This window comes from Ambystoma mexicanum, chromosome 2q, assembly GCF_040938575.1.
Source record: "Ambystoma mexicanum isolate Mex_15411 chromosome 2q, UKY_AmexF1_1, whole genome shotgun sequence".
NCBI classification, from domain to species: domain Eukaryota; kingdom Metazoa; phylum Chordata; class Amphibia; order Caudata; family Ambystomatidae; genus Ambystoma; species Ambystoma mexicanum.
Genome location: NC_090924.1, coordinates 1,446,900,303 through 1,446,972,391, shown reverse-complemented (window position 1 = coordinate 1,446,972,391; position 72,089 = coordinate 1,446,900,303).

Sequence of the window (72,089 nt, the reverse complement as noted above, 5' to 3'; positions counted from 1 at the left end):
AAAGTAAACAGCAGGATTGTACATTTGGTAAAGTACATTTATTTCACATGAAATGTTTAGTGAATATTCAGTGATTTGCTATTGTCTCTGCTGTCGATCAGCAAAAGTTTATTTGGAGCCGCGCGTTGTTCCTTTGCGGTAGATAGGCTGTTGGTTTATGGTAAAAGCAGTAAATGGTCTCTCTGATAATCGGAAGGTTGCTCCAACAACGAGCCATTAGACCACCCTATTGGTTGATATGTTGTTTGTAGCCGCTAGTACTGCGTAAGGGCATATTGGTCCTTGGCGATTGTCCCATAAAATGGTGAGGGTCATGAAGTTGCATATTTGGACTTGCACCTGGCAGTTGAAGACCCCATCCGCTGGAGTTGTAAATCGTGACATAGACAAAACGGGGCCACGTACCTGTTTTAAAAAACATAAATTAATCTCACCAGCCGATCTTCATTAAAAATCATCATTTTATTTATTAGGGCGTGAAACTATTTGCTATCGAAGATAGTGCAACAGAGTATGTTAATAATAAAATAATAATATTTTCCCATTCATATAGCGCTAAGAACTGTGAGGTATCTAAGCGGTGCTTATTATTAACCACGGTCTGTGGTGCTCATTTATCGACCACGGAAGGATGAAAGGCTGAGTTTGGGCTTGCCGGGATTCGAACTTGCGTTAGCAAGCTGTGCACGGATGTAAAAGCGAGCGCTGTACTCGCTGTGCCACTTGACAGGCTACAGTAAAGTGGCACAGCGAGTAGAGCGCTTGACCGCCTATAGACCAGTTAAATTATTTCTATTAACGCACTCTGTGTTGTCTGCCTTTTTCAGAGCCCTCTAAACGACAGGGAATCAATTTGGCGGTGATAGTACGCGGTAGAAAACATTATGCCACTTTCAACGAACAAGTTCAACTTCAGCGGTCTTTAATGCTACGCTATTGTAATTATATTTGGTATAAAGTAATGTAAAGGGTTACTTACAGTACAATTGCAATTTCCATTGTCTACAAGTGGTGCAGTCCGAAAATACGACTCTGCGTGTGCCAACGATCTTTCGCATAGTGATATAATATGTAAAAGTGGTTTCGTTTCAGAAATTTCATCTTTATCTTCTCTTACGTTTTAGCAACACTCCTTCAAGAGAAGTCTTTCATCACAATCTCTGTCTGTCAAGGTCAAAACACAATACAACCTTATAGTCTGCTTTGTGAGCCTCTCCGGGGCCCGAGAAAAAAATGTACTAAAGTACTAAAGAGTACTGGTTTCAACGTCATGGAGATGTACGTTGTATGATCAGAAACCGTGGCCCACCCATTTGGTTTGTTACATTAAGTTGTGCAGAATATGCATGGGAAGATTTACATGCTTTCCTACGCATATCAAACGAAAAAAAAAACAAACATAGATATACTAACACCTGGAGAACTTTGTTCTCAGGATCCTGTTAATGTTTCAAGATATTTTCACCATCACTTCATTGCTATGCTACATTTTATTTGAAATAAAACTGTTCCTCCCCTTGGAGAAGTGCAACACTTCTTTTGGAGAAAAGAATACCAAGCCAGAGGAGCACCACATGTCCACATGCTTTTATGGATTAAAGATGCTCCTACATTTGGTCAAGACAGTGATGCCACTGTTTTACAGTTTATTGAAAAATATGTCACTTGTGAAATTCCATCAGAATCCACAAATAGTGATCTTCATGCAAACATTTTACAATTCCAAAGACACAAATGTGGCAAATATTGTCATCGCAAATACAAAAACAAAGGGAAATACTACACCAAATGCAAATTTGGTTTCCCTAGACCAGATACAGATACAGGTCAAGTGAACAACCTCATGTCTTCAGTTAGACATAGTGTTAAAGGTAAGTCACCAAAAAATACATATTGCATAAAAAGAAAAGAAGAAGAAAAATATATCAATGATTGCAATGCAATCATTGCCCACTTATGGAATGCAAACATAAATGTGCAGTACATTACAGACAATTCTACTGCAGTTGCACGATATGTCACAGCATACTTAACCAATCAGAAAAGACAGAGCTCCAAGACCTCTGGAATCACCTATCATCAGCTAAAACAGTGTCTCATAAATTATACAGCTTGGGCATAAAAATGCTGTCCCATAGAGAATGTGAATCCTATGAAGCAGCTGATCGATTAACTGGTATTGCATTGTATGATAAATCTGCAAATATAGTATGGCTAAGTCTTGGTCCAGCTGAATCTAGAAAAAGAGTTCTAAAATCATACGAAGATATAGAAACAATAGCCAAACATGATCCCAACAGCCAAGACATTTAAAAAAAAACTATTTATTGGACACATACTACCCAAACAGGAGTACCACTTTGGAAACCATGTGTCTATACCACATAGCCCAAAACTACACATACACAAATAATATAAAACCTGATGAACAAAACCGTAAATACAAAGTGACAAACTGTGAAGGCAGCTTAGTAAAACTCACCAAACCAAATTGAATTAATCATATAAAATTGTCATTAAAGACTCACAACATAAAGAAGTATATTACATGTCCCTGCTACAACTCTTTAAACCATGGAAAAAAGAAGAAGAAATACTAGATAACTATGACTCATATGAAGACGCTTTCAAAGCAAATGAAAGCAGTATAACTGATGTAAACTTTGCACAGTACAAAACAATGTTGCACAATGAACAGCAACACGAAGAAGAACTCCAGGCCCAACTAGATAAAGGCACTCCTGACAGTAGTGAACCTTCTCTCACAGGAAGCCAAGAACCACTGGGAGACCCACTATTAACAAATGAGGCAGAATTAGCTATGATAGAAATAGAAAACACCATGTGTCAGTATGAAGATAAAGAAGACTTAACTATACTACAATCAAAGCTAAACAATGAGCAACGTAGCATTTTTCAAGAAGTAACAAAAGAAATTGCACATGGTGTACAACATGAAAACAAAGAATGCACCTGTCAAAATTACAAACCTATACTATTGTGTTGTGTTTTTTAAAAATGACTAAAATGTAAGGCAAAAAAATTAGTGATATCTGCATTCGCTTCGCGGACGGACTTCCCTGTTCGCTCCGCGGACAGCACCCCGATTGGCCCATGGGCTTGCGTCATGCCGGCGGACATGCGACGTGTTCGCTGATTGGACGGCGAGGGGCGTGGAGCGCGTCAGATTTTCTGTGGCGCCCGCCATCTTGTATTCGCAGTCAACCGTGTTGGTGTGCAAGAGTGTTTGGGGAGGGTGGGGGAGGGTGAGGGAGTATGAGATAGGTTCAATGCTTTGTTTTTTTATGTGCTAGATGTTTTTGTTGCGTTCGATTTGTCCGCGGAGAACACGGCTGTTCTGACATTTTGTAAATAAACTAAATGGTGGGGTGTTTAGAGGACGGAGTATGTGTCATTTTTGTTCTCAAGGAAGGTAAAAATGAGCTATGAACACTCGCAGTGTACTTAATTGTTGGTAAATACACAAACTGGGGGTGTCCTCAGGACGCTGTCCGTATTGTAATCTGTCTAGTTGAATGTGTTCTAAAAACACTCGCAGTGTCCCGAAATGGTTGCAATTACACAAAATGGGGGTGTTCTGAGAACGTTGTTTGTATTGTTCGTTGTCAGGGTGAAAGTGTTTTAAGAGCACTCCTTTTGTCCGCTAATAGTACAATTTCCTAGGGGCATCAACCGACTTTTTGTCCACTAAAGAAACGATAAATCCGGCTGGTGTGCGTCGACATTGTGTGATAATCCTATGACTGGCACTATTGACCTGGCTGACTTGCTTTTGTGACACTAAATCATATCTCCCGCCACTAAGCCTGATATTATCAAAGCATTCATATTCCCCGCCTCTCTCCGTGACGCTACAACCCGGAAGACAACACACATTATGTCACAACACAGCGCGCCACAATTCAGAATATAAAACTGTGATTTAAAAGCAAAGAGCAAGATTGTAAATGTTGTAATGTACATTTATTTGACATCAAATGTTTAGAGAATATTCAGCAATTTGCATTTGTCTTTGTTGTCGATCCGCAAAAGTTCATGTTGAGACACGCGATGTTCCTTTGCGGTACAGAGAGTGTTAGATCAGGTTACAACTCAGTGCGCTACAATTCGGAATATGAAACTGTGGTTTAAAAGTAAACAGCAGGATTGTACATTTGGTAAAGTACATTTATTTCACATGAAATGTTTAGTGAATATTCAGTGATTTGCTATTGTCTCTGCTGTCGATCAGCAAAAGTTTATTTGGAGCCGCGCGTTGTTCCTTTGCGGTAGATAGGCTGTTGGTTTATGGTAAAAGCAGTAAATGGTCTCTCTGATAATCGGAAGGTTGCTCCAACAACGAGCCATTAGACCACCCTATTGGTTGATATGTTGTTTGTAGCCGCTAGTACTGCGTAAGGGCATATTGGTCCTTGGCGATTGTCCCATAAAATGGTGAGGGTCATGAAGTTGCATATTTGGACTTGCACCTGGCAGTTGAAGACCCCATCCGCTGGAGTTGTAAATCGTGACATAGACAAAACGGGGCCACGTACCTGTTTTAAAAAACATAAATTAATCTCACCAGCCGATCTTCATTAAAAATCATCATTTTATTTATTAGGGCGTGAAACTATTTGCTATCGAAGATAGTGCAACAGAGTATGTTAATAATAAAATAATAATATTTTCCCATTCATATAGCGCTAAGAACTGTGAGGTATCTAAGCGGTGCTTATTATTAACCACGGTCTGTGGTGCTCATTTATCGACCACGGAAGGATGAAAGGCTGAGTTTGGGCTTGCCGGGATTCGAACTTGCGTTAGCAAGCTGTGCACGGATGTAAAAGCGAGCGCTGTACTCGCTGTGCCACTTGACAGGCTACAGTAAAGTGGCACAGCGAGTAGAGCGCTTGACCGCCTATAGACCAGTTAAATTATTTCTATTAACGCACTCTGTGTTGTCTGCCTTTTTCAGAGCCCTCTAAACGACAGGGAATCAATTTGGCGGTGATAGTACGCGGTAGAAAACATTATGCCACTTTCAACGAACAAGTTCAACTTCAGCGGTCTTTAATGCTACGCTATTGTAATTATATTTGGTATAAAGTAATGTAAAGGGTTACTTACAGTACAATTGCAATTTCCATTGTCTACAAGTGGTGCAGTCCGAAAATACGACTCTGCGTGTGCCAACGATCTTTCGCATAGTGATATAATATGTAAAAGTGGTTTCGTTTCAGAAATTTCATCTTTATCTTCTCTTACGTTTTAGCAACACTCCTTCAAGAGAAGTCTTTCATCACAATCTCTGTCTGTCAAGGTCAAAACACAATACAACCTTATAGTCTGCTTTGTGAGCCTCTCCGGGGCCCGAGAAAAAAATGAAGCAGCTGACCTTCACTGTGAACGAGCATAAATTCTTACTTTGCAACATTCTGTGTAAAGCCATCTGTAGAAGTTGGTTTTTGCACGCCATGTTTGTATATTGTTTGCGTGATATTAAAAAAAGTTTGTTTAAAGGACGTTATGGTTCTAAGTACAGCCGAAAGACCCCTGAAAATAGCAAGTTATGGTAAGCTATGAAAAATAACTCGCGCCAACACCATGCACTGCTAAGACTAACACCCAGGACATCAAAGATGACATCGCAAATGTCATTCATGAAATCACTGATGACATCACATGTGTATGTACTTTTCATGGAATTTGTGTACTAGGGATTTTCATTATAATGTTCCGAAAAAAGTGTCAAGGATATTGCAATAAATATCATACCATTATTAGTGCTTTGAACGATGCATTTATATCAATAAATAGCATTGTATTATGGGATTCTATGTAGTATACTGAGCTGCTAATGGAGAAAGATAGCATTGTGTGCAGAGTACAAGATAAAAGTATATTTGTAATGTTAATATGTAGAATAATGAAATGATAATTGTCCTGAAATGTTGGAAAATTCACAAAATGGGGGTGTTCTGAGGACGTTATTCGTATTGTGTGATTGCTTAGCTGTATGCAATGAGGGAATGGTAAAGAGAGTAAAGTGGACGCCGTCCGCGGACACCGCGGCTGTTCGTGGACAGGGCGTGGTAAATCCGGGTTTTTCCAGGAAATCCAACATGGAAAGAAGACTGTACGGATCAGCCAATCAGATGTCGAGGTTGTGGATTTGTGTTGAAAGAGACTGTGTGTGGTGAAGATGGCAGAAGTGGAGAAAGTCAGGGTGTTGGTGCTCGGAGATATGTTTGTGCATGGTTTACAGCAGTACGCTGAATGCAGGCATGTTGCAAAGAACTTTGATGTCAAAGGAGTGGAGGTGGTGTGGAGCACTGTGCCTGATTGCAATGTACAGGGAATTGTACAAGTTTGTGCGGATATGGCCACGATGAACAGTCCGCATGTGGTAGTTTTGCACTATGGTGCTTTCCATTTGGGCAACGTCAGTGCCCCTACTTTGTTGGCTTATTTGGAACGCTTGGTTCAAGACGTAGTGAAGATCCTTCCAAATGCGAAAGTAATTTTTTCTGGATTACTACCTAGGGCAATATGGGACAATAGTTCAGTTTTTTGTCCTCAGCAAAACATTGCTAGGTGTGTCATCAACCGAGGCATGTGTGCCTTCATGCTTAGAGCTGGTATGTTCTTCTGTAACAATGAGAATATTGATGCCAGTAATGCTGTTAATTTTAAAGAAGATGGCATTTCTTTACCTTTTACCGGAAATGCCTTTTTATTTTGGAATGTAAGGGTTGCTTTGGAGAAGGTTATGTGAAGATATTAGGAGTAAAGTAAGAAAAAAAAACAAGAAAAAAAATATAAAATAACAGGTGTCTGTCAAGCATCTGTAAAAAAAAAAAAACGGCTCTTTTTAGCGCCAACTTCAAAGGGGAAATGGGGCACACTATTTAAATTTACATTCACCACGCTCAGATTTTCGCTGTGTCCGCGGACATGGCGGTAGTCCGCGGACATGAAAATCACTACGAGGGGGTTAGTATGTTCTATGTTACATGTCAGGGATATGTTACTAAAAACCTATGAAATTCAGTGAAAAAACTTTGTTAAAGGGACGTTATGGTTCCAAGTAAAACCGAAAAACCCTTGAAATTCGCCAGTTATGGTAACATAAGCAACCATAACTCGCGCCACCGTGCACTGCTAACACTAACACCCAGGACATCAAAGATGACATCACAAATGTCATTGATGACATAACTGATGACATCACATGGCTGGCTCTCCCTTTTTATCCTTTACTGACATATCAAAGCCACATAGTTTTCTACAGTAACAGTCAGGAAGTAAAAATTGAAAAGGTACTATATTTGTAGACTTGGGTTCCTGTCACATCATATATGAAACATGTACGTAGCGGAAGATACAGGCTTGAAAGAGAGGAATCCTTTCTGTGCATGAAGATAATCTTTATGGTATCAGCACTTTTTCATAGTTTTATTTTTATTACTCTACCTTCCCTCTATATGCTCATATTTGTATACATTATAGTCACTCTCCATAGAGTGAATGGGAAAAAAAATTTGCTCGCGTCTACAGCCCAAACCGCTGGACGGATTTCCACCAAATTTGGACCAGGAGCAGCGGCTTGGTCCCGAAAGCGTGCTTTTGCAAATTTGGTGAAAATTCGTCCTGTAGTTTTTTTTTTAAAATGACCAAAAAGTAGGTAAAAACAAATTAGTGATATCTGTGTTCGGTTTGTGGATACACTTCCCTGTTCGCTCCGCGGAAAGTGTCCTGATTGGCCAATCGTCTTGCGTGATGTTCGCGGACATGCAAAGTGTTCGCTGATTGAACGGCGTGGAGCATGAAGATTTTTCGGTAGCGCCCGCCATATTGGATTCGCGGACGTCCCCGGACAGCGCGGTGAAATTTTGTTCAAAATTTGTATTTTGTAGAGTGTGTTGGTGTGTAGGAGTGTTTGGGGAGGGTGGGAGTGTGTGAGATAGGATGAAAGTTGTATTTTTTATGTGTTAGACGTTCTTTTTGTGTTCGATTTGTTTGCGGACATCACAGGTGTTCTGAAATGTTCTAAATAAACTGACTAGAGGGTGTTCTAAGGAGTCAAAATGTGTCCGTTTTGTTCGCAAGCAAAGTGAAACTGTTCTAAGAACACTCGCGGTGTCCGGGGAGTGTTCGTAGGTGGTGTCCTGAGGACGCTGTCCGTATTGTTCTCTGTCAAGTTGAATGTGTTCTAAGAACATGCGCGGTGTCCTGAAATGTTTGCAAATAAACAAAATGGGGGTGTTATGAAGACGCTTCTAAGAACACTCCCGGTGTCCGGGGAGTGTTCGTAGGGGGTGTCCTGAGGACGCTGTCCGCATTGTTCTTTGTCAAGTTGAATGTGTCCTAAGAACACTCGCGGTGTCCTGAAATGTTCGCAAATAAACAAGATGGGGTGTTCTGAAAACGTTTTTGAGAACACTCCCGGTGTCCTGAATTGTTCGTAGGGGGTGTCCTGAGGACGCTGTCCGTATTGTTCTCTGTCAAGTTGAATGTGTCCTAAGAACACTCGCGGTGTCCTGAATTGTTGGCAAATAAACAAGATGGGGGTGTTCTGAAGACGTTTTTGAAAACACTCCCGGTGTCCTGGAATGTTCGTAGGGGGTGTCCTTAGGACGGTGTCTGTATTGTTCGTTGTTAAGTTGAAAGTGTTCTAAGAACTATCGCGTTGTTCTGAAATGTTCGTAGGGGGTGTCCTGAAAACAGTGTCCGTATTGTTCGCTGGCAAGCTCAAAGTGTTCTAAGAACACTCACATTGTTCGCGGACATTAAAAGTTTCCCATAGATCATAGTTGAAATGTTTGACTCTATGGATGTGATATGCTGCGGTGGTTGTTGCCAGGGCATAGAGTCTTGGGTGCATGGCCATTTGTCACGTGGGTATGTTTGAAAGCCAACAACTGTAGCCAGTGCTCCATTAACTAGTCCTTGGTCCACGTCAAGGTTACGTTTAAGCATTACTCTGCAATTTAAGGATAATTTTAACATCTTTTCTAAGCATGCTGTGTTTGAGATTGAATTTTCTAAATTATTTAGTCTTGTTGTGGCTTGGTCACACATGGGTAGTGTCATACCATGTACATCTAGTTTGTCTGAAGCGCTAATTTCCATTATTGGTTGCATTTCTTTACTTAGCATGATTTCATTGAATTTGAAACAGCTTGCAAGAGTTGGCATTAAGGCCATACAATTGACATTTTTGTGGGCTAATTGTTCCATAACATCTGTAGCACATGCATTATCACCATAAAGTGCATTAATGTGCCGGGTTTTCAATGTTGCTTCTGCTTCTTTAGAAAGTATACCAACTCTCAAACTTTTTAAAATGTTGGCATAAGTGAGATCTGCAGATTGGCGCATGTTTTCTGTTAATTCTCTGTATTGGAAATGTTGCCAAAGGTTGACATTTCCAATGCTGCCAACAGTTTTACGGCAGAGTTTGTGCCCTAATGTTTTAAAAATAGGTTCACCTTTTACTGGTGTTAATTGAAGCAGATCTCCAAAAAACAATAATGTGTTTTCCTGCAAAGAGCTCTTCATAGTCTGTTTTCAGTACTTCTTGTAATCTGAGGTGAATCAAAGCTAACATCAGGTTGGAGACCATGCTCACTTCATCTATTAGTAGCATTTTCATTTGTTTCAATACTCTGCGTAATTCCATTGCAGCTTCTGCAGAAAGTTTGTAATAGTCTAATTTGTTCTGGTGTTCTACTGGTAATAGTAGTAATCGGTGTAATGTAACACCACCTATGTTGTAGGCAGCTAAACCTGTGGGGGCAGTGACAACAGCTGACAGTTTGTTGTTTGTCAATTGTTGAAGGAACTTACTAATGATTTTGATTAGGAATGTTTTGCCAGAACCAGCTTCACCACTGACGTACAGTAGTATAGGTTTATAATTATTGCAGGAACATTCTTTAATTTCATGTTTTACACCATGTGCAATTTGTTTTGTTACTTCTTGAAAAATGCTACTTTGCTCATTGTTTAGTTTTGATTGTAGTATAGTTAAGTCTTCCTTATCCTCATACAGACACATGGTGTTTTCTACTTCTATCATAGCTAATTCTGCCTCATTTGTTATTAGTGGTTCTCCCAGTGGTTCTTGGCTTCCTGTTACAGAAGGTTGACTACTGTCAGGAGTATCCTTATCTAGTTGAGCTTGGAGTTCTTCTTCATGTTGCTGTTCATTGTGCAACATTGTTTTGTACTGTGTAAAGTTTACATCAGTTATAGTGCTTTCATTTGCTTTGAAAGCATCCTCATATGAGTCATAGTTATCTAGTAATTGTTCTTCTTTTCTCCATGGTTTGAAGAGTTGTAGCAGGGACATGTAATATACTTCTTTATGTTGAGGAGTCTTCAATGACAATTTGATATGATTAATTAAATTTGGTTTAGTGAGTTTAACTAAGCTGCCTTCACAGTCTGTCACTCTATATTTACCTTTTTTTTCATCGGGTTTCTTATTATTTTTGTATGTGTAGTTTTGGGCTATTTGGTATAGACACATGTTTTCCAAAGTATTACTTCTATTTGGGTAGTATGTGTCCAATAAATTGTTTTTTAAAATGTCTTGGCTGTTGGGATCGTGTTTGGCTATTGTTTCTATATCTTCATATGATTGTAGAACTCTTTTTCTAGATTTAGCTGGACCAAGACTTAGCCATACTATATTTTCAGATTTACCATACAATGAAGTACCAGTTAAACTATCAGCTGCTTCGTAAGATCCACATTCTCTATGGGTGAGCATTTTTATGCCCAAGCTGTATAATTTCTGAGATACTGTTTTATCTGATGACAGGTCATTCCAGAGATCTTGGAGCTCTGTCTTTTCTGCTTTAGTTAAGTATGCTGTGACATATCGTGCAACTGCAGTAGAATTGTCTGCAATGTACTGCACATCTATGTTTGCATTCCATAAGTGGGCAATGATTGCATTATAATCATTGATATATTTTTCTTCTTCTTTTCTTTTTATGTAATATGTATTTTTAGGTGACTTTCCTTTAAAAGTATGTCTAACTGAAGACATGAGGTTGTTTACTTGACCTGTATTTGTAACTGGTCTAGGGAAACCAAATCGGCATTTGGTGTAGTATTTGCCTTTGTTTTTGTATTTGCGACGACAATATTTTCCACATTTGTGTCTTTGAAATTGTAAAATTTGTGCACAAAGATCACCATTTGTGGCTTCTGATGGAATTTGACAAGTGACATATTTTTCAATAAACTGTAAAACAGTGGCATCACTGTCTTGACCAAATTTAGGAGCATTTTTAATCCATAAAAGCATGTGGATATGTGGTGCTCCTCTGGCTTGGTATTCTTTTCTCCAAAAGAAGTGTTGCACTCCTCCAAGGGGAGGAACAGTTTTATTACAAATAAAATGTAGCATAGCAATGAAGCGATGGTGAAAATATCTTGAAACATTAACAGGATCCAAAGAACAAAGTTCTCCAGGTGTTAGAATATCTATGTTTGTTTTTGTTTTATATTTGATATGCGTAGGAAATCATGTAAATCTTCCCATGCATATTCTGCACAACTTAATGTAACAAACCAAGTGGGTGGGCCAAGGTTTCTGATCATACAACGTACATCTCCATGACGTTGAAACCAGTACTCTTTAGTACCACGCATATTTGCTAATAGATTTGTAATATTTGATTGTAAAATCTCATCCTTTTTTTGCACTTTCTCTAATAATTGTGTAGCTGTCATATTTTGAAAGTGTGATCCTGATTTTAATATGTGTGCAACTCCGTAATATAAAGTTGCTAGTTCACTTTCAAAGAGTAGGTGGAATATGTATTCCACATTTTGTCTAAATCTGGGATCTTCAGAATACATCCGTAATGAGCAGTATTCTGAAGCTGATATTTGAATAGGTCTATTATCATATCTTCCTCCTTTGCCAGTTGGAAAGAGTAGAGGAAAAGCACATGCTTCTATACTTTTTTCCCATATACTGATTGGCGATCCTTTTGTTTGACGCATTTGGTAAGTTTCCAGTACATCTTGTACGGTGTCATTACAGTGCAAAGGATGAATTGTATACTGGTCTAAAGTATTTGATATTATAGCAGGATCTAGTAGCTCAAATTGACCAGCTTCTTGTGTTTCTTGAATTATTTCAGTTGTATCTTTCAAGTTTTCTTCAATATTAATTTCTTTGTAATATTCATTATTCTCTTTAAGATATTGGAAGGCTTGTCTAACTTTATATAAATCTACCAGCTGTTGCCATATTTTTTTGTCTTTTGTAGGTACTCCATTTACTAATATAATTAAAGATTGGTGCATTGGACGTTGCACTCCTAGAGTATGCACATTTTCTTTTAGATTTAATGGTAAATAAACTACTTTTCCACAAATGCCTTTTACCAATTCAGAGGGAGGTAATTTTGCTGTTTTTGGTTGAAGGCGTATTATTGCTTGAAATGGGTGTACTGTTTGAATTATGGTGCTCTCATATAAATTAAGTTGTTGTAGAGGTTTTGGTACTGGTTATAATTCCAAATTATTTGTGATAGAACGTGAAGGAGTTTGGTTGTTGTCAAGTTTTGTGGTGCAATAACTGCAAAGTATTAAGGGCTCAGTTATTTCATATTTGTTTCTGCTAGAAGGTAGAGAGCTAATTCAAACCATTTAGAATCTTCATTGTCTTCTATTTTGTATGATAAGTCCACAGTTTTTGTGTTACTTTTATAAAAAATTCTACGGCAATATACACATACATGGTTTGGTACTTCAGCTGATGTACTTTTAAATTTTAGTATTTCTTTTTTGTATGTGTTTAGCAAAAGGTTGCCATGTGTAGAATTGTTGCTTAATTGGTTTAAAGCTATTTCATTCTGTAAATGGCTTTCACTTCCAAAATATTTTTTCTGGATATAGTGAATTTCTTCAAGTAGGTCTTTTGCTGTACCATGTAGAAGGATGTTATTTAACTTTGCTAGTGCTAAAGCAGGAGTTTTAGCATAGTACAGTTTATAAACTAGATTTCTTATAGTTGAATGATGTGTTGATATCCTTTTGATATCATGGGAAGTGGTTTTACAAGTAGGTCCTGTAATGCAGGCCAATGAATGTCCTTGTAGTCCTGTGTACTTGCGCACTGGACAGGTATCTATATTTTGCAGTAATTTAATTTTGATTTTGTCTTTGCTTTTTACATATTTATTGAGGAATTGGTGTAAAGATTTGAAACATTGTTTGGGAATGTTACACATTGCCGTGCATGGCCATTTGTACACTAGACGTTCTGATTCAGTTGAATGGAGGGGTCATTTTAAGTTTTCAGGGCATATTTTTGTAAGGAGTACTTCTTGTTCCATTATGGTATTATTCACTTTTTCATAACCTCGACCACTGCTATTTATGGCAATTGTATTAGTTTGCTTTTGATACTTAAGAAGTTCTTGACATTTCGCTTATTGAGAAGTCTTTTTTGTAATTTAGTTATTAGTTTTGTTAGTGGTTTAATTTTGTTTAACAGTAAAATACAAAAATTTCTTTTGAGAAGAATTGCACTGTCCATCAATGCTTCTAAGATTAATTTCCTACGATAGGTTTTAAGCTTTGAACCTGATTTCTCTCCTGTTTTTATAAAATTTTGAAGGACTTTGTGACGGTATATTTTGGCTAAAATACTTTTCTTGGTATGCTTACTTTGCACTATATTAAAATTTAAAGAAGTAGTTTTATCTGTACTGATAGGTGATTTTCTGTTAATTGTTTTTTGGTTTGTTTTACATTTTGATAGAGAAAGCGAAGTTGTTGTACTTGAAACTTTTTGTGTTTCACTAAATGATTGTATTAGATGTTTTGTTTCAACTTTTTTTTACAAATTCTGCTAGAGATGGATGCTTATGTTGGACACCTTTATTTTCATTTGCTCTAATTTTGCGTTGCTTTCTACGGAGTTGTCTTTTGGTAGGCATTCTTTAGGGTCTGTTGAAAAAAATGAAGAAGATATGGGTTGGGGTGTTCTGGAATGTATGTGTGCTGTGTGCATGAGTGTTTGAGTAAGATGATAAAGATGTATGTAATGGTGTGTGATTGTGCATTGGGAACTAAAACTAGTAGGGGTAGGTATTCTTGAATTTATGTGTCACTAAACTGGGGTTCAGATGACAAAAAAAAAGTAAGCTAGTGGTGTGGAAAAGTACAAATAGTAAATGTAATGTATACAATTAAAACAGTTGGTTGTTCTATAATATGAAAATTGTAGTGGTTCAGTTGGCTAATTTGTGTGTCCAAAAATAGAAATTTGTGGGCCATTCTGGTTGTAAATCGCTGTTTACGACATGGACATTTTTGGACAAAATGGTACAAAATCTCTATTTTAAGAAACCCAAATAGCTGGTATTAATGTTATTTGATTAATAATATAAATAATATGGTGATATTTTACTTATTTTTTTTTTTTAAATTAACAGGTAACTTCTTAGTTTTCCTTTCTTCTTCGAATTCGGCTGCTTCTTTTCAGGAAACTGGTCTTCACTGCAAATTAGTAACTTTGTTTGTATATAGCACTGTTTTTAATTTAGATATTGATTTTTTTAATTGAAATCCTCAGTGCCTTCTGCAAAACTATTAAACTAATTTATTTACATAAGATACATTGCATCAGTTCAGTGTATATGATATGTTCTTAATGAACAAATTGTTTTGAATGACTAACTGTAGCAAAAATAAAATATCTTTACTATGTCTTGTGAAATTTATAATATATTAGTGAATACCACTATTTCTGTAAGTAAACTGTTCTAGGTAATAGCGCCTCAATGTCATGTCTAATTTAAAGTAATTAAGTAAATAAATAAATAAAAACAAAAAAATATGAAATTGTATAAGTATTTTTATAAAGGTTTAAACATAGATTGTGTTTGCATGCAATTTTGTTTGAATATATGTAGTCTATATATTTCATTTAAAAAATGTCAGTTTAACATGATTTGAGTGTGTGTGTTTAAAGAAAGTAAAAAGTATAAAGGTGTATAAGTGGTAGTTGATTTTAGGAAACTGAAAAAAGTACAGTAAGTTAATTTAACAGATTTTACAAGGTAAAAGTCTGTTTGAAAATGTGTTCATCTACCATAGCTCTCAAGTCACACGCTTTTGGCGGGTGTTACACGCCTTGTAAAGGGCAGACTCACCCGCCAAGCCTCCTGCACGCCCATTCATTCCAATGGGCGTCTCACCTGCTAAAAACAAAATCGGGTGATTTCACCCACCTGTAAAACAAACATTGTTGAGAGCTATGTCATGTACTATACAGAAAATATGCATACCTGAAGTTTGTGTTCATGCATATGGATATGCGTTGAACTGCAAGTAGAAATCTTGAAGACTTGTACAGTATTTCTGGTAGATGCTGCTTGCCAATGATATGACACTTGTACTCAGAGATATTCAGAGTACATTTGCAGTGCTGATCTATGATGATGCAGTTAGATGTAGAGGTCTTGAATGTGATTGGTGCATGGTCATGTGATTTTTGAGGTACATCCAATGAGGGAATGGCAGAGAGAGTGTAGTGGAAATGGTAGAAGGGCTGTTCATGTTACGATATGTCCGCGGACATGGCGCTAGTTCCAGGACATCGGGAGTTACATCGGGGATTTTTGGGTTCAGAAGTCATGCAAATGAGAATAAGCACTGAAAGGGATTGGTCAGGAAAGTTTGGTGGGTGTGTTGTGCCAGGAGAGATTTTTTGAGATACTCTTTTTGCTGAGAGAACAAAAGATAGCTATGGCTGTGTGTTTCAGAAAACAGATTGTTTGGATTTTAGGAGATTCGTGGATACATTGGTTGAAGGTGCATGCAGAAAGCTGTGGAGTAGCTGTAGATCTTGGATTCCCACATGTGGGAGTACACTGGCATGGAGTACGTGGAATGAAGTAGTTGGATTTGCTACTTCTCTGTGCTACTTTGGAGACAGAGCAACATCCAGACATAATTGTAATTCATTGTGGAGGGAACAGTTTAGGGCATGTGACTGGAATTTTTTTGCAATTTGCTATGAAAGAAGGACTGAGGAAGGTTATGGACATGTTTCCTAATTCGCAAGTGATATTTTCACGGATTGCGCAGAGACAAATGTGGCTTCGTTCTTCTTCATTTGCTCCACAAATGGAAAAAGCAAGGCGCAATGTTAATAAGGCTGTTTGTGGCTTTCTAAGAGATTTTGGCATGTCTTCTTTTCACAATGAAAATATTATGTTTTGTAGTACATACATTTTTCGCAGAGATGGAGTCCATCTTACTTATGCTGGCAATCAGATTTTTCTGAGAAATGTACAAAATGCATTGCAACCTTTTTTGGAATTACAACAACGATTTTGAAGTAGATGTTAAGCATTTACAATTTTTGACTTACAAACACCACCCAAAGGCTCTTTTCAGAGCCACCACTTCTTTCCAGAGAAAATTACAATGTTTGTGATGGAGTAGTAACCCAATTTTCTTAATGTTCGCGAACTGTTCGCGGACTTCTAAAAAATACAAAGAGCCCTGCTTCATTTATTTTCACTTCTATTTTCTAACTGGGAAAGGCGGCTCTGAAAAGAGCCTTATTTTTTTTTATTTTTGTAACAACCCTGCGAATAGCCCCATTTGTGATGTCATCTTTGATGTCCTGGGTGTTAGTCTTAGCAGAGCACGGTGGTGGCGCGAGTTATGGTTGCTTAGCTTACCATAACTGGCGAATTTCAAGGGTTTTTTGGTTTTACTTGGAACCATAACGTCCCTTTAACAAAGTTTTTTCACTGAATATATATATATATATATATATATATATATATATATATATATATATATATATAGCAGGCAACGAAAACAAATAGGCTAAACATGTGATGCCATCAGTGACATTTGAGAAGACAGCTTTCATGTTCTGGGTGTCAGTGTAAGCAGTGCACAGTGGCAATGGCAAGTAAGGGGGCTCAGTCTGCCATAACTGGCGAATTTCAGGGGTTTTTCGTTTTTAATTTGAACCACAATGGGAAGGACGAAACATTTTTTTTAGTTAAGTGCACAGGTTTTTCGTAGGGGAACTTAACCATAACGTTCCCTCAACAATGTTTTTTTCTGTAGTGAATTTTGGGAGGGCAATGCAACCATAACGTCCCTGTAACAAACTTTTTTTAACTGAATGCCATAGGTTTTTAGTAGTATAAATGCATCATAACATTACTTTAACAAAAATATTTGACTACATTTATCAGGGTTCTAATAGTAACACATAAGCATACGACTCTAAAGGAACATTTGAAGTAAATGCCCACCTTTCAAAGAATTCCACATTATCATATGCTGATGCATAGCATGGAGGCGTGCTCGAACAGGCATACACACTTCACAATGACATGTGTAACTGGTTGATAGTGAAAAGTACATTGGGTATTGTTGTAAGAACTTCTAACTGCAAAATGTCCGGCGCAGAACTCTACAATGCAAGTGTGCAACACAATATAAGCAAGAGTGCACCCTGACGTTTCTGGATCATTCACCCCCATTCCTCCCCAAAGAGTGGGGGATGAATGCCATTGGCAATCGAGATTTTACAGCAGTAATTTGTGGTACAAAAAAAGAAGATTTTTTTGACTTCAACCGGAACGCCTCAGGCGTTCCCGGCTAAAGAAAACAAATACTTTTTAAAGATGGCCACCATACAAAGGGAAGACGGGCATTGGATAGAAAGCCTTCTTCGCTTTCCATTGCATGCTGCAGAAACCAAAAAAGAAACTGTGTTACCGTTATGGCAGCACCACATTTGTGTTCCTTGATAAATGTGTGGTTATGAGCAAGACGTTTACCAGAAAGGCAGTCCCTGGTGGACATGGCGACCTCAATGCAATGTTTTCTCCCTTGCAGTAAAGGCCAGTAGCCATATCCCCAACATTGTGGGCACTACCCATACATAGAGACTACCCCTCAGAGACAGAAGCTGTACCGTTAAATATGAAAAGACTATCACATGCACAACACAAACTTTTTCAGTTGTTGTCAATGACCTTTACATACATGTGTTCTACATGCACACATTTTATTCTGTAAAAATGTGCGTAAAAACAGCAAATAAGGAGTGTACTTAAGTTCACATAAAATGCCAAACAAACTCTCTGATGCGAATCGCAATGACGTCAGAAATACTGGATGCAACATCATTACAACCAATCTTTCGACACATCATTTTGTAAGTGACACAGGTGCAAAGGTGTGAAGATATGTGTATTGGGAGAGTGTAACCATATATTATTGTACAAACTGTTGTACGGCTGTTTCTGCTGTCGATTCTGCTTGAGTCTGTGAAGCTCTGCTGAGAAAGTGTTTTCATTATGCTGTAGCTGCTTTGCCACTTCACCCTTCTCCTTTGGACATTCTAATATAAGTGCATAGGGCATCTGGGTGACAGAAATTGGGCTGACGGTGACAGAAATTGGCCTGACGGCACTAATGCATATGAGATGAGCGTTACCCTCCCGTAGCCAATGCAAGTGGTATGGAGTACCTTTCTCCATAACGTTCCTTGGCAGCTTAAACAAATGCATCCATATGGACGTACGTGCTGTGATGTAGCACCTACAATAGAACACATTACGACCTGCAACGTAGCATGCCACATTGTGAAAACAGAGTACATTTATAAAGAAAACACTAACATTTACAAATTTATCCAGTAGTTTTATTTCACAATAAAGTGAGCGAAATCATCGCCCTATGCAAGCAGTAAAGTAGTTTTGTTTCACAATGAACTGTGCGAAAAAATGGCACTATTCACTTTTCCATAGAAGTATTAAGTTTGTCTCTTTGGTCGACAATGACAATGTAAAGGTCACGTTGTTTTTTTTCGCACACAGAAAGTAAGCGTTGCCGCCACAATAGGGATTTTCCGCCCACATTGATGTGCAAGACGACGTCAACCGCTGTGATCTACAGCACCAGAAAGGATGGAATGTTACTTCTTAAAGCGACAGCAGCGTAGGCACACAGAGGGCCCACACGATCATCCCAGTGAATTATGATGCTCAGACAGCCGGTTATTAACAGTTGCATTTGACGGTCTGTAATTCGTGACAATCACAATAGGGAAGAAAGTATCTGTGAAACAAATGTGAATTAAAAGATGTATGAATACGCAACCTTTGGATAAACCACAGTTGTACTACATAACATTTTCAGTAAAAAATTAATTCAATAGGAGGAAATGTAGTGGGACCCAAGGAACGGCAACAATGTGCAATGTCCATAATTGGAAAATAAATCGAACGGCAAAGAAAGCTGGAACGTCGTTATTAATAATACAATTTTTGTTTGGAAGTAGCTGCGCCGTGGAAGGGGAAATAAAACGTGTATCACAGCACAACCTGTGCACAAATAAAAATTCTAACACATACCTTTCTTATTAAATATTATTTTAATTTGGAGAAATGTAGTGGCACCCTACAAACGGCGACAATGTGCAATGTCCATGATAGGAAAAAAATTGCAACGGCACATAAAACTTGTAAAACATTAGGGAAAATATATATTTTTTAAAAACTAAAACATAATGTCAATTTGGAATATAGGCGGCAAAAATACACTTACATGATGTGGAGCGCCTCCATTGCGTTCGCTGTAGTCAGACACTAGTGTATGTGGAAGACTGCCTGCTCGGGAACAGATTTCTCATGGTCGGTGCTAAAGTTTTTGAAGCATAACCTTATCAAACGATATGTTTTTAAAACTGTTACTCCCTACATTCTTTTTACTCTTTCCCTGTACCACAAGGGACCATTATGGGTGTCGACAAATATGCAGCTGTACTGAGCTTGTGTCGAAAAGAGAAAATGCAGTGGCTTTCACTTCGAATGCAAATACATTCTCATTTTGCAACAGCATATCAGCGTCTATTTATGAGAACCGCTACTAGCATGCACGTGCAGAAGGGCTGCGTGTACGAAATAGAGCAGGTAGCTGCCTCAGATTCCCGCCAGTCTGACCGCAGTAATGTTGTTTATATATTGTAAAATGGACGCAGTAAGTTCATTTCATACAATGAGTAGCAAGTTCCACTGTACCGTATGACAGTGCTAACAAGAATACTTCAATGTTTGACTTTCTACTACCACGTCTCATTAACGCTCACCTTTCGAAACATTGTTCCATAAGTATTATAAGTGCATTGGGGCCTTCTTCGTTTAGGTATGTTAGCGCCGATGTTCGGGTTCAACATAAAACGAAGTAAGCATGGCAGACGTATGGAAAGATTACGACGCACTTCACGCTATGCCACAACCAATCAGTGAAAGAGCACTCCACAGAAGAGCCAGTTGCAAAGTTCTCCACGGACCGAACAGGGAAGTGTGACCGCGGAGCGGACATAGATATCACTAATTTTTAGAGACATACTTTTGATCGTTTTTTGGGACCCCCCCTATAACTTTGCCCCCCCCTGTACAAAACATCACCAAACTTTTCCGAAAATTTCAGAGTGGGCCATATGCTATCTTTGCAAACTCTGGTGAGGATTCGTCCAGGGGCAGCAAAGTTATAAGCCGCCCAAAAAGTGCTCTTCCTATGGAAACAGCAACGTAACCATAACTACATGGCCACTACCATTGTAGTGTTCATTGCATGATCCTTTGAATCAGGCATATCTGGGTATACATGCCATAGTGCTTCCCACACTTGAGGCCTAATGTCGTTGAAATGTGGCCTTCTGGACTGCAATCTCGAAGGATCTGAGTTCTGCTCTGAAGCTGCCTCATCGCGGTCTTTGCTGCAATCGAGCGAATTCAATCAAGCCAAGACTGCACACTGAACATTTACCACATCAGAAGTGCCCGATCACTGAGGTGTGGCCCCGCTCACTTTTCCCAGAGCCCACAAAAGATGCTGGTCACGCGCTCATGCGCACTCGCTCAGAGCAAGTGGCTCTGTAATTGGCTGTTTCTGCTGTCGATTCTGCTGGAGTCTGTGAAGCTCTGCTGAGAAAGTGTTATCATTATGCTGTAGCTGCTTTGCCACTTCACCCTTCTCCTTTGGACATTCTAATATAATTATACGGACTCTCTATGAATTGTAGTACCTAATTGCACAATTTGTATTTAATTTTTAGTGCCCACTTTTCCCAGAAGCCCACAAATGGTGCTGGTCATGAGCTCATGCGTGCGCGGTCAGAGAAAGTGGCTCTGTAAGTGGCTGTTTCTGCTGTTTGGCTGCTTTGTAAGAGTGCAAGCGCAATACTCTTTGGGTCATAGGTTCTCATTTTCCTTTCAATTGCCCGCGTTTCCACCGCTATGAATGCTCACCGTATGCACATCCAGATAGTAGCGTTCCTGGGGTGAGTGTATAGTGATTTGAATATTAATGTGAATATATGTAATATATGCAATTGGCATTTGTCTTTGCCCGTTTTACCCACTGATGTAAGCATGAAAACTTACAATTTTAGATTATTATAGATCATTGTGTTTTGTTCCATTTTATCTTAAATAAGTGTTTCCCTTTCTTTGTAAATTGTGAATTGTGCTCAGTGCTCAGTGTTCAGAGCCAAGTATGGTGTTGGCCGACTACATGGAAGCCATTAGACCTTCAGACCTTCAGACTTTCTAAGTGAATTGTTGTAATTTGATGTTTTACTCCTCCTGTTTTACTCCATTGCAAACAATTCCTTGCTGATGACGAATGTCTCCTTTGGAAATTCAAATTATCTATTTTAAACTATTTAGTGTCCGGGGGCAAGTTCTGAACTAGTTGCACGCTATACGTTGTGCTAAGATCTAAGCTCACAGTGTTCTATTTACTTTTTAATTTTAATTTTAGCTTTGTATTGGTATATTAGTGCAACAGTTTGTCCCATATCTGTTTTACTTCATATGTATATCACTCATTGACTTGTATAGGAACAGTTTTGGACCCTTAGCTATTAACTGTGTGTCCAACTGGTCCTCTGGTATGGATGACTACGACAAGGAAATTGCTATGCACACAAATCTGCGCAATAGGCGCGTATGTGTTCATAAGATTATCACACGTCCTAAAAAGGGTGTTGTACAGGGAAACCCTATCACTGATTATTTTGTGAGAACTCCTATTCCTTCTATAAATGCCAAAAATGAGACCATAGAGAAGGATCTTCGTAATATGGCCTCTGTTGATCTTGTATCCAAATTGACATGCGCCATAGGATGTGTAAGTGCAAAACTCCTATGTGATGTTTTTCTGTGCCCAACCTAACACTAATTGTGAGGATCTGACTAATGTGATGATTTGTAAGAATGCCATTTCTACTGTCAGTTCTGACATTTCTAATGTCATTCCTAGTCATCTTGACCCTAATGCTGGTGACTTTGTGCCTGGTATTGCTAGTACATCTTACTCAAATACTGAAACATGCAATAGTGGCCTACTGGCTAATCGTTGCACTGGTTCTATAGTTCACAGGGAGTATGACAGTAATGCTAAGAGCTCAATTGATATATCCATCTCCGAGCTGAAAGAACTCGATATTGAGTATATGGGATCGATCCTGAAAAATCTCTGGCTGAGGCTGTCCCTATCCCACTGTACTTCACTCCTCCCACTAAGATGGCACTGACTTTGGGACCTGAGATTTCATATGCCCCCAATGTTAAGCCTGCAATGATGAATGAGGCAGGGTTTGATGTCGGTATCCCATCTGTATTCCGTTTTAACAAAAACACTATACCTAAGATGACTCTAGGTCCTTCCCGTAATAAATAAAAATAAATCATTAATTTATTGTGAATTAGTTCAAATTTGAACTTTACACATAGGATACAAGTACATAAAACTTAATACAAACATAACAATCAAATACATTACATATAAAAATTATGTAGGGATTATGTAAAATTGAATAAATTGAATATATATATATATATACAGTCGAACATTATACAGTACAAGGATAAGGATAATACAGTACAGTGCAAAAGTGTAATACAGGGGTAAAGTGTAACATACTCCGTACAAGTCCTATTCAGCTCTGCACACAAAGTGCCTAACACAGATGAACGCTTACTGCCAGATACCAGATATCAAAGGTAATGATCCTACCTCAAACTACAAGCTTCAAGTATCAAGCATTGGGGCTAACTCCTAAAGTTCCTAAGGATCCTAAGGAGCCCTGCACATTTCCACTATAGCCGGCTGGATGGGTAATACACTTTTAACTTTAACCCAGACCCTATATAGTGCCAGTTGAATCCTAATTGAGACTGAGTTTAAACAGTAGTCCCAAAAGGACTCACCCTTAATAGTCTCATAGTTGTTTACCAGATTTTCCAGCATGCACATATACAACGGGCCCAGCCGTGGCCCAATGACTGCTAGAACCGGTTACTGGTTCATCCGCAGCCTTAACATAAATTGACGTACCTCCGGATCTGGGCATAGTAGCAGGTATTGTTGGGCTTTCTATATCGGGATACGGCTTTGTACCCCTTCAAAGTTGACAAATGAGTGTAGTTCTGAGTCCAGTCCCATCTATTAATTTTTTGTATAAAATATTTTTTTTGATGAATAAATGGCATTGGCCGCTTCTTGTCATGGGGCCAGTCTATATCAGCAAAGAGAGCTTCATTTATCTGTTTATAGCTACTTCCTTGAGGTGACCTTTCATTATCATAATTAGGCTAAGCAGTTTACAAGATAAAGGGGAAATAGCTTTCAAATAAAACACACCTCGGGCTCGCAATGCCATGCCTTTCAACGATGTTAAGCCCAATTCCAACCTAATATACTGGACAGAACAAGCCAGGCCCGAACCCATAACTGCTCGCCAGTACTGGCCCTCAAGGATGTTAAGCCAATTCATGTCTTGTATAGCTAATGACTCTAAGCCATATAAGATAGCAGGGACAAAACACCGTTGGTAGACTTTGATGATCCCCACAATACTAAACCCCGCTGTACCTTTGGCAAATTTACAAGCCTGTCGTATAAGAAGTTTCGCCCGCCTCTTTTTTTGTGAGATGATCAAATTGTAGTTGGGATGAGTGTCAAATTCTAACCCAAGATATGGATATGATTGATCAATACTTATGTTCCCTAAGCTAGTCTCGACTCCTGACCGGCAAGGACAGCTTTTGGCAATTACCAATATCTTTGTTTTCCTTAGATTAATGGTGAGTCCCAACTCCGCTGAGTAAAGAGACAGCTCCTCAAGCATACTCTTTATTCCGGACAACGTGCGGTCGAACAAAATTAGATCGTTCGCATAAAGCATCCCAACAATAGGGGTGTCCCCCAATTTTGGGGGACAATTTGCTTTAGCGGCCATCCTGGGTTATAAATCAGCTATGTACAAATTATAGCACATGGGTGCGCCAACACAGCCCTGTTTTACTCCTGTGTTGATACTAATGGGATCAGTGGCCTCTCCCTCATTGCTTAGTCTGACCCTAGCACTGTTGTTACTATGTAAACTCACCAATAAATGGAGTATCCAACCAGGGCACTTCAAGTTCCTTAACTTGTCCCCCTTGGTCTCCCTCTTGACTTGGTCAAATGCACTACAAAAATCGACAAAAAGGACATATAGGGTAGCGTTTTTATTGCTCAGAGTATTATTAATCAATAGGTCCAAAACCCTGAGATTATGGGTTGTCCCAGAGCCAGGTCAAAACCCGTCTGTGCATAGTTCAAGATGTTATTTCTGGTGACCCAAGATTCAAGTTCCTTGAGGACAAGTGTCATAAAGATTTTACTAGTTACATCAAGCATGGAGAGAAGTCGGTAATTGCCAGCATTGCCTCAATCTCCCTTTTTATGCACTGGTATGAACACCGACCTTCTCCATGAAGCTGGGATTACGGCCGAACTACAGATACGTGAAAATAATGTTAAGAGTACGTGTGTCCAGTTGTCCGGGTCGCTTTTTAGTACCACGTTTGCCAACCTGTTTGGTCCAGGGGCTTTAGAGGGTTTAAGTGTCATAATAATCTGCTTTATCACTTTATGGCTTAAGGGCAAGGGCCAAGGGGATATATTTAATACCATGATAGAGGCGGGTGTGTTTGCGTTAAAAAAACTTATGCTTAATATATGCAACCCACTGTTCCTCACCAATAGGATTGACAATTCTTAGTCCCTGGTCCCCTCCTGCCTCACCTATTAATTGCAAAATTCTCTGGGTATTTCTGCTCATAATAGTCTGAATAAAGCCCTCCCATCTTTCACGTTTTTGTGTGACTTACGATAGTGATAAAGCCATGTACGGTATTGTCGCTTTATGGACTTAATCACAGTCAGGCTCTCCTGCAGGCTCCCGATATTGACAGAGGCGAGTCTACAAGATCGAATTTCGCACCTCATTACCCTTTTACGATCTCGGATCTTGATATCAAACTTACCCCTTTCAGCGGCTTTCCATTTCGTTTCGGGAGTCTGAATATGCTGGAACAGGGACTGGGTGCGAGATTGTACCCATACCTCTATCTCCTCAGGGTTTTTTTCCCCTTAATTCAATCTTCAGGCAACAGCCCTCCGAGAAAATCAAGGTCCTCATTCTTTCAATATTAATCTGGGTCCAACAGATCCGATTCCCTTGGTTTGTTGTAATCACGTTGCCATAAACATTCCCTGAGCCTTTTCCCCCTCCCCACTCAAGGACAAAACAACTGGGGCGTGGTCATCATAAGTGTTAGGTGCAATATGAATACCCATGACGTTACCCAAGACACCTTCGGAAACCACCATATAATCCAAAACTGCCCTCTTTGTGCCCATATTCCAGGTCGATTGTCCTGGTTTATCACCGGTTGTGCGACCATTTAGAATTATACACCTCCATTCATTTTTTTTTTTTTTTTTTTTTGGTTTTATCAACAAAGAAAGGAAACAAGAAAGAACAATTCAAAAGAAAGAAAATCAAGATACATACCACATAATGCACCGGTTGTCACATTTAGTTACAAAAGAAAAAAACAGAAGCTTAATGTCAGCTCACAGTGTCATACAGTTATCTCAGTTCTCAATTAAGGTGCATTTTCTGATACTCAAAAAGAAAAAGAAAAAACTTCCCTTTCCCCCCTCCCCCCCTCTCTTAATTTAGCACCAATCCATTTTTCGTAACTAAAGCGCCAAAACATTGATAAGGCAAAGTTCCTGACTCCAGTGTCTGATCACACAGTGATCACTTGTATCGAAAGTTATTTATTTTTTTTTCCAATTACTGCTACCTGAGCATTGGATTTCCATTAGGTCTCCTCAGGTTCGTCTGATAGGGACTCATTATCTGGTTTTAGGTGTTGACTTTTAAAGTCCATCCATAGGGTTTCACATTGGGCTGCCCTTCCGTGCAGAGTGGCCGTTATGGTTTCCATCAGATAGATATTCATGTCTAGGGCAATCCATTCACTCTTTCTAGGGACTATACCGGATTTCCATTTGATCGCCAGCAGAGCCCTGGCGGCAAGGAGTAGATGGGGGGTCAGGCCTTTCACTCTGTTCCATTCGTCCGCGTCCCTTTCTAAGGCAAAAAGCACAAATTAGGGGTCAGCATCTCTCTGAATACCATCAATTTCCTTGATCCACCCCAGTACTTCGTTCCAGAATACTTTGATGCGCGGGCAACCCCACCACATGTGCCAGTAGTTAGCCGTTTGACCACATTTCCTCCAGAATGCCGGGCTCATTGACTGAGACATTTTGGATGGTCTGAGGGGGTCGTATTGCCACCTGTGCAGGAGTTTGATGGCATGCAATTTGTACTGACAAGATAGCGATGTTCTGGAGGCGGCCTTGCACATTAGGTTCCATTGGTCAGGGTCTATTGCTTCCCCAAAGTCCTTTTCCCACCTTGACCTCAAGGGCTCCGTGGAACCGTCTCCCGCTGCTATTAGTTCCTGGTACATTAATGATATGAGACCTTTCCTCTCCACTCTAGAGTCCAATATTTTCTCGAATGGGGTCAATTCTCTGCTCAGTTTGTCCTTCCATTCTGCCTTCGTCAGGACCCCTTTCAGTTGGATGTACTGAAATGTGGACAGTGTGCCTATGCCCAATGCTTCCTTCATTTCTGGAAGAGTGATATAGGAGTCCTTCCTCTGAAGCTGGCCCACTCTTTCCAAGCCAGCCTTGTACCAGGATTGGTATCTGCCAACTTCTGGTATGCGATCGTTCATGCCAGGGGACCATAGGTGGCTGAGCGGGGATGGCCAGGTGGTGATCCCGCGCATCTCCCGATTCGCACACCATTCTGATACTGTGGCCGGGGCAAAGTAATGGTTGTCCATTTGGACCCATGGAAGGTCATGTTGTTCTCTGAGGTGGGGGATCATGACTCGTAATTGGGAGGCAATGTAATATGATCTCAAGTGCGTGAGCCCAACCCCTCCTCTGTCCTTGGGGAGTATCAACGTGGTGTATGCAATTCTTGGTTTCTTACCCTGCCAAATAAATCTCATCGTCATCTTAACCGCGTTGATGCGGCCAAGCCAAGAGATCGTAAGTTTGCCCCATTTCCTAAGGTCCGCAGTAAACCGCTGGAGGACTGGAGGGAAGTTAGCTTCGAATAAGTCATTCAGGCTTCTAGTTATCTGTATGCCCAGGTACTGTAGTGTGAGGTGTTCCAGCTTAAGGCCTAGTGGAAGAAACTTAAGATCATTTTCTGTCTCAGTTCCCTGAAGGGGGAATAGAATGGATTTTGCCTTGTTTACTCTAAAACCGGAGAATTGGCCATACTCGTCCATTAGTCTAAGGACTTGGGGAATTGACTCTGCCGGATTGGTCATGTGTAGGAGAATGTCGTCCGCATATAGTGCTATTTTATATTCCGCCGGGCCTAATCAGATCCCTTCTATCGCAGGATCAGCTCTTATCCTTTGCGCAAGAGGTTCTAATGAAAGGGCGAAGAGGATTGCAGAGAGGAGACACCCCTGTCTAGTCCCTCGTTGTAATTCAAACCAACGGGAATATTCACCGTTTATAGATATCGACGCTGTAGGAGATGTATATATTGCCTGTATGCCCCTCCTAGTTTTGGGCCCCATTCCAATATTCTGCAGGACGGCTCCCAGAAATTCTCACTCCACTCTATCAAAGGCCTTTTCCGCATTAATTGATAGCAGGACGGAGTACCCAGGGAGGTCACAGGCCACATGAATGAGGTGCAATGTTTTGCACATGGAGTCAGCCCCCTGTCTCCCGAGTATAAACCCAACTTGATCTGAATGGACCAGGTGGGGCACTAGCGTTTCTAATCTAGCCGCCAGAACCCTGGAGTACATTTTTGCATCAAGGTTGAGAAGGGAAATAGGGCGATACGATCCACAGTTTTTGGGGTCCCTACTCTCTTTGGGAATCACCGATATCCGGGGCCTGTCCTGGCTCTAGTATTTCATTAAATAGAACCGTGAGGAAGGGGGCTAGTTGTTTGTCAAACGTCTTATAGAAACCGTCTTCTCCCGGGGATTTACCTAGTGTCAGCCTTTTGATCGCCTCATGAACTTCCTGTTCATTAATTGGGGAATCCAGAAACTCGGTTTCTGCATTCGTTATCATGGGCATAGTGATTGATGATAGGTAGGCTGATGGGTCAGGTTGGCCGGGAATTATCTCAGAGGTGTAGAGTTTCTCATAAAACTTGGCGAAGGATTCTGGGATATTACAGGGGGTATGGGGAGGAGGGACAGCATCCTCGATGATTTTGTTCGCTCTACGGTCAGCTCTTTGTTCCCTAAGTCTGGCCGCCAATAAGGCGTCGGCCTTATCTCCTTTCTCATAACATTTCTGTTTCAAAAATTGGAGTTTACGCACCACTTGATCGTGTTCCAAGAGCCACAATTCTTCCCTTTTTAGCTGCGCAGTTTTCACTTTATCGGGGTCAACTCTATGTTCTTTTTTCATCTCCCCCTCTAATTGACCTAATTCGGCCCTCAACCATTGCTCTATAATTTTCCGTTCCCTTTTCTTTGTGGCCCCCTCCCGTATTAGGGTCCCTCGCCATTTGGCCTTCCCTGCCTCCCAGACCACTTGCTTGGAAACCTCCCCATCGTTATTAATTTTAAAGTACTCCTCAATTTCAGTCTCCATATTCGTCTTGAAGACCGGGTCTTTCCAGAGGGTTTTGTTGCACCGCCATTTCCCTCCCATGGTGGGAAGGTCCGCCCAAGTAATGTCAGCCAGAACCATGTCGTGGTACGACCAGGTTATTGGAGTAATGTCTGAGTGTTGTGTAGTTGGTATGAGGTCGTTCAACATGTATATATTGTCAATGCGTGTAAACGTGTGGTGGGGATTTGAATAGAAGGTGTATCCAGCTGCGCCGGGTTGCATTATTCTCCATATGTCATTCATGTTGTACAGATCCATTATCTCGACAAGGTTGGTACGTCCCCCTTTAAACTGATTCCTTGTCTCTGGATTCCCCGGTTTCCAGTCAATACCTGGATCAGCCCATTGGTTGAAATCACCCCCCAGGATTACGTGCCCCGTTGCCTCCATCATTATTTTTGGGATTACTCTCTGGAGGAATGCAGTCTGTCCAATGTTTGGTGCATATACAGTGGCATTAGTCACTTTCACTATGGCTATTTTCCCCGTGATCAGGAGGGTCCGACCTGCCACATCAGACCATGTCTTTTCTACCTCGAATTGGATGCCCCTTTTGAGCAGGATGCCAACCCCACCTTTTCTCAGCGGGCCTGAGCCCCAGAACTCTAGTCCCCCCGCTTCCCGATGATGCTTCTTTCTTCCCCTTTGGCGAACTTGGTCTCTTGAACGAGCATTATGTCAATGTTGGATCTGCGGAATTCCCTTTTACATTGATAGACGCCACTCTGAGCGGGTCTTTCTTTTTTGGGTTATCAAGAGATGCCATCTTCGAATGTCTCTGGAGTGTCTTTCAAGACTGGTGACCAGACAATTGCTTGCTTCTCAAGGTCCATATCAACGTTGGTGTTGCAAACACATTCAAATGTTGCTGTCATTATTCCAACATCCATTTCCCTCAGAAGTTGCTGAGGCTCAAGGAAGCCCAGGAACTGAGGGTGCTGCATTAGCAGCTTTTGACGACGTCCGAAACAGACTTGGTGACAGTGTTCCGTCCATTGTCACACCATCAATGGGGACCGTTACCTCACAGTCCCAGTCAAATTTTCCATCTCAGCATAAGGGTGAGCCCCCGTCCCACCACCCCCCCCAACTTCATGTAATACAGCAGTGGTAACACAATAATCATACAAAAATACAACAATATAACATTACGTGCACCCCGGGGTCGTCTCACACAAGTTCCTAGCCCCTCTTACTTCAGAGGGGTGTTTGTCTTCTGTCACCCCCGGGCACTTGACTTGCAAGCTCTCGGTCTCCATATGACCAGAGTCCCGTGCTTCAACCATGGGTACCAGTGCTCCTGGTCGTGGCATCCAGGTGGTACATCCTCATTTTCCATTATCGGGTGTGTTATTGGGGCGTCTGTATTTTCTGGATCCTTTCACTTTTTTGCACCTAGGTCCCTGTTGTTCCCATTGCATTCCATCATGTTCGTTATCCCCATTTTCATTGTCTTTCGGGCCTGTACTCAGAAGGTCGGCAATGAATTCTTTTATGTCATCCTCTGATCTTCCTACTCCCAAGTTCAAAGGTGAGTGAGAACGGGTAACCCCATCTGTATTGTATGCCCTGTTCCTTGAGCAATTTTGTCAGGGAATGGCAAAGGCGTCTAAGCGCTAACGTAAGCGCAGATAGGTCCTGAAAGATCGTAATTTGAGCAACTCCCATCGTGAGTGGGCCTCCAGATATGGCCTTCTAAAGAATCCTAGTCCTGTCCTGATATCTATGGAATTTGGCCAGGACCAAGCGGGGACCACCGGTGGGTCCACCAATTCAGTGTATCCTTTCGGTTTTGGGCTCATCAATTTCTTCATCGGCCATTAGAATTTTTATAATATCGTGGATCGTGTCCTTGAGGTCCTTTTCGGTTTCCCCTTCACGTTCCGGGATTCCAAAAAAGCGAAGGTTATTCCTTTTTTCCCTATTTTCTAAATCATCCATTTTAAGGCGTATCTCCTCTTCCTTTTTCTCAATGTTCCGTATTCTCATTTCCATTTGTGTCTCAAGTGTGTCGATCGACGCTGTCCATTCTCTGGGTGATTTTATCGATGTTGCCACCCAGGTTGAAGCCCATGCTTTTTATCTCACTTAGTAATGCAACAATGTCTTCCCTAGTGGCCGCGGCTCCCGCCTCCGAGGCCTCCAGCGACATGGTGGAGATATGTCGAGCAGTCGGAGAAGATGGGGTGTATGCAAATCTGGAAAGTCTATGTCGCACGTTCATAAAATGGGCCCGGAGTCAGAGGAGGCACACGCCCCTGGATCGGGGGCCTTACCCTCTGCGGGGTTGCGTGGGGTCCTAAGAACAGGACAGACTAGAGCGCTTCGCTGGTGACGTCGGGGAGGTCTTCAATCGGGATTCTGAAGAGCCTAGGGGCAGCAAGTCGTGAGTGCCAAGGCCGTGCCGGCCTGCCTGCCTGGGGCTGGGTACTGCGTATCACAAGGCCGCGGTCCTTCTTCCTCAGTTTAAGTCCGTTGACTCAAATGTAAGGGCGCTCTGAGCACGTATTCGATGAGGGGTCCAGTAGTCTCTGGGTTCAGGTGTCTAAGGCACGATAGCAGTGGCGTGCCGTAGATTTTCGGGCTTACCGAGCAGGGAGTAGGTCCAGAGTGAGAGGAGGAACACACCCCTGAGTCGGTGGCCTTACCCTCTCCAGAGTAGCACAGGTGAGTAAATTCCGGAGGTGCTCATACACTGATACAAAGCTGTCATGCAAGGCGGCTAGGCAGGGCGCCAACAGCTGTCTTGGATCCTCGCAATGTAGCCTGGTGCTAGGATTAGGGCCACAGTCTATAGTTGGCAAAATGGGTCTCCTTCACACTTGCGCCTTCCACTCAGGATTCCGGCGGTGCGGTGTTCCTGGAGAACTAGTGCACAAAAGTGGCTGAACTCTCCTTAATTACCACACTCCGTACCCGCGGGGCACCGTGCATCCGCATTCAGCGGGGGCAGAGAAATTCGCCTCCCAGGCGCTGCACACACGGCTCGTGGGTGCAGGAAGTCTTCACGCAGAGATAACCGCTGGATTGCCACAACGCCAGGGTGCGGTTTCACTGTCGCTGCTGGCCCGCCTCTGGGCTCAGATGTTCACATGGTAATATCTCCACTTCTCCCGGTCCGATTTTGACCACGTTTGCTCCCAGCTGAGGGGGGGTCCTCATACAGCTCCTCAGCACTTCTCAAATGGTGGGGGGGTCGTGAGACGGGGCTCAAGTGGCCTCAGGGACCATGGGTGCTGGAGCTCACATGGAGTTGGTGTTCATCTGTGCGCCCCCTGGTGGCCAGTCCACCTCCATTCATTTAAATAATCAACCTATGCCTTGCCTTTTGTATTAGAGGTAGTTTGTGGCTTTTGGGAGAAATCAGATACATTATCATAATTGCCACAGCCTTTTAAGTCCACACATCTCACATTCAGATCGCCACATAATATGATCGGGTTGCTTTCATGATCAGCATCCCAATTCATTAATATGGTGTCCAATTGCTCGAGGATAGATTCAGTCCTCAATGAACCTGGTGGATCATAGATATCAATGATTAACAACTCTTGGTGTTTTCCTTCTTTCTCCATTATGGCCACTGCCACAGCTTACAGGTTTCTACCTGGTTTAGGGTCACAGACAAGTCTCGGGCTGTATGATGACTTTATACCTATTAACAAGCCGCCCCTGGGGCGACCACTTTCCCCCTTAGTAGCCTCTGCTTGGAAAGTCACATACCCATCGAATTCCACATCGAAAGTGATCCAGGTCTCTTGTAACACAAAAATTTCATGGGAGAACAAAACTTCCTGTGCGCTGTCACCATTAACCAGTGATTAAACCCCCTAGTATTCCAGCTAACAACTGACCAATTTCAATCTGAGCAACTTTTAGTAACAATCATGTTCTTTAGCCATTCCCAGCCTTGCTTATCATTACATTTAACTATTGATTTCGGTTCAGCTTTAGAGACCCGTGTTTGAGACTTTTGACAGTTGCATTTAGTGCATCCTTCTTCGGGCACCTTCATCTTTAGCGGTATGTCTAAAACATAACCCAAGTATCCCAAAGAAGCTGAGTGGGGTCTGATTAGGGCTGTGGTTTCTGGCAGGCTACAATGTACTTTGGTTATCATAGCATTCAGAGGTCTCAGTGGCTCCACAAAATCAAAATCTCCACTATTGAGTATCCTTAAAGAAGGGACCTTGTTAAGCAGTGACAAAAGTGTAGCGCGATTCAACGGCCGCCCTCTTCAGCTGACTTAGGTGCAATAGTTAAAGTTCTCTGGGGTAACATCACTGGGATAGTAGGAGAGGAAAACACCACCGAAGAATCAAGGGGAGGAGCAACAGTATTACTAGAAACCGTATTTGTGATAGTCGGTGGATTCTGCTACTGGATTAAGGTCTACATGAGCCTGTTTTGTGACTGTATCCTCCTCCTGTAAAGACGCGGCACAAGCCGGACCTTCCTCTATCAGCCAGCTAGTAAGAGTGCCCACAGTTTGCATCGACGGTCTTTTACGTCTTGCAGCTCTTTTTCTTTGCTTTTTTGACATGTTGGCACTGCCGGGCCTTATTGTGGAGTTTAAAACAGGGCGGTTCACATCCTGGTTATCCGACGGTTCAGCACTGGTCTTCTTTTTTGTCATTGGGATGTTCTGTTTTATAAGCTTCCCCTGCCGTTTAATAACAGACCCCATATCAGATACCCGCATTAGAAGGTCTGCCAAGGACGGAGGTAGAGGCCTGTCCAGGTTTACTGCCCTCGGTTCCACAATGGCGCAGTCTTGTGACGCGCCTTTTACGGAAGGTGATTTCTGAGTGGCAATCTCCCGCAAGTCAATAATTGCCCTTTCTTTGTGCTGATTTTGGGTTGATAGATGTTCACATATGCTTGCAATTGCAACCCCTGCAGCTTCAGCTCTTCATGTATAGTGCCACATAGTTTTAAAAGGATTTTTATTGCAAAATTTAAAGTGCTGTTATTATGATTTGCAGAGGACTCGTGGGTGCTGTATTCCTCCTCAGTAAGCGTACTTGAGGGCAAGGCGGTGCCATAGAACATGTTAGGACTGGCAGATAGCCTGGATGCCCCCCCTAGGTTGGACTGTTGGGTCTGTGGGACTTCCTTTATTTCCATGGCCGCAGGAGTACCCACTGCCGCCCCATAGGAGGCGCTATTCCCAATGTATTCTCCTCCCTTGGCAGTGCTAATGGAGGGACTGGCAAGGAGGGCTGCAGCTGTGAAGGCACTATATCTGCAGTCTCCTCAATCCTCCCCCTTACAACAGGGGAGATACGGTCTTGTAAGGCATAACATAGCTGCAGTAAGGAGTCCTTATCCATATCCAGCGGAAGATAGCTAATGTCCGCCTCAACTAGAGGTGGAATCGCCTCTGATGCTGGCAGAGAAGTTATCTGGGCAAAGGTTTTAATGGGGAAAAAGGCATCCAATGGGCCTTTTTTTTATTAGACTCCTCAGGCACTTTCAGTCCTGTGTCCCCATACTTATCGCCTTTCTGCAGCACAATACAACCTTTGTCAGGCTGTTTAGTGGAGCGCAGTGCATAGGGATTTTTCCCCCTAGTGCCAGCTGCTTTACTGCGACTGGAAGCTTTCCCTGGCATTGCTGATCAAAAAGTAAGGGGGGGGAATAGGGAAGCAGGGCTGTGTAGAGGAGAAGATAAGTAACAGCACCAAAGTAAATGGGTTTTACCCAGTTGGGCTTACACACTCCCCTTATTTGAGTATTAGTAGGTTTATGGCCCGTGTTAACAGGGCATTAGGTGGCAAAGAACTGCACCCCCAACTTCCTGGCGTCCACTCACCCAGCTCACCCAGCTCCTGGCAGGCGTGGAGGCAAGCAAACCTCTGTCTCCCTGATCCAAAATCCAACATGAGCGGGAAGCGGAAAGGATCGAATGGCCACACTGGGCACTCCCATGGCCCAACTCCTGAGTCCCGAATCCAATGGGCGTCTCACGACTTCACACAGGGCTCGCACAGGGCTCAGCTCCTACGGTTTGCTCCTTCGGTCCGCCGCCCGCAGCCCGCTCGAGCGTTTCGAGCAAGGGACCCGGCACCCAGCCGACACGCTCACAATCACATGATCATCAAACTGACACTTCAGGAAGTTACGTGTTAGAACAGCGAAGGATCTGCAGCCGCTTCCGACAGTTTCAGAGTCTGAGGCTTCCCGTAATGTCATAACTTATTATGGAGAAGGATCAGTTGCAAATGATGATGTTGACACTAGTATGAACTCAGACGAAATGTTTAATGCTTTAGAAAATTTGCTCTCAATGTTACTCGAGAAATGTGCTCATCTAGAAACCAAAATTGATGTACAATCCCTACTAATCCACTCCATATTGAAAGAGTATCGTTGTGAAGTGTGTGCTAGCAAGCAAAGTATGACACCTTCAAAAACCTTGCGTGATGCAAAGAATAAGAGTAATTTCAAGGGTCATGTGGGACTGTAGTGAAGAAGACTATCTTGGTCAAAAAGAAATCCAGAAGTGTAAACCAGGCATTTATGTATAGTAAGCTTATTGTTAAAAAGCAAAAACGATTGGCCGTAGGAACAAATGAAGTGCCTTTAAATGGCATCCATGCTATTGGGGCTGAAGCACTCATAGAAATTGAAGCCGAGAACAATTGTAATCAAGTGATTGATATTCCTTTAGCTAAGGAGTTGCCCTTAAGCAAAATACAGACAGCGCCTAAATCAAATTGCGTGTTAGCAGAATCTTTGCAGTCTTCTGTTATTGCGATTGAGCCAGAAACAAGGCCGCCAAAGGCTGTAGGATCAACTAGTGTTCCAGTTACTTCTAATCAATCCACACTACCTGAAGCTTGGGTATTAAAAAATACTGCTAATGCTTCTGCATTTAATGCTAATACTGGCAGTGATCAGAATTGTGCAGGCATGCTACCAGCCTTGCAAATTACGTTAGTTCATATGGAAAAGAGCCCTCTGCCTTTGAACCGTGCTGCATTTAAAACCATTGTTCCTCTAAGGGTAATCACCTCTTGCGATATTCGTTTGGTTGACCAGCTTGAGCTTCCTAACCAATACATTACGAATGTATGCTTTGAAGCTGAAGGCACGCTGAATTACATCATGGGATATGAAGTTGATCTAGTACGGCTGGGCTATGCTGTTCATAAAGTCACGATACCTGCTGTAAAATTGCGTAACAGTATTGCACCACAGAGGCCCATTAATACTAATCCTCATGTCCCTATATCAAACACTCTGGCAAGTGAGGAATATGTGAAAAGTCCTTCAATGCAATAGTTCCAACGACATCCCTGAAGGCTATTGGCAATGGTTGCCATTGAGCTTCAAGCCACACTTCGCAGAATCTCGCCAATGACCAGATTTCCTACAGTTGCTTTACTCATGGAACACTCGAGGGCATATGCATTTGTTCCAGGATGAGGGCCTGATAGAACATATGGCACTTTTTAAAATCATTGCACTCCAGGAAACATGGTTAACTGAGGAAATACAGTTAGATGATAGAAGCACTGTCCATCAAATAGCCTCGAAGGGCTCCCTTGGTTATCCAAAAGGCGGTTTGTTGATATCTGTGCAATCATCATGGATGATCATGAAATTACCACTCTCCACTGAGTATGTACTAGTAGCAAAACTAACGTGGCTTTCTGCAGTATTAATTGTTGTCAACATATATGAACCCCCCAACATGGCCAATACAGCAAAGAATAATATGACAGTTGATTCTGTACTAAAACTATACAACTTTCGGTACCCAATATGCCTTTTGGGTGATCTTAATGCGAAAATTGGAGACCATTGCCAATTTGAAGAATCGTGGAGTGCCTTGTCCAAATCAGGAATTAATCCTATGACTGATAGACAAGGCAAAAAATGGGTAAATGTTCTGAATACCCATAACCTTGTGAAACTTAATGGTTTGACCCCAAGCGACGTTCCTATGAATTATACTACAATTGAGGGCAGATCAGCAGCCACACTTGACTATATATTTACTAATAACATTGGATTCCACTCAGTTATTGATATGGGCGTTGTTGAGACGGGTGAAAGTGACCATCTACCCTTCTGCCTTTTATTTGCTATCCCAGGTAATGTTGTTGAAAGTCATGATTATGATGAAAACGGGATGCTTAGTATTAATGAAGGCAAAAGTAGAAAAGTCTAGCACAGCCGTAATATTGAGAGCGAAACCCAATTGGTATCTACTCTACTTCCAGAGTTTATTAAGGAGGGGTGTCAGGAATGAACACTGGAAACCAAAATTTCACATTGCTTTTGCAAAATAGTCAAACACAAGTGGGTGAACGTAGAAATTATATATCAGTCGGTGAACGGTCCAATATGGTAAAACAACGTAGGCCTGGGAATGATAAAATGATCAATGAAGCAAAAAAGAATCTTCGTAATGAAATTCATATTGTAATAAGGAAAAATGATTCTTTGCTGACAGAACATGAGGTAGCATGCCATATTAAAAAACTTAAAAAAGAATTATAAACATTGGTTTAAATTGCACAAACGTGAATGTGAAACAAAACTGGAGAAAAATTGCATTGATGGCACTGTCAAATAACAACCAAGGTGTTTGGCATCTGCTTAGAAAACACAAAAAACGTGATCTGACAATCAATTGTATCACTGAAGAAACATGGGCTCTCTACATTAACAGTACACTGGGTAAGGCTGAACCACCTGAACATATTCTTCCAATTCCAGAAGTTCTGTGGGACTGTAAAGCTTTGGAGCTTGACATTATTAAGATTATCGAAAATCTCAAGAACTCACAGGCAGCTGGACTGGATGGGGTCTGTAATCTAGTCATAAAAAACAGCCAGAATTGTGGGGCGCTGCACTTATATTGTTATTCAAACAAATAGGAAAGTTGGGTGTAATTCCTCCTTCATGGCAAACTAGCCACATATTAACAGTGCCTAAGAAAGGGTCATGGGACAACCCGGCAAATTTCAGAATGCTGGCAATGCTTGATGTATCATCTAAGATCTTTACATTGATGTGTATTGTGCATATATAGACTTTTCTGCCGCATTTGCTACCATTCTTAGAAAAAGACTGTGGCAAAAACGGAACTTATGGGGGATCCCACAAGGTCTCTTAAAGATGTTAACGCTGCTACACTCAGAAACCTCTATTCACATAAGACTCAATGCAGCTGGCAAACTCTCCAAATTTATGGCTACTAGTTGTGGAGTGAAGCAATGTTGTATGATTGCTGATATTCTTTTCAACCTATATCTGTCATATATAATGAAAGCATTCCTGATACCAGATGCAAATCCTGTGAGGGTAAATGGGGTGACTATTGGTTGGCTTGCCTATACTGATGACCTGTTCCTACTGGAGCAAGCAAGCAGGTCTTCAGCATGTGCTTGACTCCCTGGTCACCTCTTCTTCCGAGAATGGTTTGACTATTAATATAGACAAAAGTAAAATTGTGGTCTTCTCGAAGAAATGTAGATTGAAGCAATACTCTTGGAACCTGGCCCTCAAAAAAGTCGAACAGGTGAAATCATATAAATATCTAGGAATTATTGTTGATGAAGGGTTGAATTGGGATGACAAATGGTCTGCAATCAAAAGCTTCTGTACTGTCGCTGCAAATGTGCTGAGTGTTTTTATAAACAGAAACTGTTGTTTCTCGGCTACTGCAGTACTTAACATTTATTTGGCAAAAATTAGATCAATGTTGCTCTATGCTGTGGAAATATGGGAACATAAGTTTGTTAAACGCATTGTGGTTCTTGAATCCAAACTCTTAAGAAAATTCCTACGTTTGCCTCCTCATGTTAGTGTTGAATACCTGTATCTGGAGTTTAACATCAAAAGCATATGGTGCGCATATATTTGGCAATGTGTCATGTCTTATGAAAAAGCAGTGACACTATCAACCGATACAATCTTTGGTCGATATGTAAAAGCATATCTCAGTCTTGAAAGAAATGTGTTGATTGGTACTATTGGTACCATCCAAAGAGCCCATCGCACATGGTCCCTTGGGTGTGTCCCAGGACCTTTGTTGTTATTAGTCTTCAAAATGAGACTTAAGAAAAAAGTACACGACTTTTGCCATGAACAAAACACGGTAAATTTGGCATCAAAGAGGTTTAGTGGGTTGTACTTGGATAAGTATTTGAGCAGAGATTCGCCTCCCAAATATATTGTATCTTATCCAAGTACTGGTACCTTCGATCCTATTTGATGATGAAATTTAACATTACTGAGGCTCTGGAGACAAAAGGTCACAGAATGGGGATTCTAAATACTGCAAGGAACTGTCGCCTATGTGGAGTCAATGTTGGTGAGTCGCTCCATCATCTTATTATGTGTTGTGAAAGTCTAAATGAATTGAGATCCAAGTGTTTTAAATCCTATAACAATGGAATTGTGATGTCAGACATATCTGATCAGTGAATGATTTTTATGAGAGGAAACAATATTAACTTGATATATTTTATTGTTGTATTTTATATGCGGATTGTGGCAATTTTAAAATGCATTGAATGATATATATTGGAAATGTAAATGTTTTTAGATTTTTGTATCAATGTTGTTTGTCTATGTGTTATACAAAGCCTATTGGCTAAATGTCTATCTAACAATAAATAAATAAATAAAATGTGATCTGTTATGAATATCATCACCCAACTTCACTCCCGGATACTCTGCTTTGGCCCCTATGTCAACTGCCTGATCTCCCATTGTCAACACAAACAAACTTTTCAAATCCCCTACAGCTAATGCATTTTAAAATTGCCACAATCCGCATATAAAATACAACAATTCTGGCTGTATGCTTTTCAAACATGTATATCCACTTACCCGCCCGAGCTGTGAGAGATGACTGTGCCTTTATGAGATTATTTGTATCCATATGTGTCCACAGTATATACTGTGTGCTCCCTCAAATGACTGCTCAATCTGGGGACAGCACCCCTCTCTTAATAACAATAAGGCATTCTGATAAAACGGCTCCGATAAACACCCATTTTTGCACAAAGGTGCCTGGTGGCTGCAGGTGGGTGTGGCCCCTCGGATGTACGGTCAGGAATCTTCCATCTTTGAGGGGGTGACTGGGATCCCATCGGGGATCAGACAGAGAAAATACAACCCACTCGGCAAAGAGCATAGGTGCACTTTTTTTCAAGAAAGACATGAGTTTTGTGTTGTATACATAATGAAAAGGTGACAGGTAATTATGAATCCTCTTCCATAGAGCTCAATGATATCTTCCGTACAAGATTCAGGTTATAAAACACAAAAAAGGGTCACTCATGACGCACTCAATATACAGTGTTAATCCCCCACCTTCATTGGCTACACCGCCTATATACATGATAATATTTACATATAGCTCATCCTCCAGTTAAGTCTGCTGCCTTGTTGCTCATCTTCACTACATGTGGGTGACATCCTCATCCATCTTGGAATGCTGTAAAGCAAATGATTAACTTCAAATGGCACCACCATAACTTAGATCCTTATCACGTTACATGCACCTGGTTATCAACGTGAACTCAGTGGGCAACATCAAGGTCAGCCCGGTCCTTGCGAACAAAGCAGCCCTTTTTATCATCCCAGACATATTGATTCCCCTATCATGTCCTCCCCACTGTATGGGCATCATTCTTAGCTCTCCATGGCAAAAATCATAGACCATGTTGTTCTCAGCGTCCCCCTTTATCAGTTTCCCTATCCAAGAGTAAACCTAAAGTAAAGGTTTTAAGGCCTGTTTCCCTGTACATCTGGTACTTCACATAAAGTGACCATCATTCTGCGGGGCAGTAGTGCCTTAAATCTTGGTTCATGTTTTGGCATCTTGAGAACTCTACCTATGCTCCGAGAAATATGACCATGGTACTGGGCTGCAGCCCTTCGCATCTTCAACTACACACATTCCTGTCTAATTGGTTCAAATGTCTAACTGATGTGAGGACATATGTGTGCTCTTTGCCGCACCTTGGAATTGGGATGTGATGGTGAAGCAAGGGATCAGGCCTTGTTCTATGTTTCTTTGAAAACACAGCCTGTGAGGATTCAGGCTCACTTGTAAACACAGTGTTAGTTCATGTTATGGCTAGTGTGTGTATATGCATACTGTATCCTATGTAATTGAATTGCAACACTTCCGGTTAACTCCCCCTATACGATTTCAAAATCCCACGAATTGTCCCCATCCATAACAGCCCACCCTACCCCCTACACTATCCCGGACTCCTATCGGCCTTGTTAGTATATTTTCTGCAGTCTGAACAGTCTGTGAGGGGCAGTGGTCTGGACGTGCATCCCAACAGCATGTAAATGCGGTGGTGTTACTATTCTGACATTGTTATTAAGGCTTATTGTTTTGGGGTAAATGTTTGGCCTTGTATATACATGAAGTATTATATTGCCTCCCTGACAATTTCTCTTTCTGGAAAACATACATTCCCCAATCTAAGATACAGTGAACAGCGGAAGAATGGATAAACTCAAGGCATGGTGGCACATGATAACTTTGGCATGCGTTATATGACTCCCTTTCATCTTACTTCAGCATAGGTCACAGTTCCCTTGCTCAGAGTGCTTGTAAAATTGGGCTGTCACTATGCGCCTCAGCACAGAAAATATTTGTGGTAATTTAATCTCCATGGGACATTTTGTGGAATAAAATGTCAAGTTCATTACATTGGAAATCCCTTTCATGAGACTTTGCCAATAAATGCCAGTTTTGAAACTGGATACACTCACAATACAGGTCATTATTGCCACTGTAAATCACTTTCATGAAGCTTTACCCACAATATGCCAACATTGCCAGTGTATATTACATTAATGTAGCTGCACCTACAATATTTGTCAACAGTGTATATCACTTTCAGTATTTTGCACCCACAATATATGCCAGAATATTTAATGGACATATACTTTATTCCTACATTGCTATGGTAAAAAGAAACATTCAGTCCGCACCACGCTATACTAAATAAACGCATGCATGCATCACATGGTATCACACTGCCTAGAAGCAGGAGGAACACAAAAGTAGACAAGAGACAGAAGTCTATTTTCATAGACTACATTCCAGGGATGGCCATCAAAGCTGGTAATCCAAACTAATTCAACAGTCTTGGGAAACCGACTGTATTCCAAAGCCACTCGCATTCTTCCAGTGACTATCCTACTTCCGCGAGCCTCTGGATGAACTTCTTGTCAGTTGAGTACATATGGGAAGATCAGCTCAACTCCCTGGTTTCTCTGCCTTTTAAAAGTTTAGCTGCACCATGTAAAGGTTCAGAAGGGTGTCAAAGATTTTCAAACAGATAATTCTCACGCTCACATTTGGTAGTTCACCAGCTAATGGTTCTAGGCTTCAAGCATCTCCCCCTGCAATGATCCTGCCCTTCCCACATCTCTCTCTCTCTTCCTCAACATCACACCACATGCCTGCATATTGTGACTCCACATTAGGCATGTTCTTTGATCTCCGTTCACCTATGTATGCCCCCTTGAAGACACTCAAGGTGCTCCTACCACCAACACCTCTATCTGGATCCCATTTGATGTTGTAACTGCCGTCTGGCTTTCTCCTTCTCTTCTATCATTGGCTCTCAACCTCTTTCTTGTCCACCTCCTCCTCTGCTCTCTCTTTATTCTTCCTGGTTTTATTCAAGCATTGTTATGCCTCCACTACTAAACCAACCCCTCCTCCTTACCCGCCTCCTCCAACCAGCTGCTACTCCAGTAGTTCCTACTCCTCCTCTTGTAACACTCCTCCCTCTTCTTCCAATACAATCTCCTTATTTTACTCTCTCCATTAATTTCCCTGGATTGCACTTGGGTCCCTCTGATACTCTAAATGAGTTCCTTTGGTCCTCCCTCCTCTCATCTCTATTCCGTTCCTCTGCTGTATACTAATTCATATCCTTGATCTTTTCCCATTCATCTCTTGGGTTCTATTTGCATGTACATTCGTGGCATTGAAAGACAGCTTGTCTGGTGTGATGATCTGACGCAAATCTTTACATGGCATTGGAGTTTGCAAAGTTACTTAATCCTGCAAGACGCAGAGGTTAGTCTGGGACCTGTATGGTGATTCATGGCTATACCACTCACACAGAAAGGTGAGTGACCAAAGGATCCTCCCCATCCCATCACCCTGCATGTGGTGGCCTCACACTTAGCTATCCATTCACCCACTCCCACAAACTACACACAACACACACACACACACACACACAAACACACATTGACAAACACATGCACACACAGGCTCACTCATATGTGCACAAATCAATTCCACCTCATGATCAGAGGTACGCTCTCTCAGACACACATACAAACACGCACTCACATACCCATACACTGCATTACATTACAACACTTGCATAAACACACTGTTTTAAATGTACCTACACCCCTGCACCCCAGCAGCAGCAGCAGCAATGGTTTGAGGTTCAGGCAGTGTGGCCCCTGAGAATAGAAGAACCCTATGGTTTTGTGATGCCCCAGGTGATAATCAAATCTTGATTTACAGGATGCCAGTGCACTCGAAATCTCAGTACCTTTGTGGCAAGATCGCTCATGCCTGTGCACACATTTGTATTGCCAATTAAAAGGGTGTTCTTACCCAGGCACACCTAGCATAGAGGCGTGGCTCAAGTGGAGAGGTTGCCCCCCTTCTGACTGTAACAGCTCTTCCACTGGATTCTGTACTGGGCATTTGCTGGCATTAGGTAGAGAGTATGGGTGGAGGCCTAAGGTCATTGTGGCTGTTACCAAGTTTCCTAGATATAGCAAAGAAGATAGAAGTATGAGTGTGGTGCAGGGGTCAGGGTTAATGAGGCATCACACAGGGCTATGTGTTCCTCGTCCCCAGAACTTTATGAAAAAAGGTGTTGGATTCCAAAGTGAACCTAATAGTTCTGGGGTTTTTGAAGCAACTCCTTCCATGGTCTAGGGAGGTGAGCAGCATCACTTCTCTGTGTCGCACTGTGCAGAGATGTAGAAACATCAGCACTGAAGTACAGAGTAACATTGGAAGATGCCGCAGGTGGGGCATTCACTCCTTCTAAAGACAGGGAAAAGTGTTCCTGAAATACCTGCTTTGTACAACTACAGCTCAACAACGTTCACAGGATTTACAACAAACCAGAGCTGCCAAAGAAATGAGACCTTTCTTTCCTGCTAATATGGGCAAGATGCACGAGTGAGGAGCCTCTGCATCCCTTGAATTGTGTCCTGCCCAGCAGGAGTGGGATTTTCTGGGGGAGGTGGCGAGCGCTTTTGAAAGGGTCACAGGAAGAACACAGCTGCTCAGACCTGAGGTCTGTCTATTGAGTCTCATTGCCAAGAAGAATGGTAAAGGTAAGTGCAGGGTTATGCATGGTTGATATTTTGTTGTATAAAGCTACTTGTGGCTGTGTATGAAGAGAGATACGTATAGCAGCCAAAGTGCGTGCGGCCTTCCCTGTCTCTCAGGTAAGCACTGGAATCTGGGGGCTTAGTATAAAGGACTTACTAAAGGGATCTTAGAAGTCCTTTTATGCCTGGGGCTGTCGGGAGTGACTCCTGTGTTGAGAAGTTGCATTAATGTCTGCACTACCAGTAAGGTAAAGCGATTTGAGCAAGTACCCCTGATGGATGGGACAGTGCCAGTAATCACTCCCCAGAAGGATAAGGCGGTGCCAATAATCACTCCCCCCCGCAGGATAAAGTGGTGCCAGTAATCACTCTCCTGCAGGGTAAGATGGTGCCAGCAATCACTCCCCTGCAGGGTAAAGCGGTGCCAGTAATCACTCTCCCACAGGGTAAGGTGGTGCCAGTAATCACTCTCCCGCAGGGTAAGGCGGTGCCAGTAATCACTCTCCCGTAGGGTAAGGCGGTGCCAGTAATCACTCTCCCGTAGGGTAAGGTTGCCTCGAGACAAAGGCTACTGGAGACTGTATACTTTGCTTGGACCCAGACCCAGAAAACAGCATAGACAGATTTACTTTGTGTAACAAGTTTATCCTGGAGCGTAGGAGATAAATAAGGACATTTTTCTGGGGAAATGGCATGTGGGGCCCTTGCAGAAATATTATCAGCCGGTTGTTCCATTTTTGTGGCAGACTTTTGTATGGTGTGGTAATGTTCATTTGTTGGCCCCAACTGTCCAGCAGGAGCATCCAAGGCTCCAATCCACCCAGACAGCTTCTGGTTGCCATAGTCCCTTCATAAAGGGCAGTGTTTGAGGCACAGCAATAATCTGCTCACTGCTAGCAAACCAGGCGCCTCATTGAACAGTCCCTCTACGCTTTGCTTGTGATTTCAATTTGTAAGGGGCGGTCACTCTCCTATTTGCTTTTAATCTAATTTTGTAAGGGGCGGTCCCTCTCCTCTTTGATTGTGATTTCAGCTTGTAAGGGGCGGTCAGGGGTGGTCACTCTCCTCTTTGCTTGTGATTTCAGCTTATAAGGGGCAGCCCCTCTCCTCTTTGCTTTTGATTTCATTTTGTAAGGGGTGGTCCCTCTCCTCTTTGATTGTGATTTCAGCTTGTAAGGGGCGGTCAGGGGTGGTCACTCTCCTCTTTGCATGTGATTTCAGTCTGTAAGGGGAGGCCCCTCTCCTCTTTGCTTGTGATTTCAGCTTGTAAGGGGTGGCCCCTTTCCTCTTTGCTTGTGATTTCAGTTTGTAAGGGCAGTCCTGGTACAAGTTGTCCATAACATATTGGTACAGCAATTCTGATGGTTCTCCATTAGCAGGAGCGCTGTGAGCCCATCCCCCCACCAACAGAGGCGACGCACAAACACTTGTTGCTGGTTCGGGCTCCCCATTCACTCTGCCGTGGCCAGGAAAGCCCACTTTATTTATACTGCAAGCGGCGGAGTGCAACGTCACTCTGCCGTGTGCATGTGCACCTAAAGGGGCAACACCACACTGTTCCTTTTTCATAACAGAGAACAAAGGAAAACTACCTACAAAACATAAGAACACACTGCACACACTATTCCTTATTAGTTCCTTGTATTTTATTTTATGTAGATAATTATGTCTTATTGCAATGTTTTTTAAATCAGATCTTTCTGAAGTTACTTTTGGAGTCTCCTCTCCATACTGTTGGACGCATCATTTGGAGGTTAGTTTTGACTGTGGCAGTTCTCCCATCTCTGTGTCACTTTGATTTCATTTATCACTGACTTTAGTGAGATTGTATCCTAGCAACAAGAGACATTCTGTTGCGTCTATTAGCGTTCTTGTCACTTCCGGAGACGGTATATGGAGGAAGACTCAGTCTAGCCACCCATATTCCCCAAAATCAATAATCTTCAAGTCCTCTGTACCTATTTGTCTCAAATTAGGTATGCATCGGAGCAAGGATAGGACAGCTTTCCTGTTCATGATTATTTTTTTTATTTTTGTCAAATATTTTATCTAGCTTGAATGTTCAGTTTGCTTTATTCTTTTCTCTCGCCTGACGTCTGTCATCAAGATGAGAAGTAAGTCTTTCTTTGTTGGAATGGCGTTGAAAGGTTTTCTCTGAAGACGGGACCCAGCCTCCTCTTTTTTCAATACTTCTGGATCGTATTATAGGGGAGATCTCCCACGATTTTCTATGCTTTTTTTCACTACTAGCTCTTTCCATATATTTGTTTCTCTTCTATGGCTGGCGTTGTCTTTTGTGAGCTGATTTACTAAGCTCTTTTCCTTGGTCTTCAGTGATTCATTGCGGGAGACGTTTTGGTTTTTTGCTTTCAGCTGTCATAGTATGGTTTGTCTTTCTCTTTTTTTTGCTGAAGTTAAGTAAGGCGGAGAGGTCCTACGGTCTCTTTGACTATCAGGCGCCTTGCTCTCACTCTCGGAAGCTTGCTGGAATGCAGTTGTATTCTGTCTATCTTGAGATGCATTTGTAAGTTCCAACTCAGAATCCTCTATTGAGTACTTACTCATTTCCATCAAGTCAACATTTGATTCAGATGTAACTGACGTAGTTAACAAATTACAGCTCTCTTGTTTCTTTTTCTGAGCTATAGTGTGCAAAGCTAAGGCTGCTTGTTTTTGATGTTGCAGCCGTGATGCCGGTATTAGAGGTCTTTCCTGCTTTTCTTCTGTCACCCTGAGTTTTTCTTCATTAATTTTTTTCATAAGTTCTGGATCAAGGTTTTGCTTTCGGTCAGCTGGCTTTCTTTTTGGATTTCCCAAAAACTGCAACATCTCTGTTTAGATCTTAAGTGATGTTAACAATTGGTCCTGGTCCGGAGTCAATACATAGACAATTCGTGTTATTTGGCTGTTCTCCAACTTCCAAAATTACACAGCCATTTTTCCTCACTGGGCATTTTGTGTCAGTCAAGTCTACTGTTCGTGTTTCAAATTGCTCTGAAGATTTATGCTTTAGAATGACTCTGGTCTTCGGGTCTACACTGCTGAAGGTTTCTGTGAAAGGCCTATTGATAGCAGGTCTTCCCTTTCTTTTCTCGCAGTTCGGGGTTTCTTGCTGAGGAATATTATTAATCAAGCTGGTGTTGTTTGAAGATCTTGTAAGACTAGGTTGTGCTACTCCTATTTGTGATGATTGATCTTTTGTCCTCAAAGTGAGTTCCTGCAGGTCATCGAAGAGCCTTGTTCCTTTGTGAGTGGTTTGTTCACTTTCTTTGCAGTTATGTAGCCCTCCAGATGGACTAACTTAGTATGCATTAAAGCAATCTGAGTGGTGTGATCTCTTAGTGTATCATTGAGAGCCTCATATAGTTTACTGAATGGCGCTAGGGCTATAGTCACTGTAGACATATTGTTAAGAGATCTGGCTTTGTTGGAGGAGTTTCTTTATAGTTTGGGATCAGGTGTCCTCTAGATTTTCTGTTTTGAGGTGATTGGTTTAAGGTAGGGGTTTCTATCGAGGTTTTTTTCTCTCACCGAATTAGGTTGGCCTTGCGGTTTTGCGTGTTGCTTCATATCCACTCCCATCGAGGATCTAGGGCTCACGTTTTCCCCATTAGCATTGGGTGAGGTGGGTTTGCACTCTCTTGTGCAGATTGGCTTTGTTTGTCAGTCTCTTTATTTTTTCCCTGAGGATGGAACACCCAGTGTACACAAAGCCATGGCAAAAAGATCAAAGACAGCTCTGCAGGCATCCTGATGGCACCGTCAGAAAAACCTATAATCCTCAGATGATGACGTGGAACAGAATATCCAGAAAGCAAAGAGTGGCGGCATCCTCACTTGTTCCATTGCTTGTGCAGTCACAGTGTTACAGAACTTGTCATCAACACTTGTCATGAGTGACACATGATGTGGCCATTCCTGTGATATGATGCCCTGCATCGCTCAAGCAACCTCTCACCCATGCATTCCCTTTTACTTATCATCATTGCCCATTAAATAAAAATAACTGTGTCTCTGAACTTTCGCTACGGTGTGGCATTAACTGCATCTCTACAGTGTCTCTACAGTGTGTCTCTACATTGAACTATTGCTACGGTGCAGCTCTAGATTAACTGCATCTCTGCACTATTGCTACAGTGTGGCATTAATAACATCTTTACACTGTCTCTACAGTGTGGCTCTAGATTGATCTATCTCTACCTTGTGGCTCTAGATTAACTGCATCCCTGCACCATCTCTGGGATGTGGCATTAACTGCATCCTACACTGTCGCTATGGTGTGACACTAGATTGAACTATCTCTATGATGTGGCTCTAGATCAAATGCATCTCTGAGCCATCTCTGGGGTGTGGCCTTAACTGCGTCTCTGCAATGTCTCTATGATATGGTATTAACTGCATCTCTGCACTCTTACGGAGTGGTACTAGAATATCTGCATCTTTGCACTATCTCTAGCGTGTGGCACTAGATTAACTGCATCACTGCAGTATCTCTAGGGTATGGCATTAACTCCATCTGTGCACTGTTGCTATGGAGTGGTACTAGATTAACTGCATCTCTGCACTATCTCTAGGGTGTGGCATTAACTGCATCTCTACACTGTCTCTACGGTGTGGCACTAGATTAATTGCATCACTGTAGTATCTCTATGGTGTGGCACACAATTAACTCCATCTCTGCACTATCTCTAGGGTGCTGCATTAACTGCATCTCTGCACTATCTCTAGGGTGCAGGATTAACTGCATCTCTACATTGTCTCCATGGTGTGGCACTAGATTAACTGCATCTCTGCAATGTCTCTATGGTGAGGCACCTTAAAATGGCAACACCACAGTATACATGCATTCTGTGAAGTAGAGCCGTGGGGAGCAGTACACTTGTATCAATAGGCTGTTTATTACATACTGTGATGTGGTCTATGCAGGCAATTGGGAATAGTGCATATATATCCATTTGGAAAGGTTCAGACTGTAGAGCTACAGTGAGCAATGCATTTGCAACAGTAAGCTGGTTCGAATCAGGATATATGCTGACAATAGGAGATACAGTGAGCAATGCATTTGCAACAATAGGTTGGTTCAAATCAGGATATATGCTGAAAATAGGAGATACAGTGAGCAATGCATTTGCAACAATAGGCTGGTACAAATCAGGATATATGCTGACAGTAGGCGATACAGTGGGTAATGCATTAGCAGCAATAAGCTATTATCAAGTCAGATGTGGTGGGCTAAAAGAGAGATATACGGGAGGATGGTTCGGTTTCAGAGAGACGTTATTGTGCGTAGAAAGCAGTGCGTGAATTACACGCTTACAGGCAACTTAATTTGGGGAAATCACTCTTTTGGGCTAATCACTACAGTATCGTACTTGGTCCCATATGAGTTCAGGGTTAATGGGGTTTATAGTTGGATGCAACTTCTTGATAGTTCGGTTAGATCGATGGGACAGGTTCACCCGTCGCTTTGAATATTTAGGCAGAGATGGGCCAGGCGGTAGGTAAACTTTGTTACAGAACTTGTCAACAACACTAGTCATGAGTGACACATGATGTGGCCATTCCTGTGATATGATGCCCTGCATCGCTCAAGCCACCTCTCACACATGCATTCCCTTTTACTCATCATCGTTGCACCTTAATTAAAAATACCTGCGTCTCTGCACTATCGCTATGGTGTGACATTAACTTCATCTCTACACTGTCTCTACAGTGTGGCACTAGATTGAACTATCTCTACGGTGTGGCTCTAGATTAACAGCATCTCGGCACTATCGCTACAATGTGGCATTAACCGCTTCTCTATGCTGTCTCTACAGTGTGGCACTAGATTGAACTATCACTACGGTGTGGGTCTTTATTAACAATATCTTTGCACCATCTCTAGGGTGTGGCACTAAGTGCATCTGTACACAATCGCTACAGTGTGGCTCTAGGTTGAACTATATCTAAGGTGTGGCTCTAGATTAAATGCGCATGTGGCATTAACTGCATCTCTACACTGTGATATGATATGATATGATATGATATGATATGATATGATATGATATGATATAGCTTTTTTAATGCGCCTATACACTAGTGTTTCAAGGCCCGACGAGGTGGGGGGGAACACGGGGAGACAGACAACGATCCTACTAGGCCAGGTGTCATTCAGACCGCGCAAGTGCAAGGGTAGAGGGGACTGGGAAAGTGCAGGGGGAAGGGGAGAGGGGGAAAGTGCTGCACATGGTTAGTAGAATACAAGATAAATAATAGGGCCAGCTGGTGGCAAGTGCAAGGAAGTGCAGTAAAGGTTAGTAGAATACAAGATAAATAATAAGGCCAGCTGGTGGCAAGTGCAAGGTAAGTGCCGGGAAAAGGAGATGTGGGATACAGCGACAGTCCCGTGGTGCAGGTAGGCAGTGCAAGGAAAGAGTGGCTGGGCCAAGGACCGAGATCGGTGAGTGGTCCAGTAGCAGATTCAGTGCAGGTTCAGTGGTTTCAGCAGGGGAGAGAGGGAGAGAAAGCAGAGGCAAAGAGGAAGGTTTTGAGGTGCTTCTGGAACTGGAGATGGTTCTCCTCAACTTTCAGGGAGGCAGGAAGGCTGTTCCAGAGGGAGGCCCCTGCTGAGGAGAGAGATCTACCCCCAGCTCATTGCTTGGAGAAGCGGCTGACCCTGAGGTAGTTGGAGGTGGATGAGCGAAGAGCTCGAGAAGGAAGATATTTAGGAAGAGAGAGTTGAAGGTAATTTGGCCCAAGGCCCCAGAAGGCCTTGTGGACAATACAGAAGGTTTTGAACTTGAGGAGAACCATCTCCGGTTCCGGAAGCACCTCAAAACCTTCCTCTTCACTTCTGCTTTCTCTCCCTCTCCCCTGCTAAATTCTTCACCTAAACTGCACTGATTATGCAACTGGGCCACTCTCACCGACCTCGGTCCTGGGCCCAGTCACTCTTCACTTGCACTGCCTCCCTGGCAACCCCTGCACTGCGGGACTGTCTCTGTATCCCTACAGCCCCCCCAGCACTTGTCTGCACTTACCTTGCACTTGCCACCAGCTGGCCCTATTTATTTATTATTTTATTTCTATTTAACTTATTTGTACTGCACTCCCCCCCCTCAACCTTCCCCTTGCACTTTTTCCCTTCCCCCTACCCCTGCACTTGCGCGGTCTGAATGACACCTGGCCTAGTAGGATCGTTGTCTGTCTTCTCCTTGTTCCCCCCTCCCTGCCTCGTCGCGCCTTGAAACACTTGTGTATAGGGGCGTTAGAAATGCCATACCATATCATATCATAGAAATGCCATATCATATCATATCATATCATAACTTAATCCTCGCAGCCACTGGGAGCCAGTGAAGTGATTTCAGTCCTGGAGAGATACGGTCCTTGGGCTTGAGGCCAAGGACAAGTCTCGCAGTCCTGTTCTGGATGAGTTGCAAAGGGTGAAGAGTAGAGGCAGGAAGATTTAGATAGAGGCTGTTGCAGTAGTCCAGCTTTGAGAGAACCAGGGCTCTGAAGACAGTGAACTTCTGGGGGAAGGAGAGAAAAGGAAGAAAACCTCTGAGGAGGTGCAGCTGATAGTGTGACTTCTTAGAGACATCATATATGTGAGGAGAGAAAGAGAGTGTGGAGTCGAAGATGACCCCAATGTTTTTTGCCTTGCAAGTAGGCACAGGAAGAGGGCCAAGGGAGGCCGGCCAGAGAGCTGCAGGGAAGGAGGGAGTGGGTGTGCCGATAAGTAGAATCTCAGTCTTACTGGCATTAAGGCAAAGATTGTTGGCGGCACACCATTCCTGGATAGAAGAGAGACAGTCAGAGATGAGGGAAGGGGAAGAGGAGGCCGAGGGTAGCCTGAAAATGAGCTGGGTATCATCCGCATAGCACTGAAAGTAGGGACAGAGAGCAGCTATGCGGTGAGCAGGAAGTGCCAGATATTGGTTGAACAGCCAGGGGGAGAGGTTAGAACCCTGGGGGACACCACAGGTAGAGAAAAAGATGTCAGAGAGGAAGGAACCCAGTTGGACCTGGGAGGGTCGATTGGAGAGGAAGGAGGTCAGCCACGCCAGAGCCTGACCAGTGATACCCAGGTTATCACAGAGACGGTTGAGTAGGATGGTGTGGTTGATGGTGTCAAAGGCAGAAGAGAGGTCGACCAAAATGAGAACACAAGGGGTGTTAGAGTCAAGGTTAGAGAGCAGGTCCTCACGGATGTTCAGGAGAGCAGTTTCCATGCTTCTGGCAGCTCTGAAGCCAGACTGGTGGTCATGAAGGCTACCAACAGATTCAGCATGGAGATTAAGTTGGGAGATGGCCAGTTTCTCAAGGAGCTTGCCCAGGAAGGGAGTGATAGAGATTAGGCGATAGTTAGCTGGGCAGAAGGGGTCGGAGGAGGGTTTCTTAAGAAGGGGGTGCACAAGGGAGTGCTTGAGGGGGGAAGGGAAGACTCCTGAGGTGAAGGAGTGATTGCAGAAGTCAGCCAGGGCAGGAGCCAGAAGGTCGATGTGGTCCTTGATAGTTTTGGAGGAACAGGGGTGGACCTGTTTTGACAAGACTTTCATAGATCGGACTTGTCTCGAAACCTTGTCAGCAGAAAAGAGGGGAAAGGCAGAGAAGGAGGGAGGAGGGGTGGCTGCAGAAGGGTCAGAGGGAGAGCAGGGAATAGAGGAGGGGAGGTGATAGGAGGAGAGTGAGGACAGGATATCCTGAGTTTTTTAAATGAAGTGAGAGGCCAGTGCCGTGCAGAGGGCCTGAGAGGGGACAGGAGAGGTGGAGACTGTAGCAGGGTTGGCCAGCTCCTTGCAGATTTTAAAGAGTTCAGCCGAATTGTTAGATGCCGCAGAGATGCAAGCTTGGATAAGGGCTCTCTTCTTAGTGAGAATGGAGAGCCGGTATTGCCTTTGGAGCAGGCGACAGGCCAGTTTGTCAGAGGATGAACACAAAGCACGCCATTTCCTCTCTGCCACCCTGCACTTGTGTTTAAGGTTGACGACATCCGAGTCATACCAGGAGTATTTGGCTTTGGGCTTCAGGCGGATCCTCATGACAGGGGCAAGGATATCAAGGGTATCAGATATAGCAGAGTGGAGAGTGGAGAGGGCTATGTCAGGGTGGGAGTCAGCCGAAGGAGGAGGAGGGGGCGAAAAGGTGGTAGCGAAAGCCTCAACTGACACGCGCTTCATGGGTCGGATGACCGCGAAGGAGGGTGGCAGTGATGAGGGTGGCTTTGCCTGTGGGGAAGGGAAGGTGAGGTGGGAGGATAGGAGAAAGTGATCACTTCAGGAGAGAGGAGTGGAGAGAGGGACAGAGAGGGGAAGGTCAGAAGAGATCAGAGCATCGAGAATGTGCCCTGCAGAATGGGTCGGCACAGACGGGAGAATAGAGAGTGAGAGAGAGTCGCAGAGGTCGAGAAATAGTCCAGTGGGAGGACAGGAGGCATCAAGATGGATATTGAAGTCTCCAAGAAAGAGGAGTTGAGTGGTTGAGGACAGGAGTGAGGAGGAGAGGTCAGCCCACTCAGATAGGAAGGCGGAAATTTGACCAGGTGGCCGATAGATAGTAGCCATGGTAAGGGAATGGCTAGGAGAGAGAGAGAGTCGACAGACAAGGCATTCAAAGGAGGAGTAGGTCTGCGTAGGAGTGACAGTGGCAGGAATCCACTCAGGGAAGATAAGGGCCACACCCCCCCGAACGGTTGGGCCTGGACAGGGAGAGGATCCTGTAGCCGCCAGGTAGGAGTGTGTCAAAGCTGGTGACAGAGCTGGCCGTGAACCATGTCTCAGTGAGACCGAGGATGTCAAGGGTCCAGTTTCTCAAGAAGGTGACAGATATCAGAGGAATGTTTGACGGCAGAGCGAGAGTTGAGAGTGGCAATGTGGAGAAGGTTGCCATCTTTGAAGGACTTCCGGGGAGGGGTACAGATCAGAGGTACGCCCTGTGGTGGCGAAGAAGAAGGAGCCAGAGAGAGGGCAGGAGGCAAGGTAGCCGAGGACAGGGAAGAGGGGACAGCAGGAGAGGAGAGGAAGTTGATGAGGCACGGGAAGCGTCTATCAAAGAGGTGGAGGTTGGCCTGAGGGCCTTGGACCAAGATGGTCCCATTAGCGTAGACATTAATGATGGCCTTAGAGGAGCGGAAGGGGGCCAAGAGGACATCCCAACGGGTGCCACCATTAATGGGAGACGAGGAGAAGGGAGAGAGCACAGAGACCATATGAAGGGTCCATTGGTCAGGGGAAGGCACGAAAAAGAGGATGTCAGTATGAGTTTCCTTGGAGGAGGCACTGGTGTAGGTGTCAGCGATAGGGAGGCCTGGGTTGGAGACCAAGATATCCTTTTTAAACTTTTTCCTTACAGATTTAGTGAGGAGAGCAGGATAGTCAATTGAAAATCAGTTAGAGAAGATAGGAGAGATAGAGGGCACCATGGAATAAGGAGGGGGGGAAGACAGACAAGAGCAAGCAGAGAGGAATGAAGAGGCAAGCCCTAGTTTACCACAATTACAGAGCCACAGTAACAGTAAGTACGAGTTAGGTACCCAGTGTAGGGGCCAACTAAGTTTGAGAGTCCTGCGAGGGGAGAAAAAATCCTAGTTTACCACAATTACAGAGCAACAGTAACAGTAAGTACGAGTTAGGTACCCAGTGTAGGGGCCACCTAAGTTTGAGAGTCCTGCGAGGGGAGAAAAGCGCCCTTGTTTACCACAATCGACGGAACACACTGACGAGAGTAGGTAGGTGGGCGAGCAGGTGGAGCTAACCAGAAAAGAATGGCGGACCGGCGCCTGGCGTCCCCTGCGGACACCTGCAGACACACAGTGAGCCGCGACCGTAGGAGCCGGCCTTTGCCTAAGGGGCCCTTAGCCGAGGGGCCTGCCGGGCAGGGGGCTTCCCAGGTGGGTGGGATTTAAGGCAGGGGGAGAGGAAGGGGAGGGGGTGTGGGCGGGCAGGGAGGCAGGAAGGGAGAGGGGGGAGGAGGAACCAGGAAGTGAGGAGGAGGGAGGGGGCAAGGGCAGCACAAACACGCACGGAGCGCCAACAGGTAAAAAACAGTAACAGGCTGAGAATTCAAAGGAAGCTTACTGAAGCCCAACAGGGCTTGGATGGCAGCCTCAGCAGCACGCCACACAGGGCTACGGGCGACCGCTCAAACCCGCTCAGGCTCAACAAAGGACTGTCCCTATGATATGGTATTAACTGCATCTCTACACTGTCATTATAGAGTGCCACTAGATTATCTCCATCTTGCAGTATCTCTACGGTGTGGCATTAACTGCATCTTATGCTGTCAATATGGTGTGGCATACAATTAACTGCATCTCTGTTCTATCTCTAGGGTACAGTATTAACTGCATCTCTACACTGTCTCTATGGTGTGGCACTGGATTAACTGCATCTCTGAAATGTCTATATCGTGGCACTAGATTAACAGCATCTCTGCTCTATCTCTAGGGTGCGGCATTTACTGCATCTCTACACTGTCTCTATGGTGTGGCACTGGATTAACTGCATCTCTGAAATGTCTATATCGTGGCACTAGATTAACAGCATCTCTGCTCTATCTCTAGGGTGCGGCATTTACTGCATCTCTACACTGTCTCTATGGTGTGGCATTAGATTAACTGCATCTCTGAAATGTCTTTAAAGTGTGACATGAGATTAACAGCATTGCTGGACTGTCTCTATGGTGTGCCACTCGATTAACTGCATCTCGGCAATGTCTCTGCAGTGTGATACTAGATTAGCTGCATCTCTGGACTATCTCTGCGAGGTGGCACTAGATTAACTGTATCTCTACACTGTCTCTACAGTGTGGCAATAGATTGAACTATCGCTACAGTGTGGCTCTAGATTAACTGCATCTCTGCACTATCACTATGGTGTGGCATTAACCACATTTCTACACTCTCTCTACAGTGTGGCACTAGATTGAACCATCTCTACGTGTTTCTCTTGATTAACAATATCTCTGCACCATCTGTAGGGAGTGGCACTAACTGCATCTGTACACTATCTCTACCGTGTGGCTCTAGATTGAACTATATCTATCTTGTGGCACTAGATTAACTGCATCTCTACACTGTCCCTATGATGTGGCACTAGATTGAACTATCTCTAAGGTGTGGCTCTAGATTAAATGCATCTCCGCACCATCTCTGGTGTGTGGTATTAACTGCATCTCTGCAATGTCCCTATGATAGGGTATTAACTGCATCTCTACACTGTCATTATGGAGTGGCACTAGATTATCTATGCGGCTCTCCTTCACAGAATGCATGTATATAACTGCATCTCTGCAATGTCTCCATGGTGTGGCACTAGATTAACTGAATCTCTGCAATGTTTCTACGGTGAGGCACTAGATTAACTGAATCTCTGTAATGTCTCTACGGTAAGGCACCAGATTAACTGCATCTCTGAACTATCTCTGCATCTCTGGACTCTCCCTATGGTGCGGCACTAGATTATCTGCATCTCTGCAATGTCTCTATGGTGTGGCACTAGATTAACTGAATCTCTGCAATGTCTCTGTGGTGTGGCCCTAGATTATCTGCATCTCTGCAATGTTTCTACGGTGAGGCACTAGATTAACTGAATCTCTGTAATGTCTCTGTGGTGTGGCCCTAGATTAACTGAATCTCTGCAATGTTTCTACGGTGAGGCACTAGATTAACTGAATCTCTGTAATGTCTCTACGGTAAGACACCAGATTAACTGCATCTCTGAACTATCTCTGCATCTCTGGACTCTCCCTATGGTGTGGCACTAGATTATCTGCATTCTGCAATGTCTCTACGGTGAGGCACTAGATTATCTGCATCTCTGCGCTATCTCTAGGGAGTGGCACTAGATGTACTGCATCTCTGCAATGTCTCTATAGTGTGGCACTAGATTTACTGCAACTCTGCAATGTCTCTACGGTGTGGAACTAGATTAACTGAATCTCTGCAATGTCTCTATGGTTTGGCAGTAGATTATCTGCATCTCTGGACTATCTCTTCAGTGTGGTGCTAGGTTAACTGCATCTCTACCTTGTCTCTATGTTGTGGTACAATTTTAACTGCCTCAGCACTATCTCTAGGGTGTGGCATTAACTGCACCTCTGTACCATCTCTACAGTGTAGCATTATATTACATGCATCTCTGTACTATCGCTAGAGTGTGGCACTACATTAACTGCATCTCTGCACTGTATTCATGGTGTGGCACTAGATTAACTGCATCTCTACATTATCTCTACATTGTGACACTGGATTAACTGCGTCCCTGCACTATCTCTACGGAGTGGCATTAACTGCATCTCTGTACTCTCTCTACAGTGTGAAAGTATATTACCAATGTCTCTGCACTTTCTCTAGCGTGTGACACTAGATTAACTGCATCACTGCACCATCTCTAAAGTGTGGCACTAGATTAACGTTGGCTCTGCACTATCTCTATGGTGTGCTATTAACTGTATATCTGTATTGTATCTACAGTGTGGTACTATATTACCTACACCTCTATACTATCTCTAGGATGTGGCACTAGAATAACTGCATCTCTGCACTGTCTCCACGGTGTGGCACTAGAATAACTGCATCTCTGCACTGTTTCCACGGTGTGACACTCGAATAACTGCATCTCTGCACTGTCTCTACTGTGCGGCACTAGATTAACCGCATCTGTGCACTGTCTCTATGTTGTAGAACTAGATTTATATCCCCACAGTTTGGCACTTCTAGATGCAAACTGCATTGTACATGGGCAAGTTTTAGCCATACTCAATGTGTTGAAGTATGCACAATTTTGCAAGGTAGGTACCTAAATCCGTCCCCAACATAGCACCCAGCACACGCTGATGTACTGGGATGTGGTTAAGCACATACAGGCATGAACGCCCTCCACACCTGTGGTGTTTTTGATCAGACATGTACATTTGTAAAATGAATGCAACATAGTTAGCTGAGTGGAACCATTCTGAAACTGTTATGACAGAATGTGGCCTAGAATTAAGCACAATGTTTGTCTGACATGAGCAATAATTTTTTCAATATGTACTGAATTAAAAAACAAGCTTATGCCTCCCTTTACATGGTGGTGTTTTATGCTGGGGTTCAGCTTTCATAGGCGTGCACACACTTCACCTCTAGGGCAATATGATGTTTAGAGGATCCTAAAAAGCTGGGGAGAACCATTTGCTCAGTGATGTTCCTCTGTTTTCATTTGACATTTATGTATTTTGACCTGGGTGGGTAGTAAAATGTATGTCATAAATCATACATTAATCTGGGGGCACAGTGGTTCTACAGCTGGGTTTGAACCTCAGAGCTAGTGCCCTCTGTCTTATCATATGGACGGCTCCATGTCATGAGTGATCAGTAGGTGTGATCTTTTGTCTCACATGCAAATGGACTTCCAGTGATGCCTTTCTCCAATGTCATTGTAATGTTGACTGGGGCACACTGGAATAATGTGTTAATTTCCTTCACACTCTACAGGACTGCATTAAGGTTGCTGTGAGCTCTCATGGCCTCCGGTTGAACAGTGTGGATTTCAACTTTCAGAATTGAATTTCCTGCCTTTCACAACAATCTGTCACAATAATCAATTCCTCTGCTAGTCTTTAAATAGCAAGAAAATACATGGAAAATTGATAAATAGTTTGAAATAACTACACAAGGTAAATCATGGTTAATGTTAATGTTAATGGGTCTTGTACCGCGCACTGCATGGAATCTTGGCGCTCTGGAGTCTCTACAATGGAAGGAGGGGTTGGGGGATTTGTTAGTGGGATTGGGAGGGAGAAGAGGAAGGGACCTTTGATGTTCTGATGGCAGCTCCTGTTCTGAGAAACCAGTCCCTGAGCTTTGGATGGAAGCAGTCATGTGGTATTGAGGTATGGATGTGCATGGTTTGGTTTCATGTTCCGTCTTATGAAGTGCGTGCGGTTTGTGGTGTAGTAGAGGTATGGTTCTGTTTATTTCAGAGTTTGAGGGTGAGTATGCAGAATAGTCAGTTTTCAGTGAGGTGACATACAGATGTTACACAAAGCCCTGTTTCGGCTTGGTATGGAGCATAAGGGTAACCTATATAAGGAGGCTGGACATGCGATATGGCTGCCGTAGCAAGATGCTCCTACACAATTAGGCTACATGCAAGATGCAGCGACCCTATACAGATATGCGAGATACAGATACCCTACACAATTAGGCTACATGCAAGATACAGCTACCCTATACAATTGTGCTACATGCAAGATACAACTACATGCAAGATACGGCTACCTACACAGTTAGCGAGCTACCCTTTACAGGCTACATGTAAGATACATCTACGCTTCACAGCTTGGCTACATGCAACATACTGCTTCCCTACACAATTAGGCTACATGCAAGATACTGCTATTCTACAGAATTAGGCTACATGCAAGATACGGGTACCCAATACAGTTAGGCTAAACGTTAGATGCGGCTACCCCACACAGTTAGGATACATACGAGATATGCCTATCCTACACAGTTAGGCTACATGCAAGATATGGCTATGGCTACCCTATGCAGTTAGGCTAAATGCAAGATGTGGCTACCCTAGAATGCAAGATGCTGCTACCCTACACAGTTAGGCTATATGCAAGATACAGCTATGGCTACCCTATGCAGTTAGGCTATATGCAAGATACGGCTAACCTACACAATTAGGTTAAATGCAAGATCCCACTACCCTACACAATTAGGATAAATGCAGGCTAGTATATGATATTAGGTAGTAAGGGTGGTAGGGTTTTACCAAAGTACAGTAATAGTTGTACTCCCCACTCACAGCACACTTACCTTATCAATTGCTCTAGGTTGTCTGCGTTTGTCGTCCCAGAGGAACACAGGCAAACACAGAGTGGAGCTGCTCAGTATGGCACGGCCCTTTGCCTTAAGCCCTTTGACTGCTTCCCAGGCAGGGTACCCTGAGAGTTCAAGTGAAGAAGGGATCTTACGGCTACATGGTGTGTCTTTCTGGCCAATCAGCTTGGAGTGGTGGGAAGAGGGATAGCTTGGGTGTTTACAGTCAGAGGAGGCCTTCCCCCACGTGGCCGAAATTAATATAAGTAAATTCAGAGCCATGTAAAGTGAGCCGATACTGTGTCCCATGCAGGGAAAGCAAGAAAAGCTACCCCTGGGCATTCTGGCTACATAGTGTGTCTGTCTGACCAATCTGCGTCGGGTGGGTAGGAGGAGGGCTGGCTTGCATTGGTAGGTGCAGAGGAGGCCTTGACAGGCTCGGCCAAACTGAATTAAGGTCCCTGGTTATTTTACTTATCTGTATTTATTTAAGTTTGTGTTTCAGTTTCAATAAAACCTTTCACAACAATCGATCACAATAATCCATTCATGTACAAGCCTTTAAATAGCATATACCAGGAAATGTTCTAGTTTAAAATACACAGGTTATACAATGTCAATTAATTGCTATTATTTATAAACATCAAGACACATCAGGGTTCATAACTAGTTACTCAGGCTTGGTAAATTCTTCACCAGTGTGGGAAGTCACCAAGGAGAATCACCATTTCTGTTAAAAAAGCAAAAAGTGCAGTAGAATGAGACAACCAACAAGTGCTCATTCAACGAGAACACACATTTTCCAGAAACATAACAGCACGTGAATGTGATGAAAACAATTACAATAACATGTTCTTCCAAGCTGGAGTGCTTTACAATATAAATTGAAATGAGGGAGAGTTTCAATTTTCCCGAGTTACAGAATTTCCCTGAGAGGATTGCTACCCTACACAGTTAGGCTATATGCAAGATGTGGCTACCCTCCACAATTAGGTTAAATGCAAGATACCAATAACCTACACATTTAGGCTCTATGCAAGATACGGCTACACTCCACAATTAGGCTAAATGCAAGATACCAATACCCTACACAGTTAGGCTAAATGCAAGATATGGCTACCAAACACAGTTAGGCTACATGCAAGATACTGCTACAGTATGCTAAACGCAAGATATGGCTACCCTACATAGGCTATATGCAAGATACAGCTACCCTACACAATTAGGCTAAATGCATGCAATTATATGATATTAAGTAGTAAGAATGATGGGGTTTTACCAGAGTAAAGTAATGACTGTACTCCCCGCCCACAGCACACTTACCTTGTCAGTTGTTGTAGGTTGTCTGCATCAGGGTCCCAGACTAACACAGGCAAACACAGAGTGAAGGTGCACAGTATGCATCTGACTTTTGTCTGAAGCCCCTCGCCGGCTGCCCGGGAAGGGTGCCCTGGGAATTCAACTGAAGAAGGGATCTTCCGACCATATGTGTGTCTTTCTGGCCAATCCTCTTAGGATGGGTGGATTTATGAGGGCTAGCTTGAGTTCAGATGAGGCCTTTGTGAAGACTGGAGGGAGTTTCTGTACTCCTGCCCTCTTTATGGCAGAGAAGAAGCACAGAGCACCCCAGCCAAGATTCTCGGGTCATCGACGGATCCCTTCTTGAGTGAACTCCCTTTAAGGCAGGAGCCATGGGTCATCTAGTTTCCTACGAAGGAAGATGAACACTGTCGTCAGGACAGCATCTTTGGCCTGTGCTGTGCTCGTCGGCAAGTGATCGTAGACGTCTTGCATAGACGAGGTGTATAGTGCACCTCAATGACAAGTGTTTGTTGGCACAAAGAAAACAAGTGCAGAACGTAGGCCCAGCAAGGGCGTCGGGTTGTATGCATTGGCGATTAGGACTCACCCACAGCTGGCTTTGGATCTTCATCTGTGTCTTTGAGGTCTTCGGGTAGTGGGAAACCCACTGTTTGAATCTCCTCAGTTCATCAGCGACCTTGACTTTATCTTGTGGGAAAAAGCAGTCGACGGTGATGAGCAAGGGAGTCCTTGATTTCAAAGTGGCTAAGGCAACGGAACGTTGTTGCTCCGGTCGGCGAGTTTACAGCAGTCCTCACAACCTCGTTAAACGGTGATGATTGTCAATGGCCTCAACATTCTGTCGCTTTACTTCAGATTCCTTGGCAGTTCCCGTCTCCGGTTGGCAGCCTTTCGAGGACTGACTTCCACAGAGCCTTGGTGAAGGTTAGCTGGTGCCTGATGGTCTCTCGTAGCTTGGTGCGCCACACACAGGCACCCAAAAACATAATCTAGGGGTACAGGGTTGTACTCACACCCATTGGTGCCATAAGGGTACCCCGAGGGTGTGTTCACAACAACCAAAAAGAGGAAGAACTGCACTGCCAGGAGTCCTGCATGGACTCCAGTGCAGAAAATAACACAGAACACACATGAAAAAGGAGTACGGTAATGCCATCATGACTACCTCAAACAAATGTCAACACAACTCAACACACATAAACGGATGTAAAAATGAAGTGCCATGCCAACCACAGAATGCATGTTTGACACACCCACACATGCCATGCACATTAATGACCAACCGACCTGTACTCTAAGCATGGAATTAGACAAGCCACAGATGTGTATGACAAAGACGTGCAACAAGTGCACCACAAAACATGTCATCTCCCCACCTCCACCACTGTCCACATATGTACATTGTCCATGAAGGAATCATACCCAACATCACACTTACATGAAGCATGCACATATGTGTAATGCCGGAAATGAACTGGAGGGACAGGACCTCCATGTCCTTGTCCTGTACTCCCTTATCATGTGCGTTCTGTATTGTTTTCTGCACAGCATTCCATGCAGGGCTCCTGGCAGTGCAGCTCTTCCTATTTTTGGTCATGGTGAACAGAGACCCTTGGGGTACCTTTATGGTACCCATGGGTGTGTGTACAACCCTGTAGCCCTAGTGTATGTTTTTGGGCACCTGTGTGTTGCCCACAGAGCAGGATATAGGCTGGTGGCAGCTCCATGATGAATGTAACAGGTACTCTGAGTATCCTCCATTGTCGGATACCCAGGCCCTGCCGTAGGAATCAGTAGATTCCTGATAGGAGGCAAGATGGCCCCTGGTATCTCTTGGTTTCTATTGCAATTTACCTTGTTTTCCCAAAGTCCTGGGAAGCCCTGACTCTGTTCCTTCCCCTCACTGGCTGTTGGGCAGAAGAACATTATATATGGTATTGTGGGGAGGTCCAGGCCAGACTGGCTAGAGACTTACCAGTGACTGTATGTTGTGGGTCCGCCCTTGTGGTGGGACCTAGGCGAACACAGTGTGTGACCAATAACCATTCTATTTATAGGTGTCGGGTTCTGTGTGTGTGTGTGATACAGTGAATGAGACAGCCCTGCCTGAAACTGACATGAATGTAGTGTGGTGTGCTGAAAGGCTGGGTGCTTGCCCCAATCCACATTCCTTGTTATGAGTGTCTGGGTGGAAGTGAATAGCCTGAACGCCTATACACCTGATTGGCTGACTGCCTACATGAATGCTCTACTGTGTGAATGGCTGTCCGAGCCTGACTCAGCCAGAGTGAATGTGGGATAGATGTGTATATCTGGGGGTCTTTCACCTACCAAGTTGTTCAGAAGTTGAAGCCGAAACTTAAAGCTCATCTTGAAGCCCAGCCGGAAGCCGAAGAATTGCTGCTACATTTCCTTTGACGAAATCTAAAAGCTGTCGAGTCTGTCGTTGACTGATCCGAGAGAGGACCTGGCTAGGAGACCTCTCCCCAAGCTACGAGGGACCACTGTGGAAATCCTGCTGCTCTTCATTTAGGAACCCTGGAAGCCAGTCCCAAAAGGCAGTCGACCGGTGAAGGGGTCAGTTGAGAATACTGAAGGAAAGCGCCTGGACATCGAGGCCATCGAAGTTCATTGCCATTGACCGGGGTTCAGAAGAGCGTGGGTCGAGGTTGCCAGCTACTGAGGAAAGTCTGCCGGTGGGTCTCATGCCACCCGAAGACAATAAGTATGCAGATGGAGTGAAGTTCCAAGGTCCAGCCCGTGGTCGGGTCCCAATCGCCAAAGCTATCCGGAGGTACGTGCTGCAGGCAGCATCTCCTGACACCCGACGCACGCTGCTGGGCCTACATCCATCACTGAGTCTTCTTTGTGGCACCAAACACTTTGCATCATGGTGAGCCGCATGCCTCATTTTCCCAGGACTTCCTCGAATGATCGTCGAAGATCACCGCGAAGATCGAAGCTGCTGTCTCGACGCCAGTGTTCTACTTTTCTTCAAGGAATGTCGACCCTGCGGCTCCTGCTTTCAAGGGAGTTCCCCCTTGAGGGATCCGTCGATGAACCATTGAAGAAACTCTTCAATCTCAGGTACTTTGTGGTAGTTGAACTTTCTGACCAGGAAGCAAGTCTGATTCAACACTTATGGACTGGGCATGGTAATACTTGTATTACAGGTTGACTAGCTGGGAGAATCCTCACTCAGAATTAGGTCTTAGTAGCTAAAGAAAGAAAGCATTCTGCCATTGTTTAACCCAGCTTGCCTTCCTTCCTATGATCTATGCTGTTACACCTTGCTTCATGATTTGTATGCCATTATAATTGTCAGCAGTTTATGCTTTTCAAAGGAATCTAAAGCTAAGGAAGGTAACACATAGACAATGTATATATTTGCCATATTAGAATTAACAGAGTACAAAGTGTGTTATTAATTGTGTATATATATAGTCAGTACAAAAAAAACTTTGTTGAGGGGATGTTATGGTTAAGTTGCCCTACGAAAAACCTGTGCACTTAACTATAAAAATGTTTTTCGCCCTCCCCATTGTGGTTCACATTAAAATGAAAAACCCCTGAAATTCGCCAGTTATGGCAGACTGAACTCCCTTGATTGCCATCACCACTGTGCACTGCTAACGCTAACATCCAGAACATGAAAGCTGTCCTCTCAAATGTCACTGATGACATCACTGACTACATCACATGTTTAGCCTATTTGTTTTCATTTCCTGCCATATATATATATATATATATATGTACATTCAGTAAAAAAAACTTTGTTAAAGGGATGTTATACTTCACAGTGAAACGAAAAAACACTGCACATTCCCCCATTATGGTAAGCTAAGCAACCATAACTGCCCGCACCACTGTTCACTGCTAACACTAACACCCAGGACAAGAAAGATGACATCACAAATGTCATTGATGACATCACATGTGTAGCCCCTTTGTTTTTGTTCACTGTCATATCTAGGCCATAGCTGTCATATCTTGGCCAGGTAGGTGTATTTACTGACAAGCAAGGGGGCTCAGTCTGTCATGACTGGCGAATTTCAGGGGTTTTTCATTTTTGAACCACAATGGAGAGGGCAAACATTTTTTTTTAGTGAAGTGCACAGGTTTTTCATAGGGCAATTTACCATAACATCCCCTCAACAAAGTTTTTTTTGTAGTGAATTTTACAGGTTTTTGAGAGGGCAACGTAACCATAACGTCCCTGTAACAAAGTTTTTTAACTGAATGCCATAGGTTTTTAGTAGTATAAATGCATCATAACATTACTTTAACAAACATTTACGACTACATTATCAGGGTTCTAATAGTAACACATAAGCATACGACTGTAAAGGAACATTTGAAGTAACTGCCCACCTTTCGAAGAATTCCACATTATCATATGCTGACGTACACCATGGGGGCGTGTTCGAACAGTCATACACACTTCACAATGACATGTGTAACTGGTTGATAGTGCGAAAGTTCAATGGGTATTCTTGTAAGGACTTCTAAATGCAAAATTTCCGGCGCAGAACTCCACAATGCAAGTGTGAAACACAGTATAAGCAAGAGTGCATACCGACGTTTCTGGATCATTCACCCCCATTCCTCCCCAAAGAGTGGGGGATGAATGCCATTGGCAATCGTGATTTTACAGCAGTAATTCGTGGTTCCAAGAAAGAGGATTTTTTGTCTTCAACTGGAACGCCTCCGGCGTTCCCGAGTGAAGAAAACAAATCCTTTTTCAAGATGGCCACCATACAAAGGGAAGACGGGCATTGGATAGAAAGCCTTCTTCATTTTCCATTGCAGGCTGCAGAAAGCAAAAATGTGGCAGCACCACATTTGTTTTCCTTGATAAATGTGTGGTTATGAGCAAGACTTTTACCATAAAGGCAGTCCCTGGTGGACATGGCGACCTCAATGCAATGTTTTCTCCCTTGCAGTAAAGGCCAGTAGTCATATCCCCGACATTGTGGCCACTACCCATACATAGAGTCTACCCCTCAGAGACGGAAGCTGTACCGTTAAATATGAAAAGACTTTCACATGTACAACACAAAGCTTTTCAGTTGTTGTCAATGACCTTTACATACATGTGTTGTACAGGTACTCATTTTTTTCTGTAAAAATGTGCGTAAAAACAGCAAAGGAGTAGTGTACTTACGTTTAAATAAAATGCCAAACAAACTCTGTGATGTGAAGCGCAATGACGTCAGATATACTGGATGCAACACCATTACACTCCCCTTTCGACACATAATTTTGTAAGTGACACAGGTGCAAAGGTGTGAAGATATGTGTATTGGGAGGGTGTAACCATATATTATTGTACAAACATTTATGTGCATAGGGCATCTGGGTGACAGAAATTGGGCTGATGGTGACAGAAATTGGCCAGATGGCACTAATGCATATGAGATGGGCCTGAACCTCCCTTAGCCAATGCAAGTGGTATGGAGTACCTTTCTCCATAACATTCCTTGGCAGCTTAAACAAATGCGTCCATATGGACGTACATGCCGTGATGTAGCACCTACAAAAGAACACATTACGACCTGCAACGTAGCATGCCACATTGTGAAAATAGAGAGTACATTTGTAAAGAAAACACTAACATTTAAAAATGTGTCCAGTAGTTTTATTTCACAATAAACTGAGCAAAATCATCGCCCTATGCAAGTAGTAAAGTAGTTTTGCTTCACAATGAACTGTGCGAAAAGATGGCACTAATCACTTTTCCATAGAAGTATTAAGTTTGTCTCTTTGGTTGACAATGAGAATGTTAAAGGTCACGTTGTTTTTTTCCACACACAGAAAGTAAGCGTTACCGCCACAGTAGTCGTTTTCATCCCACATTGATGTGGAAGACGACGTCAACCGCTGTGATCTACACCACCAGAAAGGATGGAATGTTACTTCTTATAGCGACAGCAGTGTAGGGACACAGAGGGCCCACACGAGCATCCCAGTGAATTATGATGCTCGGACAGCCGGTTATGAACAGTTGCATTTGACGGTTAACGAAGCCGTCACTTGGCATCTGTAATCCATGACAATCACAATAGGGAAGGAAGTATCTGAGGAGGAAATGGGAATTAAAAGATGTATGAATTCACAACCTTTGGATAAACCACAGTTGTACTACATAACATTTTCAGTAAAAAATTAATTCAATAGGAGGAAATGTAGTGGGACCCAAGGAACGGCAACAATGTGCAATGTCCATAATTGGAAAATAAATCGAACGGCAAAGAAAGCTGGAACGTCGTTATTAATAATACAATTTTTGTTTGGAAGTAGCTGCGCCGTGGAAGGGGAAATAAAACGTGTATCACTGCACAACCTGTGCACAAAACAAAATTGTAACACATACCTTTTTTATTAAATATTATTTTAATTTGGGGAAATGTAGTGGCACCCTACAAACAGTGACAATGTGCAATGTCCATAATAGGAAAGAAATTGCAACGGCACATAAAACTTGTAAAGCATCAGGGACAATACATTTTTTTTTACAAACTTAAACATAACGTCAATTCGGTATATAGGCGGCAAAAATACACTTACATGATGTGGAGCGCCTCCATTGCGTTAGCTGTAGTCAGACACTAGTGTATATGGAAGACTGCCTGTTCGGGAATTAATTTCTCATGGTCGGTGCAAACAATTTTGAAGCATAACCTTATCAAACGATATGTTTTTCAAACTGTTACTCCCTACATTCATTCTACTCTTTCCCTGTACCTCAAGGTTAAAAAACAAGGGACCCTTATGGGTGTTGACAAATATGTGGCCGTACTGAGCTTGTGTTGAAAAGAGAAAATGCAGTGGCCTTCACTCCGAATGCAAATACATTCTCATTTTGCAACTACATATCAGCGGCTATTTATGAGAACTGCTACTGCCGTACACGTGCAGAAGGGCTGTGGGTACGAAATAGAGCAGGTGGCTGCCTCAGATTCCCGCCAGTCTGACTGCAGTAATGTTGTTTATGTATTGTAAAATGGACACAGTAAGTTCATTTCGTACAATGAGTAGCAAGTCCCACTGTACCGTATGACAGTGTTAACAAGAATACTTCAATGTTTGACTTTCTACTACCACGTCTCATTAATGCTCACATTTCGAAACAGTGTTCCATAAGTGTTATAAGTGCATTGGTGCCTTCTTCGTTTAGGTATGTTAGCGCCGATGTTCGCGTTCAACAGAAAACGAAGTAAGCATGGCGTATGTATTGAAAGATTACGACGCACTTCACGCTGTGCCACAACCAATCAGTGAAAGCGCAACATGGTCGTGGGCAGCACGCCATGGAATAGCCAATTGCAATCTTCTCCACGGAGCGAACAGGGAAGTGTGACTGTGGAGTGGACATAGATATCACTAATTTTTAGAGACATACTTCTTGATCATTTTTAAGGGAACTGCTGGATGGATTGTCACAAAATTTGTAAAAGCACGCAAATCCTTCCAGCGGTTTGGCCTGTAGCCGTGCGCAAAGTTTTCCCCCATTCAGTCTATGGGAAAAAAAAATGTTTCGGGACCCCCCCTATAACTGTGCACCGCCTGGACCAAACATCACCAAACTTTCTGAGTGGGCCATACACTTTTTTTGCAAAGTTTGGTGAGGATTCGTCCAGGGAGAGTGAAGTTATAAGCCGCCAAGAAAGTGTTCTTCTTATGGAAACAGCATCTTAAACATGGCTCTGTAATCTGTACCTTATCTTTATATAATGATCTGTGTTAGAACATAACAAAGTGTGTGTACATTCCTTTGTGGGGTCTTGGGGACTCACTGTACTTAAGAACCAGCCTGCATCACCTCCTGAGAGCTTAGGCCTTGGTTGCTCATCCAAGCTAACATATAGAGAACCTTGGCTGGGGGCTCTGTGCCTCTACTCTGCCATATATAGGGCAGAAGTACAGATACCCCTCCAGTCTTTACAACATGTCCCACAACAAATAGGTCAGTAGAAATATGACACACAGAGTGTGCCCTAAGCACACATGTCAGCCATAGGACATACTTAGTTGAATATCATGTTTAAAGAAAAGTTTAACATGGACAAAGAACACAAAAGCAGGCATACACCAGCAAGCCAAAAGATGCTGCACATGGCACGAAGAGGCGGCAAACAGTGGTGTTGAATAATTAAATATAAATGTATTGATTCCAAACTATGTACAATGATGGAAACAGAATAATGTTCCTTGAAATAATAAATATAACAAAAGGCTATTGGATTCGGTGAAGGATTTACCTAGGAGACCCTGTACCCTTGGGGTTTCGGCAGGCTGTGCCATATTATTAACATGCTAAACATGCTGCAGCCAATCAGTGGTCCCCACATACACTGCTGTGCAATAGTCACATAAAGGAACTGATACCCTTGTGGCATAATAACCTTGAGCGTCTTAGGGTCTTTCAGGGGCACATCCCTGATACGGCCTTAGATGTGGATTCATCAGGGACAGTTGTGGCTTATCCAACCAGAAAAAAGTGGCAATCCAAGGGCCTCTCAGCCAGAGGTTTAGTTTAGGCCTCTTCACCTCACAGGGTGTAATGTGGACTGTCATTGCTTTAAGGGTTCAGCTATAATTCTTTCTGGCCATTGAGGGTGTGGGATGGCCAGGGGGACCATGCGTTAACCCTCTTCAGGAAGGCAACAATGGTCGCCCACTGCTTGGTTGCGAACATTTTTGAAAAGCTTGTCATTGTTTTACAAGGGTTATTTTTTTATTTCCTATCTGGGAGCGTGGCAGAAGGGTTATTAGTAGATGCATCAGCTCCTTGGGTCAACATCTAGGGTTCCATGTTGTGATTATCAACTTTTTGAGCAGCCTATTTAGGTTTCTGGACAGCTTTCATTCATGAAAATAAGGTCAAGCTATGGGAGTTGCTTCTGATTGAGGCAACGGAGGTCAGTGTTTTGGATATTATTCAATGACTTCATGGAAATAGTCCTGCAAATATACAATAGGGCTCTCAGTGGAAGTCAATCATAGTCTTCCCAATGATTTAAGGAAAAAGGCAAGCGTGAGTTCTATTCCTCCATCTTATAAATGGTTCAGTTTGGGTCTGGGTGCCATGGGGGTGGCTGCTTCACTGATGAATTCCTCTTGTTTGTGATACATGCCTCACTCTGACCAGAGCAGAGATTTCCCAAAAGACCATCACCAAGGTCTAAAATTCCTAATTCATTGGGAGGGTCCTGGGGATCGATGCTTCCAAGACCAGAGTTATGGCTTAAGATTTGGATTTGACTTAAGAATTGGACATAAACAATAGTAGACGCTTGACAATATAGGGGTTTGATTTACAGCAAATATGGCGGTGGGTTCCCATGGTACAGAAGAGCTATGAGTCCTTTGTACATACTGCAGGTCCCATCGAAGCCTGTTATTGTACCTTTGGCTCTGTTCCAGTCAGTGCTCCCCAGAAATATTCTGACCTAAATATGTTCTAGCACCCCTCTTTGGTTCAGAACCTGCGGTGGGGGTGTTAGTTGGGGGAATTCAAAAGTTTCCCTTTGCAATGTAAATTGGGACATAGGAGATCAGGGGTCTAGATGTGCAAGAGCTCCCAACACTGGTGACGCCCTTGTTATCGCTTGTGCTACCATTGCATGCACTGGTTTTGGAGAATGTAAACACGTATGAAACCCAGAACATGCAATGGCACATCAGCATGCACATGGCAAAACACATTGTTTCCTTTATTCAGTGCAGCTCAGCCAATCTGTTTAAAGACACTATTGTTTTTATTCAGTCAAACACTGTCACTTTAAGTCCAAATATTAATATTTCGAAAAAAGTAGAACATTGCAGAGCTCAGAAGGCTGCTGCCTTTTTGCAATGTGGTGTGTCTCATATTTAACACTACCAATGATCTTGTTGTGAAGCATAAAAGCTGAATGTATGTATGTGTGTATGTTTGTCCGGCTATACAAATCCACACTGCTGACCCCACGTCTACCAAATTTTGCATGGATTCCTCTTTTGTCTGGGGCAAGATTGTAGTCTATGTTTGGATGCAAAAAAATTGGTATTAGCATAATTGACCTAAAACATTTAACCTAAAATATTTGATTCAATTTTTTGTGGGGTGGGTAAGGGAATAGATTCGGTTGAGGGGAAGTGTCGGGATGCGGGAGGTCTCCCCTCCACATTTTAGACTGAAAAAAAGGTGATGAAATGTGATTAGGTCAAATGTTGTAGGTCAAATAGACCCATACCAAAAAAGTCACTACGTAGACACCATCATTTACTGATGCTCACCCCGATTCTATACAGTAGGTACTAATAGGAGGCAACGTTTGGAAAAGTATCTTGAGCAAAATGTTTGATGTGTTGGTTATTTCATTAATAATAAAATAAAAAATAACCAACACATCGAACATTTTGCTCAAGATACTTTTCCAAATTTGCCTCATTCTTATACCTACCTAGTATACATTGAAATGTATTACTAAAGTATACAGTTCAAAAGTGTTTTTAA